This window comes from Xyrauchen texanus, chromosome 5 (assembly GCF_025860055.1).
Source record: "Xyrauchen texanus isolate HMW12.3.18 chromosome 5, RBS_HiC_50CHRs, whole genome shotgun sequence".
In the NCBI taxonomy this organism is placed as follows: Eukaryota; Metazoa; Chordata; class Actinopteri; order Cypriniformes; family Catostomidae; genus Xyrauchen; species Xyrauchen texanus.
In genome coordinates, this window is record NC_068280.1 from 12,614,409 (window position 1) to 12,685,594 (window position 71,186).

Here is a 71,186-nt window from a genome sequence, read left to right on the forward strand (position 1 = left end):
AAGACAAACTGTGGAAACTCTGACCATGGCTTGATTCATTCAGAGAGAAATGCCTGCAGGTGGTACCCGAAGAGCACAACTCTGTGGATGAGATGATGATTCCATTCAAGGGGAAATTCAGTGGAATTGAAATGAAAACCTTGCATATACTGGGGCTTCAAATTGTGGATAAGAACTGCCATCTCTGACATGCTCTGTGACTTTGACGTGTATCAAGGCAGTGTCAATGGAAAACAAGCCAAATCTGAACTTGAAATGTCAGGTGACGTTGTGATGAAGCTTGCCTCCATGCTTCCAGAAGGTCAGAACTACAAGGTCTACAGACAACTACTGCACCTGTGTCTCATTAGTAGTTCAGCTCCTTGCTCATGGAATTCATTATGTGGGAACAGCCAGGCATGTGCGCTTACCCAACTGTAACCTTGAAGATGAGAAGATCTTGAAGAAAAAGGGAAGAGGATGCTTTGATATCAGAGTGGAGGCAAACCACAACATCTGTGCTGTCAAATGGTATGACAACAGGGCAGTCACACTTGTGTCATCCTTTGCTGGCATTGAACCTGTGCAAAAGTTTCAATGCTGGAACAAAGCCACCAAATCCTACACTGAAGTTGAGAGACCTTACATAGTGGGTGCTTACAACAAATACATGGGCGGTGTGGATTTGCTGGACTCATTTGCAGCCAAATACTAGTTCCCCATGAAATCGTGCCGCTGGTACAGTTACATCTTCTGGCACACCATTAGCCTTGCTGTGTTCAATGCCTGGCTCCTCTACAAAGGGGAAAAGCTCTCAATATTCCCTAGAAAAAGAGGTTGAAGAGACTGTTTCAGGCGCAACTAGCATCCTCTCTCATCCTGACAAACACAGCTGTCAACACACCAAGGAGAGGGCGGCCATCTTCAGCCAGTGGGAGTCCTTTGACGTCCATAACAGTGACACCTCAGAGACATGTGACTGCTCAGAAGAGACCATCCTCAGCTTATGGGGGTCCACCTAATGGGGTCCCAGCCAAGAGGGCATGTGAACCACCAACGGATGTGCGCTGGGACATGGTCGCACATTTCCCGGTGAAGACAACAAGAGGACGCTGCAGACACTGCAAAAAAGGATATTCTAATACGTTCTGCAGGAAGTGAAATCTCCATCTCTGCTTTTCAGAGGAAAGGAACTGCTTTTGGGACTATCATGGCAAGTGAACACTGGACACTGGTTCTTTGACAAAGTTTTCATTCTGTTTTGTATATAATATTTTATCCAGTTTTTATATTTTTGTAATAAATTCTGATTCATAAAAATAGGACTGTTGGGTGATTATTATTAATGAAATGTACTGTTATAGTGCTACATAAGCAATCCACACTCAAAATGAACCTTTAGTTGTTCTGTGTATTTGTTCTGACAGTTTGATTGCAAATGCCGAAATTATGCTCCCAACTAGGCCCAACGTTACAATATTACCTTTCCCTAAAAACCTACAAATATATTTTTATTTAATAAATCCTTCATTATCTGAATCAGAGGACTCCTACAACAACATCTGAATTACACATTTTAATAAAAATAAAATATATATATATATTGGGGTCTTACAGGGTTAAAGATTATAAATTCGTTTTTATGTATTTATGGGAGCACGTTTTCTGCAATATTTATTTGGTTTTGTCACTGTAGTTATCGACTGATATTCTATCCAATCAATGACTACGCTGCGTTGATAGCTGACGAATCAGCAACTACTTCCTGATCTGTTACCCTTGGATTAAAATTAAAAGTTTCACCATGCGGAGATATCTGTGGTCAGTTACGTACAATTCACTGTGCAGTGTTTTTCCAGTTTATCCGACACAAACAGATGTCGAGGACTTTATGGGGGCCTTATGTGAACTTGCTCTTTGTTAGCGGGCTAATTTGAAAGAAAATGTAGATTTCTTTCCACAAGACGGCCCAAAGGAGGCGGACATGGACTGGGTGTCCACAAGCGATCGGACGTCAAGCCTGGGACGGTCTAAGGTATATATAATGGATATATAGTTTACTGATGACATTACAAGCTGTTTGTTTATTTTATATTTATATTTTTTTGTCTCATAACTTCGGCCAAAATTGAACCGTATTGTTTAAATTGGATGTTTGATTGGCTACCTTCAGGACTTTCGCCACACGTAAACCAATCTTTGTGTAGGTGCATTGATCGGCATGCAGTTTCAGTCAATGAGACCGTGGCTCCTCTTGTCACGTGTGCAACTACTGATCTCTTGGTCCCGCCTTCCTGTGAAATGACATCAATATTACCCAATGATAGTCAAACCGATAGCGTCGCATTCGTCTGTGATTGGATCCTGAAGTGTAGTAGGCGGGATTTGTTTCGTTGTGGTTCTGTGACGATCTGAAAATGGCGGCGAATGATTTTCTACATTAACTTTGTCGTGAATTTACACAGTGGAGCTGTCTAAATAATGCTTACTTAAACTTAGAACAGAAAAGTCACTAGGGAAGCCTGGACGGAATGTACATTTTAATTGTACAAAGTACAGGAAGACTGTTTTAACGGCTGGATTTCCCTCACTCTGAGCCAGAGTTTAATTCTTGTGGAAATATGGTTTTATTTGAAACTTAAACGGGGGTTAGCTTACGTTACTCGATAAATATTCGCGCCTCACTCCTCGCACCTCCATAATGTTTTACTGCAATATCAGACAGTTGTACATATAAGCCGTATGTATAAGCAAGCCCCCATAGCACTTCGTAATTGTATATCTTTTTGAAGGGTTAGTGGGCTAGTTAGCGGTTGGTTAGCTGGTGCTGATGCTCGTTTATTGTCCCTTCAGCTTGACATCTATATTCTGCTGTTTTTATCCTCTACACTTTTTTTAGTGTAAACATTTGATTTAGTACAACGATTTGAAATTATTAAAGAACATGCACACATTTTGAATTGGTTATATGAACGATTTTTAGACGAATTTTGTTTACGATTGAAAAAGTATATCTCATTATACTGTCCTGACAGAGTATTCGATACCGTTTTCATGTAGATTATCGTATTTTGACTTGGAAGTACAGCGAGTACAGTGGCCCGCACAGTTGTGGCGGTTATTTCTGGCACGATTAACGGAGAATTGCTTGCTCGCGACTCGCCCGTGCTGCGGCGGGCGACGCGTGAGGCTTTATTCTGACAATGGACGACTCCAAACCGCGTTACAGCAAGCGACTGGTAAGTGCAACACCGTGGAAAAAGTGCAACTAATACGCATGGAATATTGTGTTGTGTTTACTTGGAGGAGTTTCTGTAAACTGAGAGCAGATGAAGTCCATTGCATTTATAGAAATGTTCAGTGATGCTGTTTGGAAGTTCTGTGCAATGCTCATTGCTGTCATTTGATATCGTCACAAACGTAAGAACAAAAATCTTCCTTTCTTCAAAGTTGGTTTCATGCACTCAGATGTTGAACGTTTTGAACATATCACAGATGTCATGAGGTCAGTTAAAGATTTTTTCGGAAGCCTTTGCAGGTCTGGCACTACTGGTCTCGTGGAAGGAATTAATGTCATGGCATTATAGGATGTGTTGCTGTCTTCAATTTCACTGTAAGGTTCACAATAGTTTTGTTTGAAACTGTTTTTGACACTTTTGTATTGTAATCACATCTTGTAGAAAAAAAGTTTTTTGCAGCATATTGCACATTTTATTATTGTTTTTTTTATTATTTATATTTTAAGTAAATATAGCATAAAAGATTAAGTACATTCTACATTAATATTTTCAAGTTCACGCTTATTCAAAGGGTTAGTTCACCCAAAAATGAATGTTAATAAATTAACTTTTTTCTGCCGAACACAAAGATTTTTAGAAGAATATTTCAGCTCTTTAGGTGTATGCAAGAGAATGGTGACCAGAACTTTGGTGCTCCAAAAATCACAAAGGCTGCATAAAAGTAATCCATATGACTTCACTAGTTAAATCCATTTTCTGAAGTGATGCTGTCACATTTGGTGAGAAACAGATAAATGTTTATGTCCCTTTTATATATATATATAAATCTCCACTCTCAGTTTCAGATTGTGAAAGTGGAGATTTATAGTAAAAACTACTTCCTGTTTCTCACCCACACCTATCATATTACTTCTGAAGACATCGATTTAAATGCTGGCATCTAATGGATTACTTTTTTGCTTCCTTTATGTGATTGGAGCTGTAAAGTTCTGGTCACCATTCACTTGCATTATATGGACCTGTATAAATATTATTCTAAAAGTCTTTGTTTGCATTCAGCAAAAGAAAATGTCAAACACATTTGGGATTGCATGAGGGTAAAGGTCAAGTCAAGTGGTTTTTATTGTCGTTGAACCATATACAGTTGAACGACAATAATAATAATACAACGTTCCTCCAGGACCATGGTGCTACATAAAACAACATAGGACAAACACAGAACCACATGAGACTACACAGACTAAATAACATTCCTACTTAAAGTGCTTGTGCAAACGTGTGCAAAAAGTATGGGACAGTACAATAGGCACTGTAAGAGACAGTGCAGCACCGACCAGTACACATTTGTAATCTGAGTTGTGCAAAAAGATGACACTTTCTAAAAATGCCAAATGTAAACATAACATACTATGAAATAGTGTTCTATGGACATAGCAGTTATTGATGTAGCAGCCAGGTATAAAGTGAAAATGAATTGAGTGCAGTGGAGAGTGCTCTCCTGAAGTCAACGACCATCTCTTTTGTTTTGTCCACATTCAGAGACAGATTGTTGGCTGTACATCAGTCCATTAGTCGCTGCACCTCCTCTCTGTATGCTGACTCGTCATTCTTGCTGATGAGACCCACCACGGTCGTGTCATCGGCAAACTTGATAATGTCAAATGAGAGTAAATTATGAATTTACATTTTTAGGTGAATTATCCCTATAAGTAAATTCTACATTTGAACTTCAATTAAAATATGCAAAAATTAATGCTCTAGCTTTTAAGTAAATATCATTCGTGGCTGATTGTTATCTTTACAGTGCCTCATCATGTATCCATCTTAAAGGAGAAAGCCTTTTCATATTTATTCTTTAATGCAAGTCAATTTCACAAGTTATAAAATAAGTACATTTTAATTAACTTTTCGCAACTGGTTTTCTTAGCATCGGGTTTGAATAATTAATGTGCTTGCATTGTTTCACTGTTCGCAAGTTTATTTACACCATTTTTATTATTAATTTTTTTTATTTTGCTGTTACGTTGGGTAACTCTTTGTTTTGTGAAGCCTGAAGTTAATTTTCTAATCAAAATGGCCTGTTCTTGATTTAAAAAAAAAAAAAAAAACCTTTTGTATTTCGCACACCAAGTGTTGAGCTCTGCGTGCGCAGCCCTGTGTTTTTATTTTATTGCCTGTAATGTGTAATGCAAGGTGATGGTGTCCAATAGACTTCATAGCATGCATTATGTTTCCCTGTGGAAGGTTTCCGTATATCATGTGGTACATGATAAAAGGAAAGTTCAAAATGTGATCTGTTTCAATAAATTGTTCATTTAAAATATACTAAATGTACTCAATTTCAATTAATACATTAAATTATAGTTTACGAATATCAGAGACCCCGTTTATTGAACTAATTTAAATTCACCAAGAAAACTCTTAGACATAAACAAGTTATTTTATTACTTTCTGCTATCAAAGCAACTGCATGCATTTTTCTCTCTTCCAAATACACATTTTCATGTTTATTGTGCACACCTCCCACTTTTTTATGTGGCAAACTCGTAAAATCGCCCCTCTGTGACGCTTTCTGCAACTATTGTGATGTGGAGGGCAATGCGGCGCTTTATGCTGGGTTCAGCCTCCAGAACCAAGTTAAAACTGCTACGAGAAGTCGTCTGTCCGAGGCAAAGATGCTAAATGTAATGACAATTGCCTCCGCATCAGTCTCCCTTGATGCGTTTGATTACGCACAGGCGAGTTTAACCCTCTGGGGTCTGAGGGTGTTTTGGGCCCTGGAGAAGTTTTGACATGCTTTGACATTTGTGCTTTTTTCAGTTGCTTAAAAACATATTAATGGCTCAAGCCTGATAACTCTGTATACAACACAAACTGGGCTACAATAATATGTGAGCAACATGTACAGGTTTGTATTTTTGAGAAAATAACGTTTATGCATGGTTTTTGAAGTCATTGAAATATGCCATATAACACATACTAAACATTTGTCCACAAGACTTTTGAGAACTGGATCTTGTAGCCTAGAATTTTTGATACAAAATTATTTGAAAACCATCCTGATCACTCATTCATACAAAACAATATACTAATTTAACTTAACACACTGGTTAATTTAATTTAACACACTGGTGCCAGTGTGACAGTTTTCCCAAGAAGGACACGTGAAACAGGGCACTTGACGTTCCAGGTAAGGCTTTTAATGGCCACAGCAATGTTTACAATCAATTTTATAAAGTTTCTCAATTCTTGGTCTTCTATGTGCCAACACTAGACTGACGTGTGTCTGTCTGTCACTCACTCACTCTCTCACACTCTCTCTGCTGCCTTTTTATGCCGCTCTCCCCACGCTTACTGAAATTAGACACAGGTGTTAGACATTAGCTCAGGTGTAAGCGCCCTTACCGCTTTTCTCTCCCGGTCGGGGGCTTGACCACGCCCCCGCTGCCACACCGTGTTTCGTTAAAGCTGATTTATTTTTGTTACAAGCCGTGTTTCGTTAAAGCCTGTGTAAAGTTCATTTGTTTAATGTACCGGTCTAATGATCTAATGAAAGCTTCATGCCGCCAAAAAACTGAGCACGTCACAGAATGTTTTTTTTTTTTTTTACTAAAATTTGAAAGCGGGAAAAATCCATATATTAGCCGCATCGTTGTTTAAGCCGCGAGGTTCAAAGCGTGGGAAAAAAGTTGCGGCTTATAGTCCGGAAATTACGGTAATTAAAGTGAGAAAGACTAGGCTACAAACTAGTAATTGTTTTGTCTTTCATCCTTGTCAGAGATGATGCAATCTGAATAATTTCACAAAATTAGAACAAATCTATTTGTTTATTATTAACTGGGCTACAATAATATGTGAGCAACATTGTATGTACAGGTTTGTATTTTTGTCAGACAGACGCTTTTGGAGCATCTCACTTTGGTTGCGTACCGTCATTCGTTTTTAGGTTAAATGTCGTTTGAAATGTAGGAAAACACGTCTTGAGATACCTGCCTTCGGATTTGCGCTCCCATTAAATGTTTGAATACAAGAATGTATCCACGTGTTGTCTGCTGTCCGTGAGTTTTTCTTTTTTTTTTGTCTCCGTATGAGCTGTGTGTTGCCTACACAGCTGCAGTTTCAAGTAATTACAAGTACTACATTTTTGTAATCTGATTATGTAATCAAGATGACGTTATGCGTTACTACCCAGCACTGTGTATGTAAGGTTAGAGGGACTGCTGTATACAATCTCCCTGTTTTTGAAGAAACGGGGGAAGTGTAAGACGTATGATTTGATTGGTTTAGCAGACCATGTGATCAGGCATGTGGAAACAGAGGGAGAGGAGAGGGAGGGGGCACTGCAGAGGCAACAGGATGACCAAATAGGACAGGCAGCATATTTTCTAATTTTGAAAGAGAGGTATGGAGAACGGAGAGGAGATCCTGACACTTGTTGACGGGGGGATGTTGATGAGACAAAGAGGCAGGAGGAGGAATAGCAAGAAGAGGGATGAAGATGTGACACTGAAGGTGCGAGGTGTGTAGTATATCATTGCCCTCCTCAAGGGTTTCCTCCAAGCCCATTGCAGTCTAGGGGCTACAGAAAGAAACAAGGTTGTAGGTGGATGAATGACTTGGAAAGCGCACTTAGACCGATAGTCTAAGGTTTATATTTTTGACGTATTCCAGCTGCATTGTACTTCATTCTGCTTTCCATTCCTTCACTTTATCTAGCTGATTTCAACTACAGTATGTTTGTGTTTTGTCTTGATGTGATTTCCTCCCTTATTGGTGTCAAATAGGGAGACAGGGTAGCAAAGCTTATGATTATGATATTGGGAGTAGTACGGTCTCACCATTGATTGTTTGATCCGTGTTCTGAATGAAAGAGATTAAAATGTGAAAGATGCAGAATCAGACAGCAGCTGACTGACTGTGTTGTGTGGTGTGCAGCATCATTCACAAACGTGTACCATTTGTACTGAACTGACTAAACTAAGCATAACCAGGCTACAGTGAGGTACTTCACATCCACCTCTATAATTTAGGGTCACATTGTAGCATAGCAGAGGAGAATGGGTTGTGTTGTGGGTGAGATTGAGTTGTTTTCTATGGTGTACTTTGTAAAGCAGTGTTTTGTTTCTATTTGTATTTTACAATGAATAGGATGTGTAAAGGGTTGGCATCAGTGACAGAGCATGTTTTGAAAGAGTACGCAACTCTTTGATCAAAGAAACAGACTGCAATCGTCTCAAACATGAAGAAGTGGAGTATTGAGAAGCTCAAAATATCAGACATAAACATGCCTTTTTATCAGCTTTTTGTCTGAAATGTTGTTTTTTGACAAAACCGACCTCTGTTCAAGTCGCAATAAAAAAAGAACAAATGAAGATAAAATAAAATCATTTTTTTTGCCTAAAAGCAGAGGCTCAGATCTTTATTGTGATATATAGCATCTTCATATATTCATGGAAGAAAATATTCTGCGGGCCATTAAATTTTAGCGAAAATCGTCAAAAACCCTGGCGGTGGCTGGCAACTTTTTTTTAAAAACGCTGGCGGGGAAAGAGTTAAAAGGAAATAACCATCCCATCAGAACATTTTAAAAGAGGGATACATACACAATCATGAGAGATTCATGGATATTCTTTAGTGTGTCTGATATAAACACAGATGTCAAGCACAAAAACCTGAAGCTCCTTTTATACAGGTAATTCACTAAAATAACGGATAATTCTGCGTGACATGTTGCGTTTTGGATATATTTCAACCGCATCTGGGAGAAGCAACGTGGCGTTTTTTTTTTTTTTTTTCTTTGTTGCTTGCTTGCTTTTCTGACTTTGCACTTTATTATCATGCAGTTTCACACTGAATGACATAGTGATTGATGTATGTGGTCATGAAACAGAGACCCTCCCCTCTAATTCCGAACACAAGTGGTCACATGAGATGCATTTAAGTGACCAGGTGTAAACACCATGTGTCTCATCTCCTGACCACATGTGATCAGGTGACCTGAAATGCATTTTAATTAGAGATGCACCCGATTGCAATTTTCTTGGCCGATTTTCGATTTTTTTGCACGTGTGACCTGCCGATACCGATTTTTTTCCGATTTTCTTTATAAACTATTATTGACCACATATACAAACAAAATCTACCTTTCTTCAGTGCTACATTTTATTTTCATAATAAAATAAATTATTAAACATTACAATTTCCCCCAAACTGCACTAAGTTACAGGATCTTCTCTCACTTAACTCTCAAAATAAAGTGCTCTTTGACTAGAAAGAGGTAGAAATAAAAATTAACTGCAAATGAGTTGCTTTATATAACAGATGTAATTTCCCACTATTTTTATAAATGGACCTTTTTCTCTTTATTACTCGTCTAGCAAAACAATTCCAAAGATCTGAAAAACTGAAGTGTCCAATACGCTCAACTTACGTTAGATGTCCAAATATCAGTTGTAAAACTGAGCACTGCTTCGGGAACGGCTTGTAACCATATCTGTCAACACTCCCGTTTTTCCAGGGAGTCTGCCGTTTTATTATTTCTCCCAAAAACAACTCGCGTAATTTGTATGGCCCAAACCACGTTATATGAATAATCAAATCAAGATATTATTCCAAGGTGGTCCAGTTGCCAGATCTTGAATGAAACGCATCCTACTTTTTAAATCAAGCATCACTGGTAGATGGGAGAGGAAGTCTCAGCTGGTGCTCCGATGAAAAAAACGAAATATACATGTAAATTTAACAACAGCTGGATGGAAGAATTGAATTTCATATCCCGAAGCCATACCGACAATGCCCACGCCATTTGCAATGTGTGTCGCACTGATTTTAATATCGGACACGGTGGGAAAAATTACGTTACTCAGCACATTAAATCACAACGGCACAATTTGTATAGTATTTAGCCTGCCTCTGCCATCCAGCACCCCACTTCCCCTCTCCCGGATTTGTGTACCCAAATGTTGACAGATAACAGGCTGCGTGTGTGACATGACACGAGATTAAACAACTCTGGCAACGCGACGTCGGAAAGTACCTCATACTCTGTATCGAGGAAATTAATCAGATTTCTGAAGCCTCTGTCCTCAACTATGGAGAACGGCTGGTCATCCAGGACCATGAATTCCATCAATTTCCTCGTAATTGCTTTGGTCTTTTCGCTGCTCATACCAAGGAATGATAGGAGAGGCTGCTGACTTGTGTCTGGCTAGCTTTAGCCACTTTCACTTTTTAGCTTCTTTTTTAAAATGGGCATTTTCAGCTGGGTGATGGTGTTATAAATGTCTAATTAGGTTTGTTGATACGAAAGTTATTGTTGTGGTTCCCCCGCGGTTTACTTTGGCCTTACAGTTATTACACATTTCGAACTTTATGTATTCTTTGCAGTGATGATCTTCCACGCCAATGACATATTTACATGCAGCTGTGACATTATTGCCAGCGCCGCTGGCAACAAAACGGACCGGCTTGGAATCGGAAAGACGTGAGGCTGACCGGCCGGTTACCGGTCCGGGCAGAGCATGCGGAAAATCGGCTAATTCCGGTCCCTGGCCGGTCGATCGGTGTATCTCTAATTTTAATACCAGGTGGAAACTAGAGGTGTGAGTCTTCACTGGCCTCACAATTCGATTGTGATTCAAATGGTAACGATTTGATTATAGAACGATTCTTGATGCATCACGATGCATCTTGTTCTTCAATATCTTTCTTTTTTCAGTTTCCTCAAAATACATTTTTTCCCTTTTCAGCTTTTTATTTAACAGCTGTTTTAAAAGTCTGAACGAGTCACATTACAGAAACTGGCCTTTTACATTAAGTATGAGCTGTGAACAAAACATGGTACATCCACAAGATTAAATAAATGGTTCTATAGTTTAAAAGATTGTCTCAGTTTTTCAGTTTCTTTCTTTAGAACCTTATAAAAAAATCTCTTAAATGCACAAAAAAAAATATTGGTTATCCATCAAAACACACTGAATACTATTACTTCAACTGATTAGATTATTATTTTTATTTATGTTCAAGAATTATTATTTAAAATTAATCTATGCCATGTTATTAATTTCATTTTTAAGCACAAATGGAAGTTGCTGGTCCAGGATGAGAGATATATCTGCTTATATGAGAGTGCAGCTGTCAGCTTCTCTCCTCACCTCCACAGGTGATAGTAAAGCGGTTTAAATAGCAAAGTTGTTGCTTAAAAAATGTATCAAGCATCCCGTATGCACTGTTCTTTCTGTTTACTCTGCGAGTAGAAGGTAAAACTTTTATCATCAGGTTTGCGCACTGTCCTGACAAACGAGTGACCGGCAATGACAAAAGCTAATGACATGGAGAGCGCGCAAGAGTAGAGAAGGAATCGGGGGGAGGGGGGAAGAAAAAGTAATAAAATGAAAACATCAACATATCCCGAACCACTGCCTCGTCATTATTTTCTTCTGTGTTTTCCCCTGTTGTGTGCAAATCAGTGCAATTATGAGTGTGAGCTCGTCTTTCATGTTGTTTGTTGGCTTCTTATAACAAATAAACTCTTCCGTTGCTATGTGCGTGGGTTTGTGAAAGAATTTCGGGATCGTAGTTTAATTCGGGCACAAATGGTAATGTGTTTGATATAGCTGGTATATTGTGCACTTGACTTTAGTGTATGCACTTAAAGCGTAATATTTATATTAATATTTTCTCTTAAAAAATCTTCAGGCGCCAGACAGGATTAATCCTGTCAGCATTTTAATTAACCCAGGATAGCATGAAAAATAAACCACCTGTTCCTTAATAAATCACGATAATAGTCCCAGAAAAATTCAGTTCAGGGGAGATTTATTCTATAATTTTATAATGTCAATAATAAAAAAAAAAACTTGTTTGTAAAGGGGAAAAAAAAGGGAAAAAACAAACTAAAATAAAGGGAAAGTGAAAGTAACTGAAAACACTGATTGTGGCATAGATTTTCTGCACTGCCACACTTTGTTTCCACATCTGTCTTTGGCGTGCACCACTGCTCTGCCGTGATTAAAACTGAACTCAGAATCTGATTCTTTTGAGAATTGATTCAGAATCATTTGAATATGAATCACGATTAGGGCTGGGACAACGTCGATGTCATCGACGACGTCGACGCAAAAAATACGTTGACGCAAAATATGCGCGTCGATTCGTCAGACCCAAAACAAAGATGGCGGCACCGGAGAGTAGTAGCAACACGAGTGGCTCCTCAGACTATCAGAAGTGCAAGGCACTCGTTCCTCTAAAGTATGGGAATTATTTTACATTAAAGGAAACAATTCCGTGATATGTCGTCTTTGCAAAATGGAGATGGCCTTCCATTCTAGCACCACGGCAATACACCAACACCTGAAGAGGCGCACGCACGCACACACACACAGTATCCTTAAGGTGAAAGGAAAGTGTCAGAGTGTAAGTTGTTATTTGCATGTGAATGAAGATGCTTTTTTTCAGCATGTTCAACATAAATGTTGAATTCTGAATGTTTATTTTCATTATTTTTTATTTTTTGGAAAAGCACTTTCTGTATTAGCTTAAAGCCCCCAAGTTTACAATAGTTACTGTATTCTTTCAATAGCTCTAAGAAAGGGTGGCTGTGTGACCTTTTAATGTTTTTATTGAATGCTAGACATCAGAATGCATTATTTAGCTCTTGTACACTTTTACTTGAATTTTATTTTTGAGTTTAAGAAAAAGGTGAGTGGCGGAGTGTATTACTGCTATATGTTGTGGTTATTTTTATGTGAGTGAAGAATTAAAAGATGCACTTTTTTCAGTAAGCTAGGACTATGTGTTTTCAACATAAATGTTCAATTCTGTTGGTTCAGGATGGACGCCATGACAGGCTGCTGGCTCCCACTGTCGCTGTTAATTTGTATTTATTTTTGTTGGAAAAGCACTCTCTGTATTAGCTTAAAGCCCTCAAGTTTACATTGGTTACTGTATTCTTTCAATTGCTCTAAAAAAGTATTTTGGGTGACCTTTTTATTTTTTTATTGAATGCTAGTAGGGATGCACCGAAATTTCGGCCGCCGAAAATTTTCGGCCGAAAATGGCACTTTCAGCACTTTCGGTTTTCGGCCGAAAGAGAAAAAAGGCCGAAAATATGATAATATATACCTCCTCGCCCCGCCCCTCAGTGCTCAGATTTCAATCTGGATCGATCTAGCCCTTATCACGGTGCTACCAAACAAAGGCCGATCATGTCAGCGGTGTGGAAATTCTTCAAAGTTTCTGATAAGGACATTTGCGATCTGCAGTGTTTATTCAGCAGAAATTTCAAGATATATATATATATATATATACAGAATACAGCAAGAGATTCTACTGGAAAATGTCACAACTAGCGCAGCTACAACACAACTTGAGACGTATAGCTAGCTGAACTACCAGAAGCGACAATCCCCTTGACTACGGTCGCATAAACAAAGACCGCTTTCCTTTGCTTGCGCGGATTGCGCACAGGTATTTATCTGCCCAAGCACCAGCACAGAGAGTGAGAGACTGTTCAGTGCAGCATCTCATGTTCTTGATGAGCTTTCTGACAGGAGAGACTGTCAGAACGTTTAGCAACTTTTGTTCTTGAAGAGAAACCGGTCACTTGTACTTAAATATAAAGCGGTCCAATATGATGTGTAGCAATTACATTACACTTGTTCTTCACTTGAGGATACATCTGTCATTTACAGTTGAGGTTGGATTTAGTTCAATTACTGCTGTTTTGCACAATCATTTTTACTTAAAGTGTACATACGTTTACATAAACAGAATAGAGCACTGATCTATATATATATATATATATATATTATAGTTATATATATAGATCAGTGGAATAGAGGCCCTCTGCCATTCTGCCTGTTGTTTTAATTAAAATTACTGTTGCATATTTAAACTTTTTGAAAGATGTTAGCTAAGTTAATTTCTTGACTCTTGTTTTGCATATAATAGTTTTCTAAAACTTTACATTATTTGGGTAATTGTTAATAAAATCTGTAAAATTAGATTTTTACAGAACTGAAAGAAGAATAATATTAATATAGTTTTAATATATTTTTTTGTCCAATATTGGTGTGTTACTTTCAATAAAAGTGTGATTTATTTTATTGGTTTGTAGTTTTTCAATTCAGATTAATTAAATTCATGAAATTAATGAAAAAGTATAAAATTAATACAATTATACACAACATTTGTTTTTTTTTTTAAATAGGTAAAAATTTCGGTTTCGGTTTTCGGCCAAGTGCATCCTGGATTTTCGGTTTCGGTTTCGGCCCAGAATTTTCATTTCGGTGCATCCCTAAATGCTAGACATCAAGTTGTTGTTATTTTAATCTGAAAGAAGAATTACAAGATGCACTTTTTTCAGTAAGCTAGGCCTATGTGTTCTCAAGGTTTTATTGAATGCTACCTCTGACTAAGAATGCATTACTTTGCACTTGTATAGTCTTTTATTTTGGAATTTTAAGAGCAATAAACATATATTGCAATGTTATGGAATTAAGTTTTTTTTCCATTGAGATATGTAAATCAACATGTATAAATTGCTATTAGTCAATTAATGGAGAGATAATCGAATCGGACTGGAAAAATGAATCGTTAGATTAATCGATGCATCGAAAAAATAATCGCTAGATTAATTGTTTAAAAAATAATAGTTTATCCCAGCCCTAATCACGATGCATTGCTGAAACAATTTTTTTCCAACAGCTCTAGTGGAAACGGGGCCTTATTTGCAAGATTGGAGCAATTGTACCTCGATTTATTAAATGCTGCCAGGAGATGCTGGCAAAAAACTATTGCTATTTTTTATTACAATTCTTTGTGAAAAAATATGTTGCAGGAAACAAAAGATCTTTGTGGTGATGAAGCTTCTGAATTTTATTTTCTCAGCACGGTTTACTGCAAAGGGTTCACCTTGTACTCTGATTGAACTGACTGACAATGGTTTAATGAAATGCTTCCATGTAATTATAATTGAGTATAATACCTATACAAACCATGTAAGTCTTTACATTGTGATGTCAAGTAGAGCTGGGAAAAATAGACTGATAGATGCAAAGAAACATACACACAGGTGCACACAAGCATATCTGGAACCTTTAGATAAGTTTAGCCTAATAGTCAAATACAATTTAGGCAATACATGCCTTATTTTACAACATATTTAAGAAAATGGCAAGTTGGCGTTCAGAGAGGAGAACACCACATTTAAAGGAACCACTACTGCACAATGACTGTGTGTGCATTGCATTCTAGTTTTGTATTACATGCATGATGCCTCAACTTTCAACACTTTTTAATGTATCATGAACACACGATGTATTAAATTAAGTGATTAATTAAATTGAATTGAGCTTTAAATTGACTCCCTGAAAATATGTTTTATCAAGATGACTTCCCAATATTTTATATTTAACAAATGGAAGACAGAAAGTCACCCTGCGCTGTGTTTGAGCTTGTTGCTGTGATGATTCAGAACGCAATGTACTGCCAAAAATCTCAAAATTAAAAATGTAAGGCTTCTTTGACATGTTTGTTTATAGTTGCCACTGAATTTCAAATTTAGTGAAGTCACATCACAGGCTTGATTATTGTTTTCATGATCGACCATTCACTTAAAAGTGCTCATGTACTCATTTCCAGTTCTGTGATTATATGCTTTTTTTTTTTTTTAGCTCTCTTAGATCGGTTTGTGTATGTTATCAAGGAAAAGTAGATGAAAGCATTTTGATAGCATTAACATTTGTAATGAGCAACAATGCAAATTGACGAATACACTCCACTTTTAGTGTTCTGCCAAAATAAAAGCTCCAGGTATCAGTTAGATCTTTTTTTTTTATATATATACATTTTGTTAAATACAACAAAAATGTATTATTGTACAAGACAAATATAATCCTCATAATAATCCATATACTGTCGTAATAATAATAATAATAATTCCGTATTATATTGTATAGTCAGGGCTCTACGCTAACGTTTTTCCCAAGGAGTACATGTGCTCCTAAATGAAAAAATTTAGGAGCACAGTGAAAATAAAATAGTTTATTAACAAACAATTTATTACATACATATTTTTGACCAATCATCTCCGCACATTGTCGTATGTGGGATTAATGTAAACTCCGTTTATGTGGTGGAGTCTGATAAGCGGCCCAAATTTGATGAAAGGTTCTCCTCCTTTCACAATGAAGTATGCAATGTTTATCTTTATTTTCAGCTGCTTCCACTTCTCCTCCTCAGACTGCAGCACTTGCCTCCTCAAGGCTGCTTACACAGAGCCTGATGGTTTCTCCTGTCTCATCCAGAGCACTGGATATGCAGCCATGAGATGTTATGTTTCGCTACACTATCTCTTTTCAGATTAGCGATGGGCATTCCGGCTCTTTTCATAATTGGTGTTAAAACAATTCTAATTAAATTATTAAATGAAATTATACTCAACCTTAACCACAATTTATTTCAAAATGCATTGATTTAAGAAAAATAATACTATTAAACATTTGCATTTAAAGTATAACTTTGTATATAAACAAAGTGCATATAAATCTAACCATTCAAAACGAATACAGTCTGAACAGCATAATAGACAGGGCCACCGCTGGCCAAAATGATGCCCTACGCGTGATACAAGCGTGAATCGATTGTCTGTGTTCCGCAACTGCTTTCGGGTCCTTGAATAACGTATAGCGAACGAGTAAGGGCAGCTGGTGGACTTTCTGGTGCCTAGGGTAAGATGGTGCCCCCCTAGGGAGTTGATGCCCTACGCAAACTGCGTAGTATGCATGTAGGTAGTGGCGGTACTGATAAAAGAATAATGCACCATATCAAAGCAAAATAAATAATTTGCAAAACTGCAGCATCCCACAAATTGAAATACATGTAAAAAAGAAGTATGTTATTTCACGTGTGCATTTAAAGTATAACTTTTCAATGTACATAACAAAGTGCATATAAATGTAACAATTCAAATACGGGGGTTACGTTTGTATTCTTTAATCGCACACTGTGCTCGTAATATATTTTCCAGTTCGCAAATATCTATTTTTAGGGGCAAATGCGAGTGAAATACTCGCGCTGTAGAGCCCTGATAGTGTTGTCAAAAATACCGGTACCCCGGTACCAAGTCGGTACTCAAACAAAAAATTATTTACGATACCAGAATTTCTGGAGGTACCCATGCAGAGTCAGGAACTATGCTGCGGAGCTGACCTTTGATTTGGCCTAATCTATATTTTTACCCACCCCTGCTCTTATTTTGTGCAAAATACTTTACTAACATTATGAGTGAACCTCAAGGAACAAAAAACAAAACAAATGCATGACATGACGCCTTAAAAAGACAGAGTTACAGATCACCTGCTCTATTTCCTGGAGCACAAGGATTCTATGTCTTACAGGTTTGAAATGGTTAATAACAGGCAGAAATTTGTTGTTTTTTTTTGACAAGTGGGAATTATGATACATGACACACTTATGTGTGTAGGCTAATGCTAGTGAGAGTTAGTATATAGCATGTGTGAGTGTGTGAGAGAGATTGAGATTGAGATTGTAGGCGAGTGCATCTCTCAGCCCAGTGTAGGTGTACACTCATTTAGCCCAGCACTGTTGATCCCATTTGTGTGAAGTTTGGCAGAGAGCTGTGGTAGTTATAAAACTACAACATTTGTCTAACATTCAAAACAAAAGGATGTGTATGTATAGAATTAGTGTTTCATAGGCATTGATTTTTTTTTTCTAATTCTCTCACTCCCTTGTCTTATAGCGGTCCGGGACACGGCGACGGTACCAAGACGATGGCATTTCCGACGACGAGATCGAGGGAAAGAGGACATTTGATCTGGAGGAGAAGCTGCATAGCAGCCGCTTCAACTCGGACAGAGTCAAACGCATGGAGGGCAAAGGTCAGAGAGAGACATACATTGGAGTGACTCTTATGGAAATTCTTTATGAATATTGGATGTTATGGAATGTGAAGTTCTAACTCTTGTCTGTTTTGTTTAGACTTTACATTTGAGTATATCCAGAGAGGAGGGCTCAGGGATCCCATCATCTTTGAGAGACCGGATGGACTTGGCATGAAGTAAGAGACTCTGTCTCCTAACTTTCTCTTTCACTCTATTTCTCTCTCCCAAGCCCCACTTCCTTTCCTCTTATATGAAAAGCCTGCCTTTTGCACTACACCTGTATCTCTTTAGCGAAGAAATTTAGTTTTATGAAAGTGCAAGGATGTCAGCACTTGGCCGATGCATTGTCAATGTGCAGTCCGGTTGAACATACTTAAGGAGAGTTCTTGTGTTCCTGTGCTAGAAACAAACCTCAGTATTCAATTGGGTGTTATGGTTAAATTCTAAAGTCTGTGCCATTAAAGCAGAGGTGCCCAAACTAGGGCCCGTGGGCCAAAGTTGGCCTGTGCTAACCTTTGCTTTAGCCTGCTTTGCCATAGATGACAAGAGGGGGAAAAAAAAAATATGGCATTGATGCAGCTCCTTTTAAGTTTCCTGAACATTTTTTGTTTTATTTTTGCGTTACAAAAACTATTGCTTATTGGAGAGTGTAAGTGATAAAAATTTTAAAAATGTATATGTATACAATGACCTTTAAGTGCTGTCTGAAATTTCACTCCATTGGCCATCCCAGGTGCCACCCCAAAATCTTCACTATGATTGGTCTGCTTCAAAGTCGGAGGTGGGCATTCAATGCCGTCAGACAGGTGGAGTCACGTGACGCCATGCAAGGGGCAGACATGTGAGCTACGAGCTCTGCGCACTTTGCTATTTGTTTTTATAAATTTCATGTTATAATCCGGTGAGATTCGATACACCCAGTTACCTGGAGTTAAGTGACTTGCTCAAGGACACAATGGTGGTGGTCGTGGGGCTTGAACCAGTGACCTTCTGATTAACAGATATGTGCTTTAGCCCACTACACCACCACCACTCCATCCGATAAAGATCTCATATTGCTCCAGGTGAGGAGCAAAGGAAAGCTTTCTTGGAACAATCACAATATTTTCTTGTTCCCAGACTTTGTGAAGAGAGAGAACAACAAGAGAGAAACTCTATAGGTTCAAGGAATGTAAGAAACTCTTACATCAACGGAAGATCGCTTTTGCACTGATGTTTCCGACCAAATTGAGAATAGACACCAAAGACGGCAGCAAAGTATTTTTATGCCCCAAACAAGCACTGTCCTATATAAAAATAATGGGTGAGTAAACCATTGGGTGTTTCTTATGTAAGTGGACTGACTCGCTGTTCAGTGGCTCGACTGTCTAAGGAAGCTGGGTGCCATTTTTGTTTATTTTTACGTTGGCTCCGCATAGCAGCTGGAGTTGTTTTGTGACATGACTCCTTCAAGAAACATTTGCATTGACGGAAGTTTGCTTTTACTCTGAAGTTCCCAGATTGAGAATAGGAACTATGGATGACCGCAAAATATCTACATGCTCACATAAAGGACATCTTTTATAAAGTTGACAGTCTGAGTAAGTCATGGTGTATTTTGTTATGCAGCCTCCAAGTGAATTTGGCTCTTGATCATCCAAGGAACCGGGATGTCTGTTTTGTTCCTTTTTGTGCTGGTTCCGTTTAGCGGCTGGAGTTTGTTTTGTGGAATTACACTGCTTTGGGACAGGTGTGGATGAATCTGTTTATGTCATCTGCTGCACTCATAACAGCTGGCTCACTGATCACTTGGTTGTCTGTCCGAGGAAACTGAACTGCTTTATATCAGCTGGAATTTATTTTGTGGAGGAACACACCTTTTGTGTTCTGTGAATGATTATACGTGTTCTTTGTGTTTATTCTGCATATTGGCTGGGGTCTGTTTTACAAAGTATTTTCTGTTATGTAATTTTGCCTCACAAAATTTGTGCAGAAGCACCGGACTTAAGCAATCTGATGGCAAAGTTGTAGTGTGGGCTCTTGTAGGCGTACATGGACCTTTTTGAGTTTAGAGGGATTGACGGCAGTTGGCGCTGTCATGCGTGGGGTTAATGCGCACATTTTTCTTTTTTCAGTTTGTTTTGTTGGGAGGGAGGTTCGGGGTTTTATTGTTGCACTAATGAGGAATGTGGTCTGTATAATCTTATTTTTGACACCGTTTATTTTTTCTACTATATTAAAATGTATTTTTTCTCAACATGGAATGTGAATGGGTTGGGCACTCCATAAAAAGAAGTTTATTTATTTTCTTAATCGTAAGAAATATGTTGTTGTGTTTCTTCAAGAAAATTTGGGAAGATATGGGGTGGACATGTTTTCTTAAGTGATCAAGTAGGAGCAGGGGAGTCATTATACTGATATATAAACATCTGCAATTTCAATGTCTCAAACAGATTAAAGATCAATTTGGGAGAATCATTATTGTTTTAGCTGAAATTCAGGGGCAACGTTAGATTTTTGGCTAATTTTTACACACCTTATGCTGATGATCTGGGTTTTTTTTATAGATCTTGAAGGGATGTTGCAAGCCACTTGCACAACTCATGATATAATTTTGGGAGGAGACTTTAATGTTTTGATGGACTCAATCCTTGATCATAGTGATGCTTCACAGGATGTGTAAAAAGATTGGTCTTACAGATATTTGGAGACTTTTGAACCCATCTGGTAGTGATTTATAATTGTTTTTTTTTTTTTCATCAGTCCATAAGATTTATTCTAGAATATATATTTTTATACAGGATATATATATATATATATATATCTCGAATCCCTAATTTCATCTGTTGTTGATTTGCTCAGTTGGAAACATTTTAGTCTCAGACCACACCCTGGTGAGTTTAGAGGTGTTGCCACATATAGAGAGAAATGAATCATATAGTTGCCGCTTTAATGTATGAAAATAATAACTTGCATCTCCTGTAAACAAGATTTGTTAAATAATCCCATGTGCAAAAATGTAAATGGAACACTGCTGATTAAGAGCTAGATCAGGGCTTGGACAGGGCACCTCTAATGGATCAGCAGGCTGTGTATCTAGGGCCCTATAATTTCCGCGATCACGGAATCACGGACGGAATCGCGGAATTGGCAAATTAACGCGGAATCTGGTGTAAACGCGGAATATCGCGGAATTTTTACATTTGAAATGAAATTCTCTTTTTGTGTGGGAGAAGAACGTACGTCTGGGGGAAATGCACACCGGGGGACGCAAATCTGGGCGACACAACCCCTCCCGCTCCGTCATTTCAGCTCCCCCTCACCCTCCCCCATCAAAACAATGAAAAAATGGCGAAGCGGCTCTCCACAGCTCCGCTTTCGGCGAAAAAGTTGAGAAACACGACGCTAAGCCCTGAGTACAGAGCCGAGCAGTTCCCTCGTGACTTTTACGTGTCAGGTGAACTATTGTTTTGCAGGTTTTGTCAACTTTCCGTTGACTGGAAGCGCAAAAATACATGCACTGACCACCTGTCATCCAAAAGCCATGTGAAGAACAAGGATAACAGTGTGATGTTGCATCATGCAGTAAAAGTACTGAGTAAATGTGATGTTTGTGACCTCAATAAATTTAAGGTCATTCCTGTTTTATTTGTGTACATTTTAATCATTAACATTAAAAGCACACTCTTTTTACGACTGAAATGACAGTAAAGGGTAAAAAAAAACTGAATTTTAAAAAATTAAAACGGAAAAAACGGAATTTTAAAAAATTAAAACGGAAAAAACGGAATTTGGGAAAAAAATAAAACTGAATTTGGGAAAAAATAAAACGGATTTTATAGGGCCCTGTGTATCCTGTGTGCTCATGGCATTATATATGTGAATCTGACTCATGATCGCTGTTGCTTGTGATCGTCCTCTCAGTGATCTTGTGCTGTCACTCTATATTCAGTATTTACTCTAGGTTCTTACTAAGAAACACTAGCATGTTTAACTTGTCAGGTTTCAGGCAGGATATGAGGCATGTAACAATGTTTCCTCCTGAATTGAAAATGCAGAGATACTGTTTTGCCACCTTAGAGTGGTAAAGTGTACATGATTTTCTCCACCATTTTCTCCACCATGGATTTTCCTCACTATCCAGCACGGGGGACACCAAGTAGCTGCTCCGCTCTGCTTCTAGTATTTGCTGAAGTGACAAAGAGGGTCCAGTTGAAGGAGTTGCCTTACATCCTTTGAAAAATCTTCCTAATGACCTCTTTGGCTTCTGATGAAGTTGTAGAGGGCTCTATACTCTCTGAAGGACTTTCCCTGCAGACTGCAGCTGCTGACTTGTCTCTGTTTTCACTTTCTCCTGTAACGTTTACATTGTAACATTGTATTTATTTAATTTGCTGAAGTAATATATTATTTATGTAGCACCTTTTTAAACTCATGTAACAAATTACTTAACAAGAACATCAGAAAAGAATAAAAAACACAAGTCATATAAAAACATAGACATTATAATTTATGACAAATACAAAAAAACACAGAATTTAGCAGTCAGTCACCACCCATATATACACAATTAGATTATTGAATATTATAGTATTGTGTCTGTTAAGCTGATGTGCACTTACCTATTGCACTGTTATATAACACCTATAACACTTTTGCCATGTCCATCCATTGAGCTGTGCAGCTTTGACAACATTAGCACCGTTGTCTGTCGTAATGGCCACGAGGTTCTCTGCCGTGAGATCCCATGCATTAAGCATATCTCTCAGGCCCTGTGCAATCATCTTTGACGTGTAAGTGGTCTGCACTCATAGCATTTAAAAAAAAAAAAAATTTAACCTTAGCGTTTTTTCAAAGCGCTTTAACACTGACTCATTCACACACACACACTCGCACACCAATGATGGCAGAGCTACCATGCAAGGTGCTAGCCTGCCATTGGGAGCAACTTGGGGTTCAGTGTCTTGCTCAAGGACACTTCGGCACGTGGATTCGTGTGGGCCAGGAATCGAACCGCCAACCCTGCGATTAGTGGCCAACCCGCTCTACCACCTGAGCCACAGCTCAGTGATTGACTGGAAAATATGCCATCTCAAGGCATCTGTTGGGCAGCTTCCATTCATCGTCAATGTAGTGCAAAGTAAGGCTCAAGTATGGGTCTATCGTCCTACTTGACCAGAGATCAGATGTGGCTGCAAAGACTTTAGTTCAGCAGTTACCTTTTTGCGACATGTTTTGTACATGCTGTGCAGCGCTGTTTTGGAAAAATATGGTCGCGATGGCACAGTATATCTTCTGTCTAGAGTTTTAATGAGGTGTTTAAACCCACTGCGCTCCACTGTAGCTATGGGGGCCATATCCTTCGTGATGTAGTTACAAATAGCGTCAGTTATTTCTTTCCATCTTCTTGAATCCTTTTCATATTGTGAAGCATTTGTAAATGCTTGTGTTTGCTGCTGTGGAGGCACTTGTTTCTGGCCTCTTGTCAGTCTCTCTTTTTTTGAGCCATGCACTGTTCATATTCAGTAATGTGATTGTGCTCCAAGTGTTGAAACAGATTGGTGGTATTACCTTTGGTCGTTTAAACATTTTTCTGCAGTGTTTACATTTGACTTAATTTTGTTCGGTGTCATCTTTACTGAAGCCAAGATGTGTCCAAATGATGGTCACTGTGTTTTTCTTTGGTACAAGCTGCTCCTGTTGCTCAGTTGACTCCTTGTTTGAGTTCGCGTCCATGTTGCCTGCGTTGACTGGACGGGGTGGAGTCACATGACTACACATGCGGTAGTATGTTTTTAAAGGGGAAAGTAGTAACGGGATTAAAAAAACGAAATAACCGACATGGGAAAATTACATCGATTAGAGGTTCTGAATTTTGGTTGCGATTTTACTTACCAGCCCTAGTCTGACACATTTTAGAATGCAACAACGCATGAAATCGAGCTTTTGTTGCTAGAAGCGTCAACGTTTACATATACTGCCTGGCCAAAAAAAAAGTTGCATATACTAATATTTCATTGGAACGCCTTTAGCTTTGATTAGGGTACACATTCGTCAGGGCATTGTTTTAACAACCTTATGCAACGTCACAACATTTCCACCCCAAGTTGCATACATTTTTGGCCGAGATCTTGTATTGATGATGGGAGAGTCTTCTCCAGCACATCCCGAACACTTTTCAGGACTCTGTGGTGGCCAATTCATGCGTGAAAGCGATTCCTCATGCTCCTTTAACCACTCTTACACAATTTGAGCAATGAGTGAAAAAAAAATCCATTGATGTGATTACCTGGTCATTCAGTACTTTCAGGTAGTCAGCTGAATTCATTTTATTGGCGCATAACGTTGCTGAGCCTAGACCTGACCTATGTAAACAACCCCAGATCATAACATTGCCTCCAGAGGCTTATACATCAGACACTGTGTATGACGTGTACATCGGTTCATGCCCTTCCTTTCTTACCCTGACGCACCCATCACTTTGGAATAGGGTAAATCTGGACTCATCAGGTAACATGACCTTTTTCCATTGCTCCACAGTCCAATCTTTATGCTTCCATGCAAATTGAATTATTTATTCCAAGATGGAGATTGGAATAAAGGTCAGGTGCGAAAAACTTAATAAAAATAAAATTGCATGGCCATTGACCAGGAAAATAAAAAATGGCTCTCCATATCAAAAAGGTTGCCAACCCCTGCAGTAACATCTTTTCCACGACCAAGGGATACGTCTTCCGACATGGCTGTTTAAGAAATGAGAAGCTACTCACTGCATCAGTTAGGGTTACAAGAATTGGTGCCAGCTTAAACATATTAATCACTGCAATAATAATCCAGTCATAGGCTAAAGTATCTGCTTATTTAAAATTAACCTGCGAGTGCGACATCTTTTTTTTTTTGTGTAGTGTACTTGCATTGAGCATGTTTTAAGCCTTGCTCTTTTACAGCTGTATTATTGTAATACTCAATTTAAATTTGGTATAGTAGTACTTCTTGTGGTGTTCTCTCCCTTGGAATAATAATTTAAAATATTATTATTATTATTATTGGGCTATATAAGCATTATATTCATTTGTAAGTCACTTGGATAAAAGCCTGTGCTAAATTAATAAATAAATATACTCTTTTATTTACTTTTATTTTTTATTTTTTTTACTTAATCTAATCTGCTTTTTTTAATTATTTAGAATGCCGGATCAAGACTTCAGTGTGAATGATGTAAAATCATTGGTTGGTAAGTGTCCTATGTGGTTGATATGTGAATACCTTTTAGAGTGGTGTAAAGGAATGCAGATATGGGATTCTTCAGTCCCTTCTCTCTGCTCCTCTGCTGACAGGAAGTCGGCGGATGATTGATGTGATGGATGTGGCTACTCAGAAGGGGACGGAGATGTCAATGAACCAGTGGAGGCGGTACTATGAGACTCCTCCCTCTCAGCGAGAGAAGCTTTACAATGTTATCAGCCTTGAATTTAGCCACACTAAACTAGAGAGCCTGGTGAAAAGACCTACCACGGTTAGTACATGCATCAATGGTCTTCATTGGTAGATGCATAAAAAAATTATAATATTTGAACTATTTTCAGTCTGATACCAGAAATATTTTTTCCCTTTTGGCACAGGTGGATATGATTGACTGGGTGGACAACATGTGGCCACGGCACTTAAAGGAAAGACAAAGAGATTCCACAAACTCTATCATGGAGATGCAATACCCCAAAGTGCAGAAGTGAGAATTTATTTCATCCTCCAATTAAGTCTGTATATACAAATGTTTGGTCTTGTTTCTGTACAGTGGGAAATAAATAAGTCATTTGTATTGTCCATCTTCCCTTTTCTTTCCTACTGATCTTCATCTCTTATTTCTCACAGGCACCTCTTTGTTTGTCCTTTGTTGTTCCTCTTTACCATACAGTCCTTCTCTCCCTATTTCAACTTTGCCTGTGTTCTGCATGCAGGTATTGCTTAATGAGTGTGCAGGGCTGTTACACAGATTTCCACATAGATTTTGGGGGTACATCTGTGTGGTACCACATACTGCAAGGATGCAAGGTCAGAGCACATTAACACACATCCTGAAATGTTTCTGATTTGAGTTTAGTGTAGTGTCTTATGTTCATTGATAATGCCATTTTAACCATTGCACGTATATATGAATAATCTCACTGATTGAATATCCTCTACAGGTGTTTTGGTTAATCCCACCCACACCGCAAAACCTGGAGCTTTATGAGAACTGGGTGTTGTCAGGGAAACAAGGAGACATCTTCCTTGGTGACAAGGCCACTGACTGCCAGAGGATTGAGCTCAAGCAGGGCTACACATTCATTATACCATCAGGTATTCACATGCAGACATAAAACATTGGTTAGTTTACACACACATGCACAATGAGTTACTATTGTACATTTAATTTACCTTAAAGTGTTTTGGTAAAAATGAATTTTTAAGACTTTGTTTTAATTAGTTGTACTTTCTTTCATGGCATTTATGCAAAGAACACCTATGAGTGAGTTTATTTTTAATTTTTTAGGTTGGATCCATGCAGTTTACACACCTGTGGACACACTTGTGTTTGGTGGAAATTTTCTGCATAGTTTTAACATCCCCACACAGCTGCAAATCTCCAGCATTGAGGACAGGACACGAGTGAGTCCAACATTTATCTTAGTGGTTACTATATTTCAGTTAATTTAAACTCGAAATTATGAAGGCCTAATCTCATTCAAAACCTGAGGCCTATACTATCAAGCTAGTTGAACAAACTTAGTGTTGTAGGATTGGTTTAAAGTTAACAAAACCAAACCAATCCAATCAGGTTTAATTGGTACCATGATGCTGCTCATCAACTTTTTCTGTCAACTCAGGATTTGATTCTGAGTTTAAGACTAGTTCACACATGTTCACATGAAAGAGTGTTTAGTACACAGTATAATACACTGCCTGGGCAAAAAAAGTTTGTTTTGATTTAAATAAGCAGATTCTTAAGAGCCTATGATTGGATCATTATTGCTGTGATTTTAATATGTTTCAGCTGGCAACAAATCTTTTAACAGTGTGTGTGTATGCAGTGTGTAGCTTCTCATTTCTTAAACAACAATGTTGGAAGACTTATCCCATGGTCATGGAAAAGAACGACAAAGCCAATCAAATTGTGAAAGAGTGGTCAGGGAGCATGAGGAATCTAGTGCCTGACCGATATTAGCCTAGTTTGTGACTGAAAAGTTAATATACAATGACCCCATCATTTTCCTTTTTCAATATAACTAATATGATGGTAACCTTGTCCCTGACAACCACATCACATCTGTTTGTTATTTTAGCAAGCTATAGTTTGTCAGTAATATAGCAGATTGAAATGTAAACATCAGAGCATCTTTTTGCAGCTCAGCAGATAATGGTGTGCTGGTGGATTGTGTCCGTTGAGTGTTGATTTCATGCTATGTTGTTACCTAGTTGGTGAGAGGCAATGCTGGAAAGTAAATAAAGTCCATCTTTTGCTCTCCGTGACAACGAGCTCATAGCTAACCACGTAGCTACTTTCATCCCTTGTCAATTGAGTAGATGCTAATATGTAAACGTATTCACCGAACTGTTTTGTTCAGGATTCACAGTTTGGTACACCCTTCAACTGAACAATACTAGTCATTGCATTTATAAAATGTAATATTTAAAATTCTGGTGTTCCACTGTTGAAAGTTTCCCCTGAAATTGTATAGCAGAATACGGTGTAACACCACTGCTGTTTTAAAATTGTCAGCATTTGATTGATGCAAAACATACAGTACTGATTTTTATTTTGGTATTTATTTTATTTGAATTAATTTTAATGGTCAACATTGGACTGATATTAAACATACAGTGCTGATGTATTTTAAGCTATTTATTGTATTTTTATTTATTCTTTATTTACTGAAGTCTTAATTTCTAGAATTTGTTAATAACGTCACCTTCCTAAAATAATGTCCTAAGTCATTTTTTCAGAAAACACAAAAAAAAAGGCAAAAAAAAAACATTTTGTCCAAAAATGACTTGGGACATTATTTTAGGAAGGTGACGATAATAATGTAAAATATTCTTTGATAAAACATTTTGTTTAAGAAAGCAGCCTTCAGAGTACCTTTGCATGGTCATATCACTATATAACTATATTGGCCACCATATCGGTAATCTGTGAATAAAATCGGTATGGATATCGGTCTCAAAAAGCCCATATTGGTCGGGCTCTAGAGAAATAATTTTTACACATGAATTGGCCACCACAGTGTCCTGACCTTAACCCCATTGAAAGTCTTTGGAATGTGCTGGAGAAGACTTTATGGAGTGGTTCGACTTTCCCATCATCAATACAAAATCTCGGCCAAAAATTAATGCAACTCTGGATGAAAATAAATGTTGAGACATTTTATAAGGTTGTCGAATCGATGTCGTGACGAATGCACACCATAATCAAAGCTAAAGGTGGTCCAACTAAATATTAGAATATGCTATTTTTAGAGTAAACTATTTTTTGGCCAGGCAGTGTGTATTAGTACTACAAATACTTATTGTAGTTTAATTTGTGCTGCTTTGTTCACTTTGTGGTGAAGTATGACCTGGTCTTTTCTTGGTGAGATTTACCTAAAGACAGCCTCAAATAATGATTGGGTTTATAGATAATTTATCATCATCTCTGGTCCTTCCTCAGGTGCCAGCTAAGTTCCGTTATCCATTTTATTATGAGATGGGCTGGTACGTGTTGGAGCGTTATCTTTACAGCATGACCAACACCTCCTACCTCATCCCTGAGTTCCAGAAATACTCTCTGGGCATCGGTCAGTAGATTAACAATACATTCAAATGCTCATAGATTCAATATATGGCTTGTACTGATCACAAATGGGAAATGTTCTCTCTATCTCTTTACACTCATACACACAGGCTTGAAATGGGAAAGCTCGGGTGGTGAGGTACTAAATGGCCATGTTAAAGAGGAGAGAGATGATGATGCTCCCTCTCCTCCCATTGGGCCAGGATTGAAAGTTCACTTGACCCCTTTTGAGCTGGAGGGGCTGTGGAATCTGGTGGGGAAGCTGGAGTCTCTGCCTGCTCATAAGAAATGTGTCCCTTCAGGAATACACAATGCTGCTGCCCTGCTGCATGATATACGGGTGAGTACTCGCACCCAGTTTGTCTTGCATCTCTTATTTATGAAAGTGATTCTTCTATTGCACTTGCCTGTATGTGTAAAGCTGCTTCACAAGTTATATATAAATGTGACTTGGAATTATTCCAGTTTGCCCATGCTTTTTGAAAGCTGATGAATGTGTTTTCTTTCCTTGTCAGGCATTATTGAAAGAACATGCCAATGACATCCCCAAACTATCCTATACTGGAAAACCTATTGTCAGATGGCCGAAGAGGGTGAGAATTTGTTTCTTTACTGACTTTTGTTCCTTTAAATTATTATTATTATAATTTCTTTTATGGACTTAAAGGTTTGAAATGACAAGAGGGTTAATAAATGACAACAGAATTAAAATTTTTGGGTGAGTTAACCTTTTAAACCTTTTTCAATTTAAGGAGGAATTAAGTTGTTTTTCTTTTGGTGTCTTTCACTATGATGTATTGAATTTGGCAACAGGTTATTTGGCATCTCGCAATTAAATCTTTTTACAGGTTTCTACATATTTGTCAATGCAGTGAGTACAGTTAATTTCCTTTGTCCTTCTCTTAAGCCCTCCTGGTACCAGCCCCCTCCTCTCCCTCCACCCATTATTCGTCCCAAACTGGCAACCACACCTGTTGTTCCACGTCCAGTGAAACCAGCCTCCAATATGTCGGTCTTGCGGCGACGGCGTGTACGCTGTAAACGCTGTGAGGCATGTCTGCGTACTGAGTGTGGTGACTGCAACTTCTGCAGAGACATGAAGAAGTTTGGTGGTCCTGGCAAACTCAAACAGACCTGTGTTCTCCGGCAGTGTCTCGCTGTGAGTTGAAGACTGTGTTTGTGTTGACAGTGTCCTTTCTTGTCTTTGGACTATGTTAACTTTGTCTCTTCGTAGCCTGGTTTGCCACTGTCTGCTGTATGTGAGCTCTGTGGGGAGGGTAACCAGGAGACTAGTGAAGAGCTCATGGAGTGCTCCAACTGTGCTCAGATAGCACATCCAAGCTGTTTGAAGGTACAAATACTCCTCTGTATTACCACGGACAGCATTTTACTCCACTTCTCCAGAAGCATTAAAGAGATTCATTCTCATTGGGCCTCATTCATGAAAATTTTCGTAAATATACAAAATTATTTAGAGTAATTTCTGTGGAAAATGGATCTTCCAGAAAAAGTTCCGTTTTGAAATTCACGAACGCTTCGTATTCCCCAGATTGTGTATGTTAGTGAATTCCAAACGTAGGCCTGTCACGATAATTACGTTATCAACATATCGTACGATAGATGGACATGACCTCAATCATTTTTGCTGATGTCGATATTGCCCTTTTGTGTTGACATTTGTTTACATAAGAATTAATGTCACCAACATTTTAGCCAGTCGCACTGCTTCTTTCCTCTCATCTGCTCTGTTTCGGAGGCAGGGCTCAGACAGGCAGCTCCTCCACACATGCAGAGTGAACAGCAGCAGGTGAAGATTATGCATTACTCAAGGCTAATAGCTGTTTTAAGAGGTGTTTTTTTTGATAACTACATAATTCCAGCAAGAACGTTTGTCAGATAAGCTTCATTCCACAGCTCCGGTATGGGAACATTTTGGCTTTAAGCTGAATGAGAGAGGAAAGCCCATTTACGTGAATAAGCCAGTATGATCTATACTTACTTTCCTTTATATTTTCTTTTTTTTAAATACATTGTAATTTCTATTTTCTATTCTATTGTATTTTAATTCTATTTTATGTCACAGACAGTTGAAATAAGCATTTCACTACATGCCTAACTGTGTATTGTTTATGCGCCTGCCTGCAATGTGTTCATTATTGGTTTTACCACTGAAAATGCAAATAAATGCGATTTTTACCGATGCCTATTATAAATGATGAAATATAAATAATAAAGCTTATATCAAATGACCAGCCAGTCATGTCAAACACAAACCCATGTCAAGAACTTCTGGTGGAAATAGCAGAGTTGGGGGGGGAGGGAGAGAAACTGTACTTTGAAAAAATAAATGCAAGCAGCAAAGAAACGTTTGTAAATAAAAGCTTTTTTATTATTTGTTATTTTTTTAAGGTTAATTTTTTTTAACTTATTTAAATTTAATTTTAATTTTACTTCTATCAAATGTAGTCATGGCAGTTTGTCTTGTGCACGATTTGCACATGGTTGGTAGCAGGTATACATTTTGTTAGTACAACTAACGTTTTGAAAAAAATTTAATGAATCTTAATTTACGTCAGACCGGCTTTACGAATTATTTACACAAAAATTTGTTCTACTTGTGTTTCATGAATGAGGTCCATTGTGTGTATATTGATAGGTTACTTCAATGTTGAAAAACACAGACCTACCATGAGCACCGAATGATATCAGTGTTATATTAACTATTCATAGCTTTCTTTTATATTATTTCATCATTGCTGATTCGGGTAGATCATTTCAGAATGCTTCATGAGATTGGTCATATACAAAGTACCTTCAAATACAAATTTCAGATATTCAAATAAATTTTTTGTTTTAAATCAAATGTTTTGATGAATGTCAGAGATGTCTGTTTGGTTCAAGGCTTATGTCTATTATTGAATCATCATATTCTTTAAATGCCTGTGGAGAGAATGAATGGGAAAACACTTGCATACTCCAAGCCGCTGAAAATGGGGCTTTCACTGTTGCGCTCTATTGACTGTTGTAGATAGTCCGATTTATACTTCTGCATTGAACCTATACTGTAACCTACGCCTTAGGCTGACGTGCACCTCTTTAAAAATGTAACTGCGCGTTGCATCGACTGAGACCACAACAGCTGTTATTAGTTTACTTTATAACCAGAGACTGCCCCCTTGGATGAAAAATCGTTATCTGAGGTAGCGTCACATTTTACTTAAATTATTTAAATATTATTTTAATTTGTCAGCAAATTAAAAAACACCAGATTAGAGTTGGTTATATTGCCTATATGCATTGTAAAGTCTTTAAAAAGACACACCTTTAGTTTTTGACAAGTGAGGTATAGTTATTAATTAATTTGATGATTTATTTTTTCAGCACAGAACATATTTATTATTAATAGTATTATTTATTAACTCATGAGCAAGCATACAATATTGTTCTCATTTATTTGCTCCCTGTTATACAGGCAACATGTATAATAAATATGTAGTCTACTTAAATTTCATCATGTTCACATACATACAATCATTTAATAAATACTTTTGAATCCATTAATTATATTGCTTTTGTTTATTTATAATTGTATAATTAGTATTTTGACTGTGTAATCGCAAAATGATGCAGACACCAATGCAGAAGTATAAATGCAAACCAACTCTTGGCCACTACACAGAGCATATATATATATATATATATATATAAAATGTGTTATCTCCTTTTTCTGTAGGTGTCAGGTGATGGAGTGGTTAACAAAGACCTGCCTAGCTGCTGGGAGTGTCCCAAATGTGTTTTTGGAAAAGACACAGAATCTGAGGTAGCACAAATACTTACACGTGGACACACACACACAATTTAAAAGTTTTTCAAGAGAGGGTTTCTGCCCCTCTTGCTTGAACAAAAATTCAGGCCTTTCAAATCAAGGAAGCGTTGAGCTTTTGTTCTAATGCTAGCTTTTGCAGGCCTGCATACGTACACTCATTCCAACACTCACATCAAGGAAAAAGATGCAAGTTGAGAGCTTACCGTTTCGTAAACACGCTGGTCTGCATGTGCAACAGTAATGCTTGTTTTCCTGTGTGCCAGTCGTCAGACAGCGGTGATGACATCATGGCACAGGATGGGTCAGGGGGGCGAGGGGGCGAGGGCAGGGAATGGCACGGGGTCGGGCAGCCCCCCTCTTCTCTCTCCCATGGGTCGCTCCCAAAACGGGCAGCAGCCCCTGAGCAGCGGCTACGGAAGAGGGTGAGAGGCACCGCCTTGCTCACGCCACTGCAGCTGCAAGCACATCCGCTCTTCCTTTGTCTTCTCCTCTGTTTCTCTCTTGCATCTCACTTTCCCTCAGTGTTCCCTCTAATCTGCAAAGGAAAAAACACTGAAGATAGACTCAGAAATGTATTGGGGAAAAAGCTAGAGATTTCTTGAATCTGAGCTACATGTATAGGCATTGTACTGGAGTCTATCCGAATGTCCGTAGATTTTTAAGTATGGAACAGAATCTGTCTGAAATCATGTGCATTTTGCTCAGAAACAAACAAAATTAGAGGGAACCTTGTTCCTTGTGCTTTTGTCCTCGTCCTCTTGCACTAAATCCCTCGTTTCATTCCTCTTGTTTTGTCTGCCTCTCTCTCTCTCTCTTTGGCCCACCCTGCTCTGTTTCATCATCATCATCGTGCCCCATCACTGCTCGGACTGACTGAGGCCTTCTAAATCAAGCAAGCTTGAGTGATTTCATTCAGTGATCCTTGTGTGTTATTCACTGTTCTTTCAAGCTCATATTAAGATGTGTTCTTTGATCTCTGTTTTACAGATAAAATCGGAAGGAGTGAAAACACATGTATTAAATTTGTGTACATATTCTTTTTGTGAAGGAAATACATTTGGGTCTGTCTTGATGTCTTTCTATTATGTTGTCCTCACTGACTCCACACAAAAGTGAAAGAGCAAACAAATTGATCAATTGGGGCAGTTCTTTAGGGTTCCCCCTCTTCAGAAATCCCAATTTAACCCCTAGGTGCCCCTGCAACAAAAACAACATTTTATCCTGTAAAATGACTCCCAGCTTAAGGATTCTCCTCTCTTTCAGAAACGTAAGTCCTCATCTCTTGATCCTCGAGTGGCTAAGATCTACCGGCGGCATGGAATGGACCCTGATGATGATTCCGGCAGTGATGATGAGGATGGAGATAATGGGAAGAAGGCGATCCACTCAAGGGGTGGGGTCTCTTCATCCCGCCGAGGCTATGGAGCTGGTAGGCGAGGTGTTTGGAGGAGCTCTAGACAAAGAGGGGGAGGCAGCTTGGCAACAAGTTCACTGAAAATGAGACGGGGACTTGGGGCAAGGGCCGAGAGAGGGGGTCGGGTTAGGTTAAGAGGAGGAACTCAAATGAAACGACAACGCTATGAAACAGAGGACGAAGATGATGATGATGATGATGATGATGATGATGAAGAACATGATGAGGAGGTGGATGAGGATGACAGTGATGAGGAGAGGCATCTGGGAAGGTTAGATAAGGAGCATCGTTCTCGAAGACGAAGACGTAGAGGCGAAAACTACTACGATGAAGATGATGACGAAGATAGCGAGGAACAGGACATTGATGGGGAGGACGAGGAGATGGAAGACTTAGATGATGGAGAGGAAGATGATGATGGGGAGAACCAGTCAAACTCTGATACCGACCCACCTGTCTTACTTGTCTCAGACTTGAATGATGACCTGCTCAATGACTCTTACCTGACTGTGACACTCCAGCGCCCCCCAAAAGCCAAACGTGACCCTGGCTCCATTGTGCCCAAACTGGAGGCTGCTGTGTCTACACGCACACCCAGCACTCCTGGCTTCATTCAGCGCAAGTCACTGCCCAGGAATCGACTCAAAAACAGCAGCATCTCGACACCTGCTGGTAATGGCCTTTCTCAGTCCAAAGGTCGACTCTCGAGGCGAAACCCCAGTCATGACGGTCGAGAGAGAGACACGGCATCACCTTCCTCAATATCTTCTCGTTTATCTGTTTCTCCACCACCTCCTGCCATCACCACTTGCTCTCCTCCCTCCCTCCTCTCTCATCCCTCATTCCGTGACGTAGGAAACGAGCGAGGCTGTGAAAAGGATATTTGGGTGTCAGTGTTCCGGTACTTGTGCCGGACAGACTTGGCTGTGTGTATGAGAGTCTGCAAAGCTTGGTATAAATGGTAAGTGCCAACTTGTAAGAAAAGTTCATCAAAGTTAAAGCATAGACAGATCCTTTTTATCAAATAAACTATATTTTTATATAAACTGGCCAGAAAATATCCAGGTCAGTTTATCAAAATAAGGAAAAAATGTCAACCTCAAGTAGTGTAAAGCATTTTATTGGGCCAACGCTCGTAGGTTGGGTAAAAATGTAGATTTTCCGATGCATCATTAAAACAATCTCGATATAGATTCTTAAAATCCCAAGATCGATCTTTTACTGTATGCCAGTGTTTCCTAAAGGATTCCGCTCTTTCAGCGGGGGAAATGTCATTTTAATTTGATGACACTTGATATCAGCTTCAATACCACAACAAATAATAACACTAATTTGTTAACCATGTAAGAATTGTTTCAAGTTCTCAAGTATTTATTCAAGACTAGTGATCCATTTGAAATAAAGTAAAAGGCAATGAATCCAAATGGATTCAAAATGATAGAACAAAAAATACAAATTAAGAAAACCGTGCTTTTAACAGCAGTTTCAAGTATTCAAGTAAACATTCAGAATGAAATGCAATTGTACTTCTGGTCTTCACTGTATTATTAAAATACTTCTTAAAGCTACTAAATCCAGTCAAGAACAGTGAGTGTTTTCTCTTTTTCTTGTTATGGTTGTTTGAGTAATATAACACTAGACAGCAGCAGGTCTATTAGTTTACATTTACACTTACAAGTCTGATAGTTTGATACAAATCCGCTTTCCCACCCGCTGTTTACGTTCACTTTAGACACAACTCGCAGGTTTACATGAATACCTCACCAAGACGGCATTTTGGTGGAATTTTTTTATGTATTTGACCATCCATGCACCTATACGTATCACCACGAGCGTTCTCAAAACACATGCATGTTCAACACTAGCGAATTATACTGTTATGCACTCTGGATTATTATTAAGAATATTAACTTTGTAATATTTGGCACAGGCCTAGACAATATCACAAATATAGCTGGTTATTTTGTTTCAATTAGTTTATTTGTCTGGCCAAAATAAAAAAACAAGCCTTAATGTTGAGCCCTAATTACAAATGTAATAACTAATAACAACAACCCTATTATTATTATTTAATTAATATTATAAGTAATATTTCTCTAATAATTTCGTAATTTGTATGCATCATTGCCTATGAATTCCAATAGGGTAAAATGCTCTTATCTCAGCTTCTGTCCACAAAACAACCTGGTGTAAGATTTTAGATTTGTAATTGTATAGTAACTTGTAGAGGCCAGTTAAAGTGAATTTAGAGTGCTGTAACTACAGTTGAATGCAACACATCCATTATTCTGTGCATGAGATGAGATTCGTGGAGGGAGCACAGACAGTATCACCTCACGTGTGCTCAGAACAGAGCTCCGTAGAGCAGCGCATGGCACGTGCAAGCTGTTTGCTCAAGTGTGACCACCCTCCCTGACCGCAAAGCATGGGCAAAACATGGTTTGATTTGGGTTAAAAGGAATAGCACACTTTTGTTTTATGTATATCTTATCATAGTTCAAATCTCTTATTTTTATTTTATTTTATAATCTCAATTAGGTTTTTGGTCCAAATCAGCCCAAGATAAAGCCGTTTGAGTCTCTCTTGTTAAAATGTGTTAATTTAAAGAGAGAAAAAAAAAAGACTTAAAAAAATCTTGGAGACAGTACCGTTTTTTAGCACGTTTAGCAAATCAATGTAAATACTTGTAAATAGTACACATTATTCAATTAAACGATAATCATGTAACAAAAAATTACATATTAAATATCATATTTATTCATTGAATACATGTATTTGTACATTTTCTTTTAAAATCCAAAATGATGAAAGACTATTAAAATACAATTAATGTTTTCATAATGTTCCTAGTTAGAAGGTCCCCTGCATAATTAACAGAATTAGTTGGGAGAGAATTTCTTTCATATGTAAGCAAAAGGAAAATTCTAAAATAACATATGAATAGATATATATATATATATATAGACTTTAATCAGAATCGAATTGAGAGCTTGCTAATCGGAATTGAATCGAATCAGGAAAGCTTTATCAAAACCCAGCTATAGCTTATCGGCAGATCAACTGCCTTAATCAAGGAAAATTTATGATGTATCAATTTTAAAACATTCTATCAGGCAAATCATTTCTCTAATTGTAAAAAAATACATTTCATTGTGCTATCTTAAGGGAAATTAATACATTTTAATAAATGTTAGGATATAACTGTCTTTAGAAAATTTAGAGTTAACCGTTTTACAGTTTAATTTGATCTTAATAGCCTTTTGGTCAAGGGTTTGATAATTTCAGGGTGCTTATTAAGCCCCATTCACAAATTCAGCGACTCAGCCACAGAGCAACTGGAGACCATTTCATTTTCAATGAGAGCTGGCGACTTCCAGAGACATGAGTGAATATTTGTGATAGGATGTGGATGTGTTAAGAGACGCAACAAAGTTGAGAAGTTTAACTTCATGAAAATGTGGAGCGATGTCATGCAGTGACAACTAATAGAAGTGAAGACCGCGTAGCTCACCTCATACATCTTGTTTGAGAGACTGGAGTCAAGTGCTAGCAAGGTAGAAGATGGTTGAAATTTATCATCGATTTTACTTTTTTGTATCATTTGTCTTTAAACATATACCTGAATATAATAATAATAAAATGATGCATGGAATACCATGTCAGGATAAAATGACTGATATCTTAGACCCTGTTTCCACCTGGTATATGATGCGTCTCGGATGATCTGATCACCAGCCACTAGGTCAGTGTGTAACCGCATGATGTTAAAGTGTAACAAAGTCGGAAAACACAAAGAAAGCGCAAAAAAAAGTTATTTTCTCCCAGATGCGGTTGAAATTTAATCTAAGCACAAACACAAAATGTCAAGCAGAATTATCCATTATGTTAATGTATTACCTGTATTAAAGGAGCTTCAGGTGTTGGTGCTTCCCATCTGTGTTGATATCAGACACACTGAATAAGATCTGTGAATCTCTCATGATTGTGTATGTATCCGCTTTATTTTTTTGTACGATCGGGTGGTTATTTTTTTTTTTTTAAAGCTGATCATAACCTGCAAAGTTTAAAGTCTTGTTTTAGTGCAGTGGTTAATTGACAGGTGAGGGGTGGCGCTTCACTGCTGCCGGGATGCTTACAGGACGGATTAGCGTTTACACCTCACATGCGTTTTTGACTACATATGTGTTTTTTGTGATCCAATCACAAAATGTTTAGACCCAGTGTAGAACTGTATTTTCTACAGCAATGGCCAGTTGTGTTGCTTACCAATAACATTAGAGCGGGAGCAATAGGAAACGCCTACTAGTAACGGAGTAGGGATGCACGATCCAATATGTGGATTGGTATCAGCTCCGATACTGACATTTTTAAACGGAATGGGTATCGGTACGACAAGCCCGATCCAAATCAGATACTGTGTTTTAGTCATATTCGTTACTGTCAAGCTCAAAAAATTACATAAATGAACCATGAAAACACAAAGTAATTCATATGACTCATGCATTTTATTCAAAGCCACTTGAAGATGTGCAATAGCTCTGTGAATCACAAAAGGCTGTGTTTTATAAGTAAATATATAAAATGCACCTGCAGCTCCGGCACATCAGTGAATGGCGCTGCTCTGTTTACACCTGTGCGTACCTACTTTTAGCCTTCACAGCTTTGCGTGCAGGTTTAATATGTAAAGGTGTCACGGAGAGAATCACGGAGGCAACCATTTGAACTCCGTAGCAGGGCTTATTGAATAGATGATTGAAACAGTGATGTAAACATCATGTGAGTAAATCCAGTTGAGCAAAGTGGCAAACAGCAGGTGAGTAATATTCAGATATGGTATAGACACGATGAAAGCGATAACTCACAATAGTCTTATGATATTTGCAGGCAATAATGAAGACACAGGTATGTTTGACCTAATAGAAAGTTCTGGAGTCTAAGAGATAATATCGATGAGAACAGACAAAGAATGTGTGTGAATGCAGGGGTATATATATGCTGTCCTTGATTAGCCACTAATGATATGCAGGTGTGTGAACTCCTGAGTGAGTGCTGTGTCGGCAGTGAGGGTGAAAGAGAGAGAGAGTGGATCCATGATAAAAGTGCACAATTGAGATATATTTCTATATATTACTATTATGATATATTATTTTTAATATTATAATTTGTTTACAAATTATAATAATATTTAAGTTGAATGGGTTCCCAAAAATAACTGTGAATGAAAAGTGAGCTGATATCTAACAACTAAATTGAACAAAAAAGAGATCTGAATCTGAATCCTTTAAAGTTCATATAAAAGCTGAAAACAAATTGCAAATAAAAAACAAAACAAACGGCTTTTCTACCGATGTCTTCTACTGGAATTACTGTTAATTTTGCTGCTACATTATCCAGTAGACTTGTTAACAAAGTTTTTCTTAATAAGATATACCTTTATATTGAAATAATATATAGTTTGAGGTTTGTGTTTCTTTACATATTATAGAGCACACCCAATTAGATCCACACAATAATGTAAAGTTATTCTTAACTGATTATGCAAAAAAAAACAACACTGGTATCAGCTGTTATTGAGATTTCCAATATCGGAATATGGGTGCATCCCTATTACAGAGACTAGCATTAAAGTCACTGACAATGTGAGCAAGGCTTTAGGGTTTATATGCTGATATTTATTATTAAAGATGATAATAATAATAATAATACAAAAGTGACATTAACTTGCTGAGTTCACTTTCTTAACGGATGATGTCATTTTGAGTTTATTGACTTCAACATTTACATTTATGCATTTCGCAGATGCTTTAAGACTAAGTGACTTAGTGCATTCTGGGTATAGATTTATAAGTTTGTGTTTCCTGGTAATGAAACCCATGATCTTGTCATTGCTACTACCATGCTCTACCAGTTGAGCTACAGGAACCCATATAACTCTGCAATGCTAATCAGTGTTGAGGAGTAGTTATCTAAAAGTAATGATGCTACTTGACTACATTTTTCAGTAGTGTGAAAGTCATTCAACTATATTCACTGAAGTGTCACTTTTCCAGTAACAAGCTACATTTTCCAACGAGTAGTGCAGTAGCATCACAAAATGCTACATTTTTAATCTACAGAAAGCAGCAATGGAGCCGAGGATGGGTCAGATGTTTACATACACCAAGTTAACTGTGCCTTTAATCAACTTGGAAAATTCCAGAAAATTATGTCAAGCCTTTAAGACAATTAGCCGATTAGCTTCTGAAAGGAGGTGTACTGGATTGGAGGTGTGCCTGGGGATGTATTTTAAGGCCTGCCTTCAAACTCGGTGCCTCTTTGCTTGACATCATGGGAAAATCAAAAGAAATCAGCCAAGACCTCAGGAAAAGAAACTGGACCTCTGGTTCATCCTTGGGAGACAAGTTGTATCCTAGAGATGAATGTAGTTTGGTGCAAAAAGTGCAAATCAATCCCAGAACCACAGCAAAGGACGTTGTGTAGACGAGTATCTATATCCACAGTAAAATGAGTCCTATTTCGAAATAACCCGAAAGGCTGCTCAGCAAGGAAGAAGCCACTGCTCCAAAACTGCCATAATGTCAAACTACAGTTTCCAAGTGCACATGGGGACAAAGACCTTACTGACCCAACTGTGAAGCATGGGGTGGCAGCAGTATGTGGTGGGATGGCGCTTTGCTGCAGATGGGACTGGTGCACTTCACAAAATAGATGGCATCATGAGGAAGGAAAATGATGTTGATATTTACATTTACGTTTACATTTATGCATTTGGCAGATGCTTTTATCCAAAGCGACTTACAGAGCGTGGTGGTGTCTGTGGGGCTCGAACCAGTGTCCTTCTGATTACCAGATTACCAGTTATGTGGTTTAGACCACTACATCACCACCACTCCATATATATTGAAGCAACATCTCAAGACCTCAGCCAGGAAGTTAAGGCTGGTCGTAAATGGTTCTTCCAAATGGACAATGACCACAAGCTTACCTCCAAAGTTGTGGCAAAATGGCTTAAGGACAACAAAGTCAAGGTAGTGGAGTGGCCATCACAAAACCCTGACCTCAATTCGATAGAACATTTGTGGGCAGAACTGAAAAGCATGTGTGAGCAAGGTGGTCTACAAACCTGACTCCGTTACACCAGTTATGTCTGGATGAATGGGCAAAAATTCCAGTAACATTGTGAGAAGCGTGTGGAAGGCTACCAAAAAAGTTTGACCCAAGTTAAACAATTTAAAGACAATGCTACCAAGTACTAACAGTGTGTATGTAAACTTCTGACCCACTGGGAATGTGATGAAATAAATCATTATTATCTCTACTATTATTTTGACATTTCACATTCTTAAAATATAGTGATAATAACTGACCTAAGACAGGGAATGTTTTCTACGATTAAATGTCAGGAATTGTGAAAAGTTTAAATGTTTTTGGCTAAGGTTTATGTAAATTTCTGACTTCAACTGTATCTCCGACAATAAATGCATTCCATTGCCTGATATTCAGAAGATGACATATAAGGAAAACAAACTGCAATGCTACTGTTAGCTTAGCATGGGTTTGACGGTTACCAGAGATGTCTCTTAGCAACCCAACTGATAAACAATGCTGCAGTTTATCAATTTGTTTCCTGGTAATCGAACCCATGATCTTGGTGTTGCTAGCACCATAATCTACCAGCACTCTAACCAACACTGATGCTAAAAAAGTGCTTGTTTAAAAGTGATTTCTGTAACTGGATGTTAGTGTTTTCATACTTTGTGTTTGTTCTACTCTTTGAAAACTTGGATGTTGGTTGATTTGCTAATTCAGTAACTTTTTTGGTTCTCTTTTGCTGTAGGTGTTGTGATAAGCGCTTGTGGACACGGATAGATCTGAGCCGCTGTCGGTCACTAAGTGCTCAGGCTGTATCAGCCATCATTAAACGACAACCAGTGATACTCAACCTCTCCTGGACACCTGTATCAAAGAAACAGATTGCCTGGCTCATCCATCACCTTCCAAGTATGGTTTAACCACGTCTCTGTCTTATACAGCCCTAAACAGACTTGATTTCATGTATGGAATGCTCTAAAAAGACAAAACCCAGCAGCAACAAGGTGATTTTTGTATTTGAAAAGCTTACAAGTCTCATGTTTCTTACAGGTCTGAAAGATCTTTTAATGTCAGGTTGCTCTTCATTATGCGTGTCCACGCTAAGTTCGCAGATTTGTCCGGGTTTGCGAACACTTGACCTTTGTTGGGCTGTGGGCGTCAAAGATTCACAAATAAAAGACCTTATCATGCTGCCAGGTGAGGCGCTCATAATTAGTACCATTTCTGAGACTGTGTGTACTTTGTAAGCTAAAGTAACCCATTCACTCTCTTCTACTCTCACTTCTATGTTCTCCTGTCATACAGGCAGTGAAAGTCGTAGTCGGATGAGAGGTTTGCTCACCTTACGCTTGTCTGGTTTGGATCTAAGTGACTCTACCCTGAAGTTGATCGTCAGACATATGCCTTCACTGCGGAGCTTAGATTTGTCACACTGCCAGGGGATCACAGACCAGTCCATTAACCTGCTCACGGCCTCTGGCTGCAACACTCGCAACACACTTAGACAACTCAATCTTGCAGGTACCCTTGGTTTTTTCATCCATAGATTGGCTTATCTTGTGTACAATGCAGAGATTACAGATTAGAGGTTGACAGATAGTGGATATTGCCGATAAATAAGGTGGTGGAAAAGGCAGATAACCGATTAATAGGCAGATCATTTTTTGTAGCGATTTATAGTATGATAAAAAATTACCATTTTGCAGCCATCAGCCATTTTGGTGACTTCCACCTGACTAGGGCTGCTTGACCAGAAAAATGCTGCCTCCTGAGGATATATAAGAAATATATAAGAAGGTAGGAAGGGATCAAGGCATGTCTGAATCCAAAGTTCATGTCACATCCCATCTACTAAGAATCCTTTATCTGATTGAGTTTTGTAGGCAGCATAGATTTTTCACTGCCTATGAAATCCCACAATCATATGCGTGCGTATCCATAGCAGTTAAGCTGACGAAAAAAAATGGTTGTCAAAGCAGCAGTTGATCGCCAAATTTTGTATAAATGTAAGTTTTTATTCAATTTTTCCAAATTTTTATTCCATTTATAGTGAGAAAGTAGCATTGTAGTTATTAAATATACACTTGGTTATTGCCAAAACTCTCTTGATTTTGTTATAGATCATTTTTTATAGATCATGTGGTTCGGGTGGACTGTATTAAATAGACATGTTACCTTTAGTGCACCGCAAAAGCTGTCTGTTGAGTCATTGACTGATAGGGCAGCGTGACTAAGATGATTTTGGATGCAGCCTAAGCCACAGATTTAGGCCACACCTCATCTCCAAAACCTACCCTCCAAAGACATGTCAGTCAACCCCAAAGTGCAAAATGATTCCCAATCCAACAGCATTTCTGATTGGCAAAAAAAAAAAAGTTGGCCACTCCCAGATTTCATTTTGCTGATTGACAAGTGTTTTGAATGTTTATAAAAGACTTCTTACTTATTTCACTGTTTTTTCCTCTTTAGGTTGTAATAAGTTGACGGATGCTTGTCTATCCTATATGAAGCGATTATCAGCCCTCACTATGTTGGATCTGCGAGGCTGTAAGAATGTGACTCGACATGGCTGTGAAAACTTTATATCTGACCTGTCCTATTGCACCGTCTTTTGTCTGACTGAGGACAGACTCATTCAGAGAATATCGTAATGTGCACACTTACAGTCTCTGCACAGCTCTGCTTAGTGAGCTCACAGGTGCACAAATGGGAGGATGAGGCTGAAGACCAAGTCGGAAGGATATGAGTGTTGTTCTAAAAGGGTAAAAACAGTCTGAAATGAGTTATGTTCTTTTCTGCTGTCTTTATCATGAGATACAAGTGGTGGATTTTTTTCTCCCTCATCCCATGTGACAGATCCAGACACATCCAGTGTGTGGCTCTGGGCATTTGGTCTCATCAAAAGTGACTTCTTCAGAAGAATCTAAGACTTATGTGAGTGAGTTTGAAATGTAATTTTAAAATTCAGACCAAGTTGGATTTGAAGATTTGATCAGAGATTGTGGCCACTGACATTTTACCTTGGGCCTAATGCCGCAGAGAAGTCTGTGTCAATGATAAGCTGTAAAGCAGGATTATGATTGATGAAGAAAATTATGCACATCTTTCTAGTTCTCATCTGTCAACAAAGAATGAAGTGGCAAGCACTTTTTTATGTGCCATTAGAGAAGAAATTTTAATCATACAGCCTACTGATCCACATGCTCTCTTTCACTCACACTTTCTTTGGGTCCGAACACAAATCTTGGTAGTTCAACCTTTTTGAAGGTCTTGCTGCCTGTATTTTTGTGGACACTACATATTACACCACAATAACAGGTTTTACTCTTTACTTTTCTTTGTTTGTACTTTTGCTTGCTCTCATCCCATATTCCTGATTTACCTTCATTCTCCTGTCCTGTTTAAACTTTTTGAAAGGGTTGTTGTACACAGTTAGGCTAAGTTGTTTATTTACCATTGGAAAGCTGTTACTTCAATGCAACTTGTAGCAACACAATAGCAATTATTTTCTGAAGACTTTTAGAAAATATTGTTCATTTTGTTTCGTTTTTCATTAAAAAAATCAGAAAATAAAAAAATGTTGAAAGTAAATATCCAAGATGTTTGACTGCTTGTGTCTATGTTGTTGTTGTTATTACTAAAGTTTCTTTCGTAAAATACACAACTACATCTGAGCATGTTCATTTTGGGGGTTTATTGTGCTACCTGAGACGGACGTAATTTTTACTGATCTGTAATATTTCACCATACATGATATGAAATATTATGCTTTAACATGCTTTAAAAAAGGAATTTGCCATGTCAAAATGACATTTCTATAAATACTTTATTATAGGGGTTAACTAAAATGGGTAATTCATTCAAGTGAAATGAATTTAAATGATGAATACAGATATCTATTCCATATGCATGAAAAAAAAAACAGCCTTAAAGAGATAGTTCACCTAAAAAGGAAATTCTCTCATCATTTAATCACCCTTATGGATCCCAGATGTGTACGTCTTTCTTCTGCAAAGCACAAACGAAGATTTTAGAAGAATATTTCAGCTCTGTGGGTCCATACAATGCAAGTGAATAGGTAGCAATATTTGAAAGTTTCAAAAAGCACATAAAGGCACCATTAAAGTTAGCCATACGACTCCAGTAGTTAAATACATATTTTCAGAAGTGATGTGTGTGTGAGAAACGGATCAATATTTAAGTCCTTTTTACTATAAATTCTCCTCCCTGACCATTCATTAGTAGGCGATGCATGAAGAATGTGAATCGCCAAAAACAAAAGAAGAATGTGGAAGTGGAGGTTGATGGTAAAAAGGACTTAAATATTGCTCTGATTCTCAATCATATCACTTATGAAGATATGGCTTTAACCAGTATAGCTATATGAATTACTTATATGATTACCTATGTGGTTTTAGACCTTCAAAGTTCTGGTCACCATTCACTTGCATGGACCTAAAAAGCTGAGATATTCTTCTAAAAAAAAAAAAAAAATGTTCATATAAATATTCTCAAGTACAGTTACAAAAAAACATTGCATTAGTATTTTTTTTGTTTGTTTTTTTTTACAGTTTGTAAAACAAACACCTGAGACAAAAATAACATTTTAACCATAAAAAGAAGTCATATCATGGGAAATCACTATTTCCTTGATCATTTGAAACTATAAAAAGTATACTTGGGTTTCTGTAAACTTCCTCCCATTTGTTGACTCTAAGCTGTAGAAACTATTCATTCTGAAACTCAAATTATCCAGTAATATACAGAAAACTGCCCACATTTTACACATGGGTTCCTGTTCCTTTTTCAAAAATGGGGCCTTCACTGTGCGAAAGTAGGATTAAATGCAATTATTTATCTCAATACCAGAACTAACTTAACTAACCATATGTGAAAATTCACCAAACCTTGTGTTCCAGTGAAGCAGTGTTTTTAATAAATGCATTCTTAATATTAAATATATCACCAAAAATACATCTGGCCCTCACTGCTTGGGTGTATTTGGACTACATGTAATCATATGTGGGCTGAATTATTTTATTTTAATATTTTTTTTTAATAACAGATCTGCTTTTCGGTCAGAGCCCGGCAGCATCTAATCTGTATCAATACGTCATATGTAACAATTCAGTGACGACTTGGAAGCAACTTAGAAATTTTATTTTTACCTCAATATAGTTCCTTTTATCTGGATTAATCGTGCATGTATATGCAGTAATTCATGTATTCATTAATTAATAGTTGCCTAAAAGTTCTTCAGCATTTCACAGAGGCTACATCTACAATGTGCATTAAGGCAAAGAAATGTATGATACAGCGGTTTCCTTCAGAATCAAAGCACGGTTGTCATGTTCAACTCAAAAGAGAGAAGCCTATTTTTTTTTTGGCAACAAGAAGTGATGTAATTTTGAACATTTACTGTAATAATACATTTAGACTTTGTTTTCATGAAAACAATTATTGGAACAAAATGAACCAGTTATTATCCGGTTATCAACATTTAAAAATGCAGAGAAATTTTCACTCCGGAACAATTTAAATTAATTTTCACCAGTTTTCGGTTATGTTCTGCAAATATTTTGTTCCTTTTCGCTTTCAGTCCCTGCTCAAGAACTTCAAAATGTTTAACTTAAAATGGGGTTGCTGAAGTAACCATTGACAATCTTTAGATTTCTTGCAGGAACTAAAGTTCCAAATAGTGCCTCAAGAAGTCATTTTCCCAGTGTGATGCATTTATATTAGCTTTAGTGATGCATCTTATTTTATAGTGTCTTGAGTGTTCATTCAGGTATGAAATCATTCTTCTTCCTTACTGGGGCTTCCATAATCTGACCGTTCTCAAGTTCCTCCTGTGTTTGAAGTAGAGGTGTAGAGGTTTTCCTAGTAATAGCACCGGAACTGAGAGCAGTGCCAAACACAATCTACATATCATCTACATATAGGGAATGTATGCATGAGCAATCGCAGTAATATTTAATAAATTATAAAAATGGTAAAAGAACCAGTATAAAGAATTAGTCTCTCACCTGTCCCAGATAAAGTGGTGGATTGTCTGGGTTCTGAGCAAACAAGAATATGTCAGTGAAGTGGATGAGGATGCTGGCAGCATGGCCAGAATCCTCAGGTCCGAACGCAATCCACTTGAACACCACCATGAAGACAAGGTACCCAAAAAGACATGGCATGAACACTAGATCAGGTATCCGCACCAGAAGCACATAGTTTATATCCCCTAAATAGCTCCAAAGACAGAGAATGATACATTTCCTTTGTCATGACAACTTTCAGAATATATTTTAAAGTATTATAATGGATATGACAAGTTAGTAGGTTTGGTCTTTGCCATATAGATCTGTTACGCTGCAGCAGATCAAGTATGAAGATACACAGACAAGCTGTGCTGAGCATGTAAGACATGCTGCTGCACAATATAAGATAAATAAAAAATCCCCCTGGAGCAGAGGTAGACATGTCATGATGGGGAGAAGGAGGGTTTCAGTGAGAAAACACTGATAGCACTGCAAAGAGACCACCATGGAGAATGCGAGCCAATTATCTTAACAGATAAGCTGCAAGGTGAACACTGTAAATCTTTAACATCACACCTCTTGATTTGAGGTATCATTAATGTGTAATTATGGAGTTCAGAGTTTTATTGTTGCACTAATGTTGGAATGTGGTCTGTATAATCTAAAAATATATTTAGGCTATTATATCAAAATATCAAATGTAAGTATGAGTGGTTTATCTTTCTCCATATGGAATGTGAATGGGTTGGGGCTCCCCATAAAAAGAAGGAAGGTTATTTATTTTCTTAAGCATAAGAAATATGATATAATGTTTCTTCAAGAAATGCACCTTTCTCGGCAGGAAGCTGAAAAAATTGGGAAGATATGGGGTGGACATTTTTTCTTTAGTGCTGGCTCAAGTAAGAGCAGGGGAGTCATTATACTGATATATAAACATCTGCAATTAAAATCTCTCAAACAGATTAAAGATAAATTAGGGAGAATTATTATATTTTTCAGGGGCAAAGATTGGTTTTGGCTAATAATTACACACCTAATGATGATCAGGGCTTTTTTTATTGATCTTGAAGGGATGTTGCAAGCTGCTGGCTCCCCTCATGATATAATTTTGGGAGAAGACTTTAATCTTTTGATGGAGTCAGTCCTTGATCATAGTGAACCAAAAGTGTGCAAGCCTCTTAGAGCAACATTGACGCTTCACAGGATGTGTAAAAATCTTGGTCTTACAGATATTTGGAGACTTCTGAAGAAATCTGGTAGAGACTATACATTTTTTTCATCAGTCCATAAGATTTATTCTAGAATTTTTTTTATAATTAAGTCCCTCATTTCATCTGTTGTTGATTGCTCAATTGGAAACATCTTAGTCTCAGATCACGTCCTGGTGAATTTAGAGATGTTGCCAATGTATATAGTTGGTGCTTTAATGTATCCCTGTTGCAAAATTTTAAAGACTGAAATCAGTGTTTATATGTAGACCAAGTGATCCTTTGTATCCTCTGTGAACGTGGCTTTGGAGGCACTTAAGTGTCAGATCATACAGTAATGCCTCACTTACCAAAAAATACAAAGCACGAGAACTCGTGAAGTTGGAAGGGAATATTAAAAGTGGCGAGGCAGAGCTGAAGCACCGAATGTCATCTGATGGCCTCAGAGAATTGACCTGATTGAAAAGTTTTGGTTGTTCATGGCAAGACAGTCATACTTTGAGATGGGTGACAAAGCAGGGAAGTTTTGACTAGATATATAAAGCAGAGAGAGTCTTTTTCTACCATTCCCTCAGTAAAATCTGCTGGTGATGAAATTTTTACCTCAGCCATTTATATTAATAATGCCTTTAAAGAGTTTTATCTTGATCTCTATAGTTCTACATCTTCGTCTACTGATAAAGATATTAGAAAATTTGTGGAAACCCCCTAAATTGACAGAATCAAAGAATGGAAATCTTCCCCCAACCATGACACAAGCCCGGATCAGTCTGATTCTTAAAAAGGACAAAGAGTCAAGCGAGTGTAAAAGTTACTGTCCACTTTCCCTGATCCAGCTGGATGTAAATATTTTGTCAAACATTTTGGCTAACCGGTTAAGTAAATTTATGACATCTCTTATACATATAGATCAGGTGGGGTTTATTCTGGGCCGTAGCTCTTCTGATAACATTAGGCGTTTCATCAATATCATGAGGTCAGTATCGAATGATCAGACTCTGGTCGCTGCCATCTCACTTGATGCCGAAAAGGCATTTGATATGGTAGAATGGGATTATCTTTTAAAAAATTTGGAAATGTATGGGTTCTGGAGTACATTTATTGGTTGGATTCATTTACCTTGAAGCAGTGGAACAAACAAATGGATTAATTTCAGATTATTTTACTCTGAATAGGGGCACTCTGCAGGGTTGCCCTCTTTCCCCATTATTGTTCTGTCTTGCCCTGGAACCATTAGCAGCCACGACAAGAAAGGAAGATGATTTTCCAGGGGTGATGGCGGGAGGTGTGGCACATAAGCTTCTGCTTTACACAGATGATATTTTATTATTTGTCTCTGACCCTACTAGATCTATTCCTTGCCTCCACAGAATTATTCATTCCTTTTCCAAGTTGTCAGGATACAAAGTCGATTGGTTTAAATCCAAAGCTTTGGCTCTGTCAGCGTACTGTCCAGTAACGGCCTTCCAGGCGGGTGCCTTCCAGTGGCCCAAATAGGGCATTAAGTATTTTGGTATTTTATTTCCAGCAAATTTGTCTGATTTAGTTAATTTTGACCCTTTAATAAATAGTTTGTTGAGCAATGTGGAAAGGTTGGGTTCATTACATTTATCGATGATTGGGAAGGTTAAGGTTATTAAAATGAACTGTATTCCAAAATTCAACTACCTGCTACAGTCACTCCCTGTAGATGTCCCCCTTTATTATTTCAAGCAATTTGATAACATAGCAAAGTCCTTCATTTGGAATGGTAAACGTCCCAGACTACATTTCAACAAATTACATAGGCCGATTGACAAAGGTGGGCTAGGCCTACCCAAGATTTTTTTTTATTATTATGCGTTCGGTCTCATAATAATGAGAGAGCCCCTCCCTGGTTTTCTATTGAACAGGAAGTCCTTGCCCATATTTCACCATTGCAAAGCCTTTCTATCACATTAACCGGAGAAGTTAAGTCTCATCCCTTTATCTCACATTTGCACATTATTTGGACAAGAGTATTTAATTCGGACATTAATTTAAATGTTTCCTCAAGCATATGGTGAATCCCAAATTATGTATCAAGTCCCCTTTCTGTTGGCCAGTCCCTCAGCTGTGACAGAAACGCAAACAGACAAACATATGAAAATATTAATTCACATTTTAATTGTATTACACATAACACAAATATTTATAACCCAAGTAATGTACTTAAAATTAATTACTTCTATTAAAAGTCAGTTACTGTAATTTGATTACAAGAAAACATGCCCTGATTGTCACTGATCTTTCTCCCGGCTGATTTTGTCAGGTGTTGTGTCTGTGTAACGTTTAACAGCCAATATCTCACACAACTCATGCGAAAGGTGTGTTTCAGGTCAATCTCTCTCGGTTTGTGAAACATTCTCAGCAGTTTGGGTGTGAGACTCTAAAATACGGGGCACTGCATGCAAGTCATACTGTACATATTAATTTCTATTGGCCTTACAATTACTTTGTAATCAGACTACACCCAGAATGCATCCAACAATGGTAATTAATTATAAAAACATGTAATATGTGTAAAATGAACACTCAATGTTATCATGAACATTTGAGTATGATTGTGGTTGTTCTCACCTCAAATGAATATCTTGCCTGTTGTCCAACAGCACTGTTGTCTCAAAAGTTGGAGGTGGAACATTGAGGACATTATAAGAAGAATCAGGGAACATTATTTGAGGGAAGTTTCTCAGTGGAGAGCATGCTAGAACTGCATTTTTCGTGCCTTTTTTAAATAGTTTATAAATTGCTCAAATAATAAAAAAAATTATAAAACACTGGATGAAAATGTATTCAAATATAAACTGTTGTTTTAATGTAATAAAGGTGTCACACTAGTCATAATTACTGTAGTACAAAGGCATTGTGCTCTCACATTTACCTGACTATGCTGTTCAAAGAGACCTCTGCATTGTCTTTCAATAGAGTCGTTTAAGTATCTATGAGTAATTTATTGTAACTGTATTCTTAGATAAATATGGCATGATATAAACTCTAATGCCGACATTAAATGAGAGCACCATTATGCATTGATGGGCATTTGGTTTCTTTTGTTTGCTCTAAAATAAATTATGACCCCAATTGGATTTTGAATAAGACATTTGTCTTTGTATGAAGAGTTATGGGTTTGTTTGTTGGAGAGCACCCAGCGCTCTGTCCCATTACAGGAGCAACAGCATGGTAACAATGTTAACAAAACATGTCGATAGAAGGACATTGCTGTGCATTTAACAAACACAGTCTTGTTGCATTTATATCAAATAGGGTTATACAGCATTAGCGCTATTTAGTAACTATGAATTCATCAGGGGCGGATTATGACTAGCCAGGGCCCGGGGCCAAATCTCCTAGACTACATTACATTGACAGAATATTTAAATGAGCCACAAGTCTGTTTTGGAATGTACGTAATTTCAAACTTCAGCAGTCAAAATTTACACACAAGCCCTTTAAAGGTGCTGAAAGAGATTTTAGCATTCTGAAGCTTCATGTGATTGAGTTGTTGAATTAGTCACTCCCCTTCATTCCAAAACCCACTCTCCAAAGATAATTTTGAGACCAAAACCGAGCAATAGAGCCGCACTGTTTGTTCATGTGGCTGTTAAATTCAACAGTGGCACAATAGTGCCCTCAACTGACAATCGTCATGAATCATGGCCTCAAAGATCCGCTTTAAATACAATACTATGAGAATGAGCAAAATGAATAAGCGTCAATATCCGTTGAAAAAATTTTGTTTACGGTTTACAAAGTCTACAGCTTAGTATCTCACCAGAGACTGAGACGGAAGATCTGGGAAGTCAGATGTTCTCTCCGGAGCTGGTACCAAGACCACTCTGTCCCCTGGTGGAGGGTCGGGAGGAAAACCCTTGTTTTCCTTAGTCTTCGTTGCCGCACTCCCTTCGGTTGCGGTACCCACATTGTTAATAAAAGAGTGATTTCCTCACTTCCTGGGTCATCTAGTCGGCGTACGCCATTCTCATGGCAACCCGGCACCAAAGTCTTACAGTCATCTTGCCTCCAGACCCGCGACAATCCAGTTCCGGATTGACATCCCTAAAGGACCTCCTCCTCGGTTTCTAACCACCCCCCTGCCGGGTGCGCGGAGCAAGGTTAGTGCATTGAGTCTATCTTTCTCAGCACCCAAGCCTCAGTACGCGCTTCTGCCTCCCGACCCATTATTACCTGCTCGCCCCCACTGCGAAGCCCCACACGGTATGATCGTCCCGTTAGTGAAGAAACACATGTCACAATTCGCCCACCATCTCCTCCTTTGGAGTCAGCCGCAACTCAGGTCCCAACTCGGCACTCACATCCCGAGGGACCGCAACACCATGGAGGACGCGCTGTTGCGACAGGTCTCGCTCAGCGGAGAGTGGAGCATCTGAAAAGCAGCGGGCTGGGCAACACTCAACACCTTTGCTAGGTTCTACAACCTCAGGGTTGAGTCGGTCTTGTCCCGTGTTTTGACTGGTCCGAGCCGGTAGAACTCGGTAATACGGAACAACCGACCGGGGGTTCCGCTTGCACCTTGCACCCTTCACCAAGCTGATCCAGTGTGCCTTCTTTCCCAGGTGAGCCAGCAAGCTCTCGCTTCCTAGATGCTCTTCCGCCCAAGCCCACTAGCCGCAGATTCAGGGGAGGAATTTGCCGCCAGACCCACCACGAGTCGAGTGCTCCGTGCTGGGCTTGGGCTCCACAGGCATAGTTCCCCCTTCAGGCAACCCCCTGTGACGTATTTTCCGTGGTATGATCCCTCCGCTGGCAGGACCCGCGTCTCCCTTGGGCAGTCCTCGCTGCCCCCCGGTTGCCGTGTCTGTAGCAACTCCTCCCTTGTTAGGCAGGATCTATCACCGCACCATGTCCACGGGTGGCTTGACAACCCCCTTACGTATTCGCCACATTCGCGTTATCTCCCCCAGTCTGGGCAGGTCGTGGTCTCCGCAGGGCCTTTTCCCCCTGAAAGAATAGGAACGGAAAAGGACGCCTTCCCAGATTCATCTGTAGCATTAAGATCCTCTTTAACTCTATGACGAGAAACATAAAGAGAGAAAAGACTGCCGGTGGCTGTCCGGCTGGCTCCCATGCAAGCCATGTCGCCTGTTTCCGTACGGGTACGGGGAACCTAAGAGCGGTATATGACACCTTTTATTGGGGGTGTTGGGGAGGGTTACGTGCAGCCAAACCAGCTGCTTCTAGCACGCAACAGCCTGCTTGAACCTGGCTCTGCAGCCACGTAACACCGGTTAGTGCATGCCGTTTTTTAAGTGGGACCCCATGTGTCACTACAATCGACACAACGTCGAGTGAGTGACAGAAGGGGAACATCATGGTTACTGTTGTACGTAGACGTTGTGTTCCCCTTGCAACGTCACTATCCCTACCACTGTAATGCACCGTAACTGTATTCTCGGCTCTTCAGTGAAAACCTGTCTGGCATTCGCTCGCCCGCTCCTTCAAAATATGAAGGTAGCTATTTTGGAAATTATTTTACAAGGTCTTCTAATTCCAGAAGAGCATGAAAACTTTCACCAGGTGGCGTTATAAGATTAAAGAGTTGCTAAAATGTTTTTATTAGAAACAGGAAGGCAAAAGGGTCCTATAAGAGGGCTGGGGGCCCTCATAGACACAGGGCCCTGTGAGGGAATCCTATAAGAGGGGCCCACATATTCAAGCATATACAAACATTTGTTTTCAAAGTTGATGGGCTGCATGACCTTGCAGATCAGGGCCCCTGGTAGTCAAGGGCCTCAAAGCACTGGCCCATTGGCCCGGTCTGTAATTCATCTATAGGCTCCATATTAAGCACTGTATTTAAAAATATGTACATATTAAATTCAGACGTGTATTAAAAGGCTCTTAGACATACCATCAATCTGAGGCAATAATCGATTAATCCAAGTGAACCATTTGAAAAATGTCATTTTTATCGACGATTTGATCTCATGGTAGATTGTATTCTGAGATAACGGATCATTTATAAATGCGGCCACAGCTGGCCAGTTCAATGTAAACAGCAGATCTCTGCACACTAATGTTCTCTCATTACTCATCATCATGTGATTTACCAGCTGAATTAGACCAACAGAACTCAAGGCAAGAGCTTCAAATAACACACATTTTTCAACCTCTGAAACCCAGTGAAAAGTGGGGGGATTTTATGCCAGTTATTTTTTATTGTTTAAATATCTCTGCATGGGAGGTAAATATGCAATTAATGAATGGAATTAAGTGAGTGAGAAGGTGGTTGGTTCATTGACATATATTCCTTGTGCCTCTCGAAGTGCAGTTTCTGCAAGGCACTGGGATAAGCAAGCACATACTGTACACCGATCAGCCACAACATTAAAACCACCTGCCTAATATCATGTAGGTCCCCCTCGTGCCACCAAAACTGCTCTGACCCGTTGAGGCATGGACTCCACAAGACCTCTGAAGGTGTCTGTGGTATCTGGCACCAAGACGTTAGCAGGAGATCCTTAAGTCCAGTAAGTTGTGAGCTGGGGCCTCCATGGATCAGATTTGTTTGTCCAGCACATCCCATAGATGCTCAATCAGATTGAGATCTGGGGAATTTGGAGACCAAGTCAACACCTTAAACTCTTTGTCATGTTCCGCAAACCATTCCTTAACTATTTTTACAGTGTGGCAGAACGCATTATCCTGTTGAAAGAGTCCACTGCCATCAGGGAATACTGTTGCCATGGAGGGGAGAACATGGTCCGCAACAATCTTTAGGTAGGTGGTACGTGTCAAAGTAACATCCGCATGAATGCCAGGGCCCAAGGTTTCCCAGCAGAACATTGCCTAGAGCATCACACTGCTTCCGCTGGCCTGACATCTTCCCATAGTGCATCCTGCTGCCATCTCTTCCCCAGGTAAACGGCACACACGATTATAACGTAGTGAATCATAATATACAGTATGTGTCACATTCACTGTGTGTATCTTATCATGAAGAAAATCGGCGATACGCAGCTCTATTAAGAAGGAAACTTTGTTTTTATGAGTTAAAGATGGATTAAAGTGAACATAAAGGTGAGAGAATCTTAGCCCATTATAAACTGGAACAAATTGTGGATGTCTTTTTGGTTTGTTTTCCAAAATAATATCTAAACCGCTTTAAAATAATGTGAATGTATATATTGCAAACTTTGTATTAGTTTTTCTCAATCGCTTTGGCTCATTTTTTGAAAGTCTTAACATTCTCTAAACTGTAAGTGCAATTGTCACAACTGTTTTATGGGACATCACAACTCTATTGCAAGTCTGCAAAATAGTAGCTCCACCCAAAACATTGAATTCATGCTTCGTAACCTAGTTATTGTGTCAGTAAATTGGCCATTATAAGAAATTAAAATCTGGTTTTGAACTTATTCTTTTGAAAAAACATTATTTATTATTCGAGAATTTAGCCAAAGCAATTGAGAAATTTTTTAAAATGTCGGACTTGTAAGTATAAATGTAAGCTAATAGATCTGAAGTTGTCTATGGCAGCAGCCATATCACCCTGTAGCTCAAAACCGGTTGCCCACTGTAGCTATGCATGGTTGAGCCTGGCCAGTACCTGGGTGGGAGACATCCTGGGTAAAATGCTGCTGGAAGAGGTATTAGAGAGGCCAGCAGGGGATGCTCACCCTGCAGTCTGTGTGGGTCCTAATGCCCCAGTATAGTGACGGGGACACTATGCTGTATAAGGCACCATCTTTCGGATGAGATGTTAAAACAAGACCCTGACTCTCTGTGGTCATTAAATATCCCAGGGCACTTCTTGTAGAAAGGGTGGTTGTGTAATGCTGGTGTCCTGGCCAAATTCCCCCAATTCCCCCAATTAGCCCTTATCAATCATGGCCCCCTAATAATCCCCATCCATAAATTGGCTCTATAAATCTACTCTCCCCTCTCCACCAATAGCTAGTGTATGGTGAACGTACTGGTGCACTATGTCTGCCGTCGCATCATCCTGGTGGAGGTTGAGTAGAGTCCCCCGTTCACTGTGTAAAGTGCTTTGAGTGTAGTGTCCGAAAAAGCACTATTTAAATGCAACATTCATAGAGTGTCATTATAATGATCAAGCATCCGGAACAAGAAAACGAGAGAAGTAACAGTTCTAGAATGGGTAACTTCAGTAGCTTTAAAAAGTAATAATGTTATAATCATACAGTGAAGACCAGTAGTAGTTTTATGTTGCATTTCATTCTGAATGTTTGCTTAAATACTTGATAGCCTACTGCTGTTAAAAACATTTAAAGCTGTTAAAAAAGCACTGAATTTTAAATTTACATTTTTTTGTTCTATTATTTTTAATTCTATTCATTGGTGTTTTTATTGTTATTTTATTACTGACTGTTTACTAGTCACAAATAATTATTAATTAAGAACTTGAAACCATTCTTCCATAATTAACATATTAGTAAGTGTTATTATTTGTTGTGGTTTTGAAGCTGGTATTTAGAATCATCAGATTTCACGACCGACTAATGTACTTTTGGTATTGTGATAATGTAGATATATAGCCTCTTTATTGTACATGGTAGAACTTGCCACAATAACATGATGAAAAAGTCTCATTCTCATTTGATCTCATTCCATAGAAGTGTGCCCTGGTGAAAAACAAATATACTTGAAGCTAGACTAATTATAAGTATGCTTCAAGTGTGTTAATTATTAGTTAACTTGAAGTGTACTATTTTGGAACTAATTTTGTACTACGTATATTTTAGTTGTAATTAAATTGTAGTAAAGCATAACTTTAAGTGTATTTAGTGTACTTTTGTGTGCTAAATTGGAACAAATTCAAGTATACTTTAAGTATATGCCGGTGTAGTGTAATTACAAGCTTGAATAGTGATATTAAACTTTGTGTTACAAGTACATTACAAATGAATCACAAGTGTCTTTGAAACATACAAGCAATATACCATAAGTGTATTATATTTGAGTAAAAAGTATATGCTCAGTAACAATTATATTCAAAACAGTTATATTCAAAATACTACAAATTGCACACTTTGTCTTCAATAACAAACTGTTATTACTTAGCCATACTTTGTACAATATACTTTAAACATTACATCGTTTTACACAAGACAGTATTTTAAATGTGTTACCTGCATACACTGTAAAATTTGACATGTTCAGTTTACTTAAAAATTAAGGAAACCGACTGCCTTATTTTTGCAAAGCAAACTTACTTGCTAAAATTAAGTTATATTAATGTTCCTATGCAAGTAATGTCAACTTGTTATTAAACTTAATAGTAAATTTCTAGTTAACCTAATTTTTTTTGTTAATTTACTATAAATTACTGAAACTCTAAGAACAACACAATAAATAAAAAAAACTATGCCTTTAAAACAATCTGTTCTGAATACTTAAACCTCTTTCAGCGCTCTGCTGCATGACAACATAATATCTGGACCAAAAACAAGGTATAGAGCATTTGTAGATCAGACACTGTGCAAAATCCAAAAAAGTATTTATTTAAAAAAAAGAAAAAGAGCCTTAACAATTAGGACAAATCTGCATGTGTCTTTGGAAAGATTCTTAAACTGAAATACAATTATAGAAAAATATGCCAGAAACAAGTTCAGCTTAAAAGATGATTTTTAAGGGTTTGGAGTTTGGGTTTTAGATTCTTTCCTCTCAAAGACAGAAATACCCGCTGAATAAAATCAAATGTGTTCTTCATTGTCTTTGGATGGACTAAATTTAGAGCATAGATCAAAGCAAATTTGGGACATCATCCATGACAATTCTTCCCTCCATTGCATCCACGTTGATGGCATGTGGACATTTGGCATGCATGCCTTCGCAGTCCAACATCTAATTCACTGAAGCATGCATCTACATCTGAATCCTATAAGAGAATGAAAAATAGGAAGTGTGATTTTATGTTCAGTGCTGGATATATTCTAGTGACCAGGGGCTGTTCATTAAAAAAAAAAATTACAACAGCAGGTGTACAGTGATCAATGCAAACCTCAAGCACAAGGAAATGTAATCAAGCTTTAAATCGTCAGAGAGATGACAAGATTTACAGAGTTACAAAACAGAACATATTGTTTCAGGAGACATGGATTGAAACACTCATTCATAAGGGTGAATTATAATTTTTGGGTGAACTATTCCTTTAAACTTTGTTTTCTAGTTTACTGTATCATATTGCATGTCTTCAGAAGACTTGGAAATCACAAGTTCAATGGAATACTTTATTGTACTTATTACATTGTTCTGAATTATTAAAGGTTTAGTTCACACAAAAATGTAAATTATCCCACCATTTATTCACCCTCAAGCCATCCTAGGTGTATATGACTTTCTTCTTTCAGCCAAACACAATCGGAGTTATATAATAAAATATCCTCGCTCTTCCAAGCTTTATAATGGGAGTGAAGGGTAACTTAGATTTTGAAGCCCAAAAAGCAAATCTATCCATCAAAAAAGTAATCCATACGGCTCCAGGGGATTAATAAAGGCCTTCTGAAGTGATGCGTTTTTTTAAGAAACATATCCATATTTATAACTTTATATATACTATATGCACTATCGCATAAGCCTCAATATTTATATATTAAATATTTATAACTTTATTAACTATTATCACTGGCATCCGGTAACGGCCGTCCGCACGTTCACGAGAGAGTCGAGTTCCGGCGTATGACGTAGGCGTAGCGTAAGCTCCGGTGATAAGTGACAAACGCGAAAGCATAGCGGATAGAGGAAGCCAGTGAACGTGCGGACGGCCGTGACCAGAAGCCAGTGATAATAGTTCATAAAGTTATAAATATGTAATATATAAATACTGAGGCTTATGCGATAGTGCTTAAGAAGTTGTGCCCTCTTTTCAGATGTATAAGTGCAGAACTTACATTTCCACTGCATAGTAGGTCATCATCTGGTACTCTATAAATAATAATAATAATAATAATAATAATAATAGTTAATCCATCACTCAAAAGTAAAAGAAACAAAATCAGATGCATACGTTTCTTCAAATTGTGGGCCACTTACAATGTTGGACAATGACTAAAATGGAAACAGGTATTAAAAACAACGCCTGTTGAAGTTTCTGTGCTGATTTATATTTAAATAAGATATGCATAATACTAATAATGATAATAATATTCTACTTGAAGAGGTGGCGGCGATGGGATCTGCTAGACTCGCTGATAAACTCAATTGAAAAGTACCTCAGAATAACCCCCCTTTTTTATTTTTATTTTTGGTGCCTGCAGACTACCGTAATAATCATAAGCAATCATATTATTTTCGCCGCAACCGGCTTGACTGGAGTTCACCACACATCGTTGCGTTTTTAACACTAGAACTACCACGGCGGTCATTTTGACCGTTTTTTTGACCGTTTTTCAATTTTGCAATGTAATAACTTTGTTGAAATAAAACCCATATAACCATAGGGCCATGACTTTTCTTAAGTGTGTGTATATTTTATTATAACATTGTTATTTTATTAATTTACAAAAAAATGGCCATAACGGTCATTTTGACCGCACGCATTTCAGCGTTTGCTACATAAAGGAACAAAGGGCGCTGTTCACCACAGAGGTGCTGAGAAGTGACAATGCAAAGCTCACAGTCTATCAGTGCAAAAGAAGGAAAGCACTGTTCACACAGCTGTTGCCATCACAAGTAGCCAAAAGGCTAAACCAGAGACAGTCACATACTACAACAGAACCAAGTTCGGAGTAGATGTGCAAGATCAAATGGCGAGGAAATACTATGTGAAAGCACCCACATGTAGATGGCCAGTGGCTGTGTTTTATAATATCCTTGACCTGGCTGCAATAAATGCTTCCATCATGTTCAAGAAATGCACAAATGAGAGAATGTCACAGAGGAACTTCATAATGCGACTGACAAATGAATTTCGCTACGGCCATATGAGAGCAAAAGCCACACAGCTGATGGTGCGAGGACACAGGTAGGAGCAGCTGATGATGGAGAGGGGAAGGCAGTGCCAAGTTTGGAGAAACTGCAAGAAAAACAAAACTAAGGACACTTCTGACAAATGTCAAAAGGTAGTGTGTGGGAGCTGCACATGGAAGGTAGAGATTACCTGTGTTGACTGAGTAATCGATCCACAAGCGTAAGTGAATAATGTGCGGCGTTCGCCCCCAAAACAACCAGATGAAGTGAGAAGTGAGCCCACTTTTAGGAGAATTCGTTCATAATAATTTTACAGCATGATATTTTTGCTCACAGTAAAACAAATATTGCTTTCTAAATCAGTTCGTTTTCCCACAGTTTAGCGAATGTTCATATTCTTTATTAACCATTTTGGCCATTTTGGGTTAGGCCTATATGTGTTTCATACATGTCTAAGGTTTTTACTATGCATTGAAATACACGTTGGTGATGTTTTTATAAGCTATTGTATTGATTTGTTTTTATTTTACAAAGAAAATAATAGAATTCAAATAATCAAATTTGTATCTGTAATAAAATACAACAGCAAGTTCTGTGGTTGTCGATGAACTAACACATTTTCACATTCATTAGAATTTAAATTTCGTGTCCTGGTGTTTATTATTAATATAACAGATTCATTTATTCATAGATTTTGATTCCAGTGGTGGCCGCAGAGGATTGTTTCCGATTCGTGTTGTCCAAACATTTCCAATAACTCTAGAGCATTGTAAAGTCCAAAAGTCAACATGTTTTGAAAAAAGATAGATGTAATAATTTCCAAAATTCACAACATGTTTTTATCTAACGAAATATTCTGCCTCAATCCATTTTTGTTGGCGTTTAGACTTTTTTCACTGCGGTGAAAAAAGTTGCTGGACACAAAGAGAGGCATGCACCTTCCGGGCAGTCTAGCAGCTAATAAATAAATAAATATATATATATATATATATTTGTATAGTCTAGCACTATTATATATTACAAAAAATATCGTATTATGTAGGCCTATCTGCGTTCACTTGGCGCTCCGTGCTCCATTTAATCCATATCATTCTATTTTATTCAAATTGAGGATTTTGTTCGAGGATTTTTACATTTTTTAGAGTGATGACGTCATAACATATGACGACAGACATTAGAAGCTTCATTCTAAAACCTCAATAGAAGTTTCGAATGTAAATATGACATGAAAAAAAAAAGACATTTGGTACAGTCTAGTATGAATGGTCAGAATGACCGCTATGGCCATTCTAGTAGTTATAGAATTCCGGTAGTTCAAGTGTAAAATGAGAAACGTTGCGTATCAAATTAAAAATTAGTTACTTTAAAAGAACCAGGCTCAAGATGTCGTGGTCTGTTACATCCATTTGTACTTTGTCTGGATTGCGCTCTCTCTAGGGTGAATGCATCCATGTCAGTCTGTGCTGCCTCGTTCTAATGACCAGTCTTCAGTTCAAACTACTCCAGTACTCCCCATACTCGTGCCCATCAAAAACATATACATTTCTAAATTATTTCATATGCAACCAGTCAACTAATTTTACAGATATGAAGCGGGCAAAGACTAGTTTTAACAGAAATGCCTTCAAATAACGCGTAGTGAATAACGTGTTTGTGCAAGTTCTTAACATGAGCTAATATGTCACACAAAACAGCATGAAAACAAAGTAAAAAAACTATAACAATTATTAAGAGTATTAAAAAATAAAGCAGAAAATTAGGTTTAAATCAAAATAGATTAGCCTACCTTGCATTTACCGAAGAACGTCGAATCCTCAGTCCATGTGCTTCTGCGCGGTGTGTGGGAGGGGAAATTGCCGTCCAATGCGCATGCCTGACAGCACGTCTTGAACATTTTGAGTAGTTTGTTAATTAGTTATGGGAGCTATGTGTTCGAAAATGTCAGCAACAAATAAATTGTCAAAAACTCAACATTTTGGTTAAATTCAAGTAAACATACTAATATTTTTAAGATTGATTAGATTATATTTAGGACTAGGTGATACAATTCCTTGTGTGTTGCACATACCTTGAGGCCTTGCTGCTATGAGTGGGAAGGATGATGACATCTCAGGGTTTTCATGTGGGAACCTTCCTTCTTCAGTGTTTCACTGATGAGCCCACTACACCTCCAGAGGGTTCAGCAATGAGACCTGGCGTCCCAGGCTCACCCCCCTTGACATCAACTTGTTCTTGATGTTATTTTGGAGCCCAGGTGTTGTCTCTCCTCTTAATCCATAGCCACTGGCTTGCCCTTTCGGCTGCACTAGAAAGGGCTTTGATGGCTTGCCGTTGGGCCTGGCCTCGGATTCCCATGTCCTTAAGCAGCCTGGTAGTTGACATGCCTACGAAGCCTCTGCAGCCAACTTCTACTGGACAAACCTTAGCTTTCCAGCCAGCTCAGCGTACTTAAGGCTCTTCCGTTCATAGGCCTCATCCACAGCATCCTCCCAGGGCACTGTAAGCTCTATGATGTATGTGGTGCGAATTGAGGTGGACCAGAGCATGAGGTCCGGTCTGAGGTTGGTCGTGGCGATCTCAGCTGTGAAGCAGAGCCAGCTTCCAGTCCTGTGCCGCTCCCAGTTGCCCAGTCTCTGGTTTTGAAGTGCCAGCCTTGGGTTGCTTTGAACCTTCCCGAACAAACTCTCTTGCCGATGCAGGATGGGATGACTGAGGAGGCGGAGCGCTAATGGCTGTCCGTCTGCTCTCCAACATAGCTGCTAGACACTTCAACACTTGGTTGTGCCGCCAGGTGTAGCGGCCTTGTTTAAGGCTTGTCTTGCAGCCAATGAGAATGTTCTTCAGGTTTGCTGGGGATGGACAGAGTGGGCATGTAGGGTCTTCACCGTACCATTGGCTGAGGTTTTTGGGAGATGGCAGGACATCATATGTGGCTCGTATAACGAAGCTGGTTCGAAATGCTTGCATGTCCCACAACTCCTTCCAAGAGAACTTTCTCTTCTCAACTCCCTCCCATCTCATCCACTGCCCCTGCTTTGCTTGAGAAACAGCCTTTGCACACCTTGCTGCCTGCTCTTGCCGGCGCACCTCCTCGACCACGAGACCTCGACGCTGAGATGGAGTTGCCCTGTACCAGGATGGTTTGCTCTCTCCAAGGCCGAGGCCTCCTCTCCCTTGTTGCACATGGCCAACAATGTCCCTGTGCTTGAAGGCTTGCCAGGGTGGGAGCAGTTTGGGCTACACATGGATCACGGGATTCTGTCAGTGTCATCTCCAGCCTTACCTTGTTGCACTTGAACTCCTCTGAAAGACTGGAGATAGGAAGTTCCAGGATGCCATTTCCATAGATCCCTATGTTGCTAAAACACCTGGGGAGACCTAGCCACTTTCTGGCAAATGAGCTGATCATCCTCTCCAACTTGTCAACCTTTGATATTGAGGCCTCGTAGATGGTCAATGGCCATATTAGCCGGGGTAGGAGACCAAATTGAAGGCACCAGTGCTTCAACCTGCCAGGAAGCAAGGACCTATCGATACTCTCTAGGCTGTTGGTGGTGTCCCGCCTGAGCTGGTCCACTTAATCTGTGTCCTTGAGGGTTGCATCATACCAGAGTCCCAAGCTTTTGACTGGCTTCTCACTCACAGATGGTATGGGCTCATCACCAATGTGGAAGTGTTGTTCTGACAGCTTCCCCTTAACAATTGATATGCTCCTGAACTTACTCGGCTAAATACTATTATAATATATTATAATACTATTAAATTTTACAGTGTACTGAAGGCTGAATTTCTTGGGGGATTTTTTTACCCAATGCTGAATGCACTTGTTTTCAAGGCCATTACAATAAATAACATATAAAAACTTCAATAACAGAGTGTTTATTTAAATCTCACATGGTTTTATAATTGTAAAACATAACAAAATGTATCAACTGTAGCTCCCTCCAATGACAGACATGATGCATGAGGTCATGGTTAAAAGCCCTCGTAGGCTGCCTGTCTCTTATGAGGGGCTAAATCTTCCTTTATTTTTCTCCTCGTCTTCTTTCTTCTAGGTTTGTCTGCTTACATGTTTATTAGTGTAACTGTCGCTAATTTATTTTCTGTCGTCTTTTTTGGCGCTTCGCTCAACAGGTGTTTTCTTAATTGGTTACGGGCGGAACACTAGCGCCGCAATCAATATTTCTGTCTCCAAACTACTATTACTACAGGTACCAAAAAAATAGCAGGATAAACAGCTATAATTTAACCTGCTGATGGGAGAAAGTTACACCAACCATGCTTTCAAATTAAAAGAACGCTGAAAGAAAAAAAAAAAAAAACCTGGAACAGCAGCCACACAAGAACTACGCATTGTTATTTTTTCTTGCTGAAATGCTCATTGTTACACTTGCTCCTGATGGCCACTCGCCTAAAATATATTTTTAAGTAAAGTGCAAATAAATAGACTTTTATATTTAGGCTACTAAAGTACAATTATTTACAATTATGTTAAAAGTCGTATTGTGAAAATTGGTAAAAGCATGATGCTAATATACTTTAAATATATTTAAAGATAGTAAAATTTTGGTTAGTATATTTGCAATATACAATTGAAAAAAATTATATATTTAAAATACAATAAAGTATACTTTTTTTTCACTATAGGGTGAGCACCCAGCTGTAGGCTAAACGATGGATATGTGGGCTTTACTTTATTTGACTACCGTACATAACAAAATATAACTACCATATGACAATAGCCTCCTCCAGTGCTTAATTTGTAAATTGCGAGGTACAACACCTGAACATAGCGGGGTGACCAATCCGGCAAGTGATTAGGGGAGGGAGAAGTAGGTTAACGGAACATTTGAGCAATCACATTAGCTGACCAACTCAAGTGATTAACAGCTTGCATCCGTTGCTTTTATTACAGCGTGACAAACTTGACAAACAAACCAAAAAATAATAGACAACGTGATCAACACAAGCAATGCCTCAGTAAATTAAGATAATGCGACTCTTACCTTTCCTTTTAGTTGTTTAAAATAGACCATAAAACAGACATTAGGCTACCCTCTGTCTCTCTATTTCGTGCTTTGCTTCTGGTGTCTTTTGCGGTCCTGTGTCCTTTTGAAATTCATGACCTCATGTATGCTAAGGAATGGGGTTAAACTGAGATAGTGGGGGGTCCAACAAGCCAGAGAAATAGAAGCGATAAAATTGTGGAGGTGGAGAGATGCTCGGTTGGCATTGTAAATTAAGTTCATTTGAGAAAAACCCTCTCACACTCTGCACTTGAAATCGGAACTGTGTTGATCGCAATGTTGATCTATAATTACTCTTGCCTGTTTGGTTTCAGACTTTGGGCCTCGTTTAAAATAATCCAGTAAATTAAGATGTCTTTTCGCCATCGTTCCGCATCTCGAATTAAAAAATATGACCTTTCCAAACAAACAATTGCACAACCAAACAAGGAAGGAATCCCATGGAAATAGGAATAGTTATAGCGGTACAAATTTAATTGGTCACCTCTAAAACATGGCATGGACTTCGTACGGCATATAGATCACTATTATTATTTTACATTTAAAAGGTATATAGCAAGTTATTGATGCCATATCATTATTATATTTGATTTTTCATGAAACAGATGTAGGCTACAAGTCAGCATGAATGTCTTTCAGTGCCGCATGAGATGGGGGATCTACCAAAACAGGTGCCGGATCCGGCTTGTTCCGGCACAAATTAAGCCCTGGCCTCCTCCCGTCGCAGAGGCCCCGACACTGCCGTCCACCCAGAGGAGCGCCGCTGGCTCGCTGCCATACGCCGCGGGGCGAGTGGGGACTGGAGTTGCCGACCGCCTAGCACGATGGAGCCGCTGCCAGGGGCGGAGGTGTGCCCTGCCAGACACGCGGAAGGGTTGAGAGAAGACCACCGTCTGCGAGGGGAGGAGGGAATGACCTCGACCGCCTGGAGCGGTAGAACCCACGTTTTTTTTTTTTTTATAAACATGTCATGTCATGTCTCCTCCCAGGTCTATGAAGGCACGCCCCACTATTATATAGATTCTCCTAGCACAAAGAAGAGATTACAGGTGTGTAGGCGTATGTTAGATACCTGATCCTCAGAGGAGCTGAAAAGCTCTTGTGGCATGAAGAGCGAGAGGACTGAGGAGCTCCCAACACATCCACAACTGCTGACACAGACAACACACCTAAGCAGAACTGAATAAAACAATTGTGCAGGTAGATTTCACCTGGTTGGACAAATAATAGAGGTGACTTTTGTACGTGTCCTTTTAGAGTTGCCACAATCTGCTCCTCTTATTTTTCATATACAACAGCATTTTGTTCTGCACCTCCTGTGTGGTATCAAAGAAAAGTAATCATAAATCTCACTTGCAAGTTACATAAATTCCGACAGTTAATTTGATCATGTGGAAGGCATTCATGTGTAGATTCATGAGAGGTCTGTTGCTATTGGAGGGGCACAGGTTCAGAGAGAGAATGCCAGGGATACTGGCACTATGCCTTCAGTAACCTCCATGGGCTCTCCACAGATATAGTCAGAAAGAGTCTTGAAATAAGGATGTAAATTCAAGTGTCCTCTCTAAATAAAAGAACAGAGAATCATTATCATTTAAAAAAAAAACAAAGTATAACATCCAGAATGTGATTGTATTTGACAAAGCTCACAGTCTCACAGTACAGGTGATGGATGACAGATGATGTGTGATGTTTATTAAATAGTCAGCCACTTTAGTTACTGACCAAGGACGCAGAGGCAGACAGTGGTAATTCGATTTCTAAACTGCATCTCTTCCATACAGCATTTGTGCACCAATGCATGCTGGAATGGGAGGAGTCCTGCAGTCACGCTTCTGACGTGTATCCTGTTTTGTTTGTTTATGCAGGCGTGCCAGTCTAAATTGGTGCTGTCTGTTCGTTCTGCAACTATGAATGTACCCACATAGCTTGTAAGGTAAAATATAGAAGGAACAGCTGAAGGCTGGAGCACATAAACAACTTAGTCCAGTCCCAACCCCCCTTCATATCTGGGAGCATGTTTCACTTTTGAATTAAATATATACATTTCTCTTATGACTGAGTTTACCTCTGTGTTTTTTGTTTTTTTCTTAAAAAAAAAAAAAGAAGCATCAAATCAACATCTAACTGCGTTAAACTGACTTTTTAACCCTTAAAAGCATACATTGGGTCTTTAGTGACCTGGGACCTCATTCCAACCCCACTACCTCGTCCATGTTTTTTGGAGTTGTGCCCAGACCTCTTTAGCATTCTTCAATCTTTTTCCTATAAATAGTGTATAAATATACACATATATATAAAATTATAATTATAAATGAGAATTTTACTCCTCAAATGTATGTGTGGACTACACTTGCTATAGCCTAATACTGTATACACTGTATAATACTGTATACAAATTACACAAATGCTCACGAACCACAAAAGCAAACTTTAGCTTCATTATTCTTCCAAGAAGAGGAATGTGCACGGAGCGGTTTGTTCGCACAGCGCCATAAAGGACTGAGTTGTCTCTGGTTAAAGTTGACCAGACTATGGCAAGCTGTTTTAGCTTTTATTCATTTGCAGGATATGAATCGTTGATATCAACATTTACATTTTCACTAGTTAAAATTCAAATGCTTGTTATCAAGAATTACGTCATCACTCGTATCACATACAAAATCACATTCTTGATATAAAAAATGGGATTTCAACTAGTAAAACCCATCATTATTTTATATCTATAATTTAATTTTCACTAGTAAAGTTTCACACCGATATGTCATTCACTCTTATATGAGTCCAATTTCACATATCAACAGTTATTTTCTTAATAGTAAAAATATAATTTTTGATATCAAGAATGTATATTTATACTAGTGGAAATGGCCATTTTTTATATCATCAATTGAATTCCAACAAATAAAAATGCTAATTTTAATCAGTAATTCGGTTTTCACTAGTGACCGTTTTCATTTCTGATATTTGTATTGTTAGTAGTAAGAAAGTCTTGTTAGAGATAATTAAATACACTCCAAATTATTAATATCTGAAATCCACTTCCAGATATCAGAAATACCAAATGTAACATGTTGAAATTCAATTACTGATATCAAAAATTACCATTTTCACTAGTTGTAATTCCATTGTTGATATCAAGAATGAACAAAGGGAGATCTACTTGTAACAATTATTGCCTTGATATCTAAAATAGCCTTTGCAACTAGTGAAAATAGATTGACTGATATCTTAAATGTGATTTATCAAGTAAAACCAATATTATCGATATCAAGAAATACAATTTTAACAGGTAAGAATTAGCTATGGTAATGATATTATGAATATTAATGAGACCTGGTTTTCCATGAATCCACTTTTGGAGCCAATAAAGTTAAAAAATGGAGGGAGACATTCCATGTGGGTAAAAACAGCTTGTTTTTTTAAGTTTTATTTTTTATGCTTGAGAAACAAAAATGAGAATGAATTAAATTGTCTTATTTGTCCATTGTTAAAAAAGATCCAATAAAAACAATATTAGATTTGCATATGTTTGCGGCACTGCAATGCCCCTTTCATCTGATTGGCCAACCCATGCCATCTTCTACTGCCTTAATCCTTTTAGCCAGAATAACAGTTCGTACCGCTCTGCATATTTGGCTCAATTTTAATTAAATATTGTCCCGAACTACCACTCGCTGTAAACTACACATGACATAAGCAGAAATATCTTGATGCTGGGCACAAAACTGTTGCTGGTGCGAGGTGTTGTCTCTAATGGACGACGTGTAAGAGATCGCAAGCCACATTGTATGCTGACTGTTATTTTAGTCTCATATCTATAATATATTATTTTTTATATTGAATAATATGTATAATTTTGTAATACATTTGATTTCATGGCATTTTAATAAATATAATGGTGAATGGGATTAAGACAGTACAGAAGGAGCAGGTGTACATTTTTATTCTGACAACCTGTAACAAAAAAAATCACTCCCTGCACTAAACACCTCCCACATGTGCTGCTGTCTGCACAAGGAAAAAGTCTTCTTACCTGTTAAGCCAAAATCGTGGAAGAACGGGTGTTGTAATAGCACATAGTAACATAAACAAATCTTCTAGAATGCTAATATTGTACATATGTGTGTGTGTTACTGTATGGTAATTAAGTGCAAGAAGACAGCGCTTTTTTTATTATATAATAACGGGTGCACCCTTTCAACCAAAATTATTGCATTTAATCTAAGCACAAACATTAGGAAAATTCTCAGTTATTTTTATGGAAAGTATTATATGTATTATAATTACACATTTAAATTTCATAACAAAATGTTATCAAATTATAGTTAGCAATTTTTAACAATATTAAATAAATATTTTTTTTTAAGTTGAATACATTTAAGTTGTATTAATATTAGCTAAAAATCACACAATTATTATGTTATGAAATTGAAATGTGTAAATCTTAAATATAAGCAATCTATCTATCTATCTATCTATCTATCTATCTATCTATCTATCTATCTATCTATCTATCTATCTATCTATATAATTTTTACCTTAACCTGTTGATAGGATTGTTGACGTTGTTTCCTAAGTCCACAAGATTGCGCAACTAGACAGATAAACTCAACAGCACGGTGTTATTATTGAAAAGAACATTCATGGGCCTCTTTCCCAAAAGTATTGTAAGCCTAAGTAGATCATAGAATCCATCTTAAGATTCATAGTAGTATTGCGGTATTTGTATATCCACCTTGTGGTGTTGATATGAAAAATAAAAGTGTGGTTTATAAACAACAGAGGAAACAGATCTTGGGGATGAAGAAAGTTCTCTTTTCTCCTTGCGTATCCTCTTCGAGGTTCTATACTTTTATGTATACTTTTAGGTACGTAAGGAACTCGTAAGAATTCGTCATTATTATGCACACATCCAAAAAGGAATTTAACTAGTAAAAATTACATTTCAACATGTAAAAATTCCTTTTTTACATGTAAGAATTCAGTCACAGATATCAAGAATTATAGTTTGTAATAGTTAAAATCCCATTTTTGATTTCAAGAATGTATTTCCGTAAGTGATGACATCATTGTTGATATCAAGAATTCACATTTTTACTAGTGAAAATGTAATTATTGATATCAACAATTGGTAATTCCACTAGTAGAAAATACTTTCCTGATATCAAGAATTATCATTTTAACTAGTGAAAATTGAATTGTTGATATCAACAATTCATATCCTACATGTGATTAAAAGTTAAAAGGGCGCCAAAACTGTGCAAAGGTAATTACAGATATCAACAATTAAATATTCACTTGTTAAAATGCTAATTCTTGATATCAAGAATGTACTTCTTACTAGTAAAAATAAAATTTCTGATATCAACAATTACATTGTTACTAGTAAAAATATTAATTCCTGATATGTAGAAATACATTTTCACTATGTAAAATTTTAATTCTTGATATCTGTAAATGCATTTCAACATGTTACAGTTGGGATTTCTGATATCTAGAAGTGGATTTCAGATATCAATAATTTGGAGTGGAATTAATGATATCTATCAAGACTTTCTTACTAGTAACAATTACGTTACAGATATCAGAATTTCAATTTCACTAGTGAAAATCAAATTACTGATATCAAAAATTTGCATTTTTTTACTAGTAAGAAAATAATTGTTGATATGTGAAATTGGACTTTCAACTAGTAAGAAAATTTTTTGATATCAATAATTGCATTTTGAATAAGAGTGAATGACATATCATTCACTCTGAAACT

At 38.1% G+C, this 71,186-nt stretch overlaps 1 protein-coding gene across 6 annotated transcripts; it reads left to right on the plus strand.

Moving 5' to 3' along the window:
- The first annotated feature begins 1,790 nt into the window (after positions 1-1,790).
- Positions 1,791-44,830, plus strand: LOC127644224 (lysine-specific demethylase 2A-like). Of its 6 annotated transcripts, none has more exons than XM_052127292.1 (21): positions 1,791-2,014; positions 17,983-18,121; positions 18,222-18,300; positions 25,291-25,337; positions 25,441-25,619; positions 25,726-25,832; positions 26,062-26,155; positions 26,290-26,443; positions 26,637-26,752; positions 28,791-28,917; positions 29,024-29,253; positions 29,429-29,506; positions 29,821-30,072; positions 30,148-30,264; positions 32,647-32,733; positions 33,003-33,161; positions 34,003-35,114; positions 41,991-42,154; positions 42,296-42,442; positions 42,551-42,766; positions 43,715-44,830. In XM_052127292.1, exons 1-21 carry the CDS (start codon positions 1,964-1,966, stop codon positions 43,894-43,896), a joined length of 3,837 nt encoding a protein of 1,278 aa, XP_051983252.1. In that variant the 5' UTR covers positions 1,791-1,963; the 3' UTR covers positions 43,897-44,830. The 6 variants fall into 6 exon arrangements, with proteins under 6 accessions (XP_051983252.1, XP_051983254.1, XP_051983253.1 ...); XM_052127293.1 differs by lacking the exon at positions 1,791-2,014 and adding an exon at positions 2,391-3,218; XM_052127295.1 differs by lacking the exon at positions 1,791-2,014 and adding an exon at positions 3,264-3,592.
- The last annotated feature ends 26,356 nt before the right edge of the window (positions 44,831-71,186 follow it).

Excerpts from the sequence above, each read along its gene's own strand:
- LOC127644224 (XM_052127292.1), top strand. The coding sequence starts at position 1,964 with ATGGACTGGGTGTCCACAAGCGATCGGACGTCAAGCCTGGGACGGTCT. Across the intron at positions 26,444-26,636 it reads CACATTCATTATACCATCAG|GTTGGATCCATGCAGTTTAC; the intron begins GTATTCACATGC and ends TTAATTTTTTAG. Across the intron at positions 29,254-29,428 it reads CCCTGCTGCATGATATACGG|GCATTATTGAAAGAACATGC; the intron begins GTGAGTACTCGC and ends TTTCCTTGTCAG.